Source organism: Symphalangus syndactylus, chromosome 1 (assembly GCF_028878055.3).
Source record: "Symphalangus syndactylus isolate Jambi chromosome 1, NHGRI_mSymSyn1-v2.1_pri, whole genome shotgun sequence".
Lineage (NCBI taxonomy): Eukaryota > Metazoa > Chordata > Mammalia > Primates > Hylobatidae > Symphalangus > Symphalangus syndactylus.
Window position 1 is genome coordinate 115,672,458 of NC_072423.2, and position 72,089 is coordinate 115,744,546.

General features: G+C 46.6%; 1 protein-coding gene and 1 pseudogene across 1 annotated transcript; both read left to right on the plus strand.

Annotated features, from left to right (window-relative positions):
* Positions 1-13,377: 13,377 nt before the first annotated feature.
* LOC129461843 (uncharacterized) lies at positions 13,378-13,581 on the plus strand (annotated as a pseudogene).
* A 27,513-nt stretch (positions 13,582-41,094) lies between these two features.
* TMEM158 (transmembrane protein 158) lies at positions 41,095-44,354 on the plus strand. Its single transcript, XM_055280246.2, has one exon. The coding sequence runs from the start codon at positions 42,794-42,796 to the stop codon at positions 43,694-43,696; it is 903 nt and encodes a 300-aa protein (XP_055136221.2). The 5' UTR covers positions 41,095-42,793; the 3' UTR covers positions 43,697-44,354.
* Positions 44,355-72,089: the final 27,735 nt, after the last annotated feature.

The window sequence follows — 72,089 nt, forward strand, 5'->3', positions numbered from 1 at the left end:
AAAAATATTCTAATGTGCTAAACACACAGGTGCATATACAGTTGGCTCTCCGTATTCCTGGGTTCCACATCCTTGGATTCAACCAACTGCAGATTGAAAATATTTGGGAAAAAATACCCCAATACAACAAGAATAATACAAATTCAAGAAGACAATACAGTATAACAACTATTTATATAGCATTCACGTTGTATTAGGTATTATAAATAATCTAGAGATGACAAAGTATATGAGACTCCTCTGTAAAGTAGGTATATATTTTTAAAAGTATATGGGAGGATGTGTGTAGGTTATATGCAAATACTACTCCATTTTATAGAAGGGACTTCAGCATCCTCGGATTTTGGTATCTGCGATGAGTCCTGGTCAATCCCCCATGGATACCAAGGAACAATTGTGTGCATTGGTTATACATATACCTATATGCATGTGTATATGTACATATATAACCAATCCCCTGAGGATATGGAGGAGATATATAGATACATAGATATAGATATAGGTATATGCAAAATCTTCATAGCAATGAAATGGTCTGCAACAAAGCAAAGTAAGAGAATCACCTGTGATTCAGAAAAGCAGGAGGAACCTGAGCCTTTGAAGGTAAATAAAGACCAAGCCAAAAAGCACTTCACAGCTTGAGATTATCTTTACGGAAAAGTAGCCTAGTATTTCTTCATAGGGAAGCAGATAGCAAGGGGAAGAGGTAGGAATGAACAGTAAACCAAGCCTTAGACCTGAGCAGTAATAGATCCAGAGCCACAAAATTTTGCGCAAACCCAGGCCTCAGAGGGGGTTACACTTTGAGGAAAAGGGTGAAGTTAAAGGTATCCTACCTAGCAGAGGCTGACTTCCAGAAACAGTGACTCAGAATCAGTTCTGGAAGACGAGGAAAAATGAAAACTTCTCCTGAGATTTGAAGGCAAGTGGCCAACCCTCCTCTAGGTGTGACGTCTGAATGTACACTGAAATATACCAAAATATCCCAAGATAAGAATTTAGAAGGACCTAGGTCCACAGTGCCCAAAGCTCCTGACGGAGGCAATCGTGTACCCACAACACAGCCCTCATAAAATTCCCACTGGAAAAGTCCCACCATAAATGAGCTCATAATGTAAAATCAGAAAAGGCCCAAGTAAGCAAGCCATCCTGAGTAAGAGCCAAAAGAAAAAAATTAGAATTATTAAATATAAACTATGATTTTAATACGATTAAGTAAATAACAGAGATAATTTGAAAGTAAGTAAGAAGCAGGAGCTTATAAAAATAAGCAGACATATTAAAAAGAACCAAACAAAGCTTCTGGAAACAGAGAATGTAGTAGAAATTAAAATATCTGTAGAAGAGTTGAAAAGAAAATAGACACAACTGCAGAGAGAATCTGTAATTTCAAACATAGATCCAAAGAAAATACACAGAATGCAGCTCAAAGACAAAAAGACACGGAAAAGTCTGGTTAAGAAAATTAAAGGATGGAGTGAAAAGGTCCAATATAGATCTAATCAGGGCTCCAAAAGAGAGTGCGATAAGAGGTAATTTTCAAAGATATAATAGCCGAGGGTTTTGGAGAATTGAGTAAAGACATAAATCCCCATATTTAGAAAGTTTTTGAAACTCCCAGACAGGATAAGTCATAAGGTGGGCATACTCAGACACATCGTAGTGAAACTACAGAATGTCAAAGACAAAGAGATGATCTTAAAAGAAACCTGAAGAAAAAAAAAGACAGATTACTCACAAAGGAGCCAAGATAGGTCAAATTTGACTTCTCAATATCAAACATGGAAGGCAGAAGGCAGTAGAATAATGTCTTCAAAGTGGTGATAGAAATAATTGTCAACTAGATTTATAAGCCTAGCAAAACCATGTTCCTAGAATGAGTAAAATAGAGACATCTTCAGTAATGTAAACAGTAAGAGAGTTTGCCACTGACAAATCCTCCCTAAAGAAACATCTAAGGGATGTACTCCAGGAAGAAGTAAAATATCCTAGAATAAAAATCTAGGATCCAAGAAGAATAAGCTACAGGTGAAAGTGATTTTTCCCACTCCACCACACCCTCCCTGAATCATTACTTCCTTCCTTCTGCTTTGGAGCAGCCTGCCCTTCACTTCCTTGCCCACCTGGAAAATCCCTACTCTTCTCCTAGGAATCACTTTTTCTGTGAATCCCTCTCTGGATCCTCACCTAGAACTGATGCCTCTTTCCCTTGAACCTCCACTGAATTTTTGGGATTTTTCGTTTGTTTTTTGAAACAGGGCCCCACTTTGTCGCGCAGGCTGGAGTGCAATGGCACGACCTCGCCTCACTGCAGCCTCCACCTCCTGGGCTCAGGTGATCCTCCCACCTCAGCCTCCTGAGTAGCTGGGACTATGGGCACACGCCACCATGCCTGATCATAATTTTTGTATTTTTTGTGGAGACAGGGTTTTGCTGTGTGTGTTGCCCAGGCTGGGTCTTGAACTCCTGAGTTTGAGCAATCTACCCACCTCACCCTCCCAATCCACTGAACTTTCTATGAACTTTTAGAATACTTTCCTTCACTTATTTATCAACTTTTTCCCTTCCTACACTGTGATCTCCTTGAGGGAAAACTTTAAGATGAATCTTTATATCCTTGGCTTAGATTATCACTATTAACAATGATTATTTCTTGGTAATGGGAATTTTACATCAACAAGCTCATTATTCTCTAGAGAAAGAAAAAAATCAAATAGGATTCTAAGGCTGATGAAGAATGGAAAAAAAAAAAAAAAACACAACAGATGACTGCAGCGGGTAACCAAAAGAGGAGTGGAAAATTGGGAACTCTTAGACGTGGTGATACCCGGGGAATGAAACAGGGCACAGGAGCGGAGTGGTGGCAGATGAGTTTTCATTTTAGGCCTTTCTAGTGGTTCAACTTTGTCTCGATCAAGTGTATATGTTTCTTTAATAATCACAACAATAAAAACTTAGCAAATTGTGTAAAATCAATTTGGAGGACATCCTCATGCAGTGGGACCTGTTAAGTAAATTGTAGTTTACCCACGCTGTGGATACTGTGCAGCATTGAGAAAGGGAAGGTAGTCTGTACAGAAATGGAAAGAGATCCATGATGTTATGTAAGTGAAGACATTTGAAAAACTAAGTTGATGACCAGTATGGATGTTATGATGCCAATTGTGGTTTTTAAAATCTCTATGAATATGTATATCATCCGACTCAGATCATTTTTTCTTACAAGTGGCAGAGACTCAGCTTTTAAACAAGAAAAGGAAATGAATTGGTTCCTACAATTATAAAGTCTGGGGGGAAGATCTGGAGCTTTAACTATAACTCGATCTAGGGGCTCAAAGAGCTCTAGGCTCAGGAAGACAGCACCTTGCCCCCAGAGTACCCCAACAGTTCTGGGATGGAGAGCCTGGCCCAGCTTGCATATGGGCTGGGGGAGGGGGATGCTCTTGGGACCAGGCCTGGGCCATATCCCAACCCTTGTCCCAGGAGGTGGGGTCGGTCTCCCTCAGTTGAGTCTCACAGACTAAGCAAAAATGTGAGCTGGATGGGTGATGGTCCCCAAAGAAATTGGGTTATTGTTTCCAGGGGAAGGTAGAATCGATTCTGGATGGATTAACTCAACTGATGTCTACCATATACACATATGTCACTTTATCCTGTATGACTGGGAAAAGCTTTGGAAGGAGACACTTAAGCTTGGGTTAGTGGAGAGGAGCAAGTCCCCTTTTTGAGAGGCGTACACAAACCCATGGAATGACATGTTACCGTACCCCTGACACTGTTCCTTTCCAGGGTCAGTTGTCACAAAACTATCTTGTTCAAAAATTTGGGGCTATAAGTGGCAAAAACCCACTCAGATGGGCTTAGGCAGAAGGTAGAGGAAAGTTGCTAAAAGAATCCAAGGGTCCCACAAAATGCTCAGATTGTAGAAGAAAACCAGACACCATTCTCCCCAGCTGCTGGCGGGAAAGACAGAGGCCGTGAAGGACTGCCACTCTTTCCTCCTTTTATTTTTTTAAGTTGACTTTATTGAGGTATAATTTACATACAATCAAATGCACTTTTTCTTTTCTTTTCTTTCTTTTTTTTTTTTTTTTTGAGATAGTCTTGCTGTGTCACCTAGGCTGGAGTGCAATGGCATGATCTCGGCTCACTGCAATCTCCACCTCCAGGGTTCAAGCAACTCTCCTGCCTCAGCCTCTTGAGTAGCTGGGATTACAGGCATGTGCCACCACGCCTGGCTAATTTTTGTATTTTTAGTAGAGACAGTATTTCACCATTCTGGTCAGGCTGGTCTCGAACTCCTGACCTCAAGCAATCCATCCGCCTTGGCCTCCCAAATTGCTGGAGCTACCGTGCCCGGCCCAAATGCACATATTTTAAGTGTATAGAAGGGTGAGTTTTGACAAATGCCTACACCCATGTAATCACTACACCCCCTCAGAGTTCACTCAGGCCCCTTGCTGTCCAACTCGCCTCACACCCTGCCCCAGGAAGCCATTGTTCTGATTTCTACCAACTTAGATTTGTTTTGTCTTTTCTAGATCATTGTAAAAATGAAACCATACAGCATGTCCTCTTTTGCGTCTCTCAGATGCTCTTTTTGGATATCACAGGGTCCCTGGGCTCTGCGTCTCTCTGCAGGTATTTGCTGTTCTCTCTGCCCACTTCCTATCTGTATATGCCCATGCATGGGGCCAAAGGGGGTCACCCCTAAATCCCTTTGTCCTTGTCATGTGACCAAGAGTGACCTACCTTGTTTCTCAATGACAATCTAGATTTCTGAAAGGTAAGATTTAAGGATCCAACTCAGGCCATGTCAGGCTGTGTGCCCACCAGCTCTGGCCAGAGGAGCGGGGTCAGAGCAGACACCTGAGACCATAGGGCCCATCCTATCGGTGCAGAGGTGGCTTCAGGTCTTGGAGAATGAAGAAGGGTGAGCAGATACCCCTGAAAGAGTCCACCACACTGAAAATTGCTTCACTGTAAGCGTCTGGTGGACAGGTGTCCTCTACTGCTAACTAGAAAGGTGGTTTAGAAGCTATAATCAGAAACCATGCTGATGGAAAAGTTGAGGCTTTGCTGAAAATAAAAAGCCTATGTGTCTTCTTAGGCAGCTCTAGGGCCCTTTCATTTGGGCAGGAGAACAAGAAAACCACTAGTTACTGGTAAGTACTTGGCATAGGCTGACTCATTACTCCTCATGTGAGTCATATGAAGTGGGCACTAGTACCCCATTTCATATATGGTAAAAGAGGGGCTCAGAGCAAGCCACTTCACTACTCACAGTGCTGTCTTTTCCAGGGAGCAGGCCACAGGAGTAGCCCAAGAGCAATCCTCAGACTTTCCTTAAAAAAAAAAAAAAAAAAAAAAGGAAAAGAAAAAAATGCAGGCCTCAATCAGCTTCAATAATTAAATGATACTTGTTAGCATCGCAGAGTTCTGCCCCTAAGACAGGGCAGAGGGGCCCCTGGAAGATGCTGAGGGTAGGACATTCCCATCACCCACCTCGACCGTGGAAGCCTCTGATTGTTGGGTTGACCTTGAGCCGTGCAGTGGCCTACCAGAATCACTGGAGTGAATCAGCCACTTCTAGAATGTATTTCAATGGCAAACCAGCTGACCTCTGGAATACAGTCCTTTCAAACCCTCCAGAGGCTGCGGAGGGCCTGCTGGAGGTGGCAAGGTAAGGTCTGGCCTCACTGCTATGGATGCTCTGGCTGGCAGCAATAGGCCAGCACAGCAGCCTTTCTCCTGAGGCCCCCTCTGGGGCTCCCTCCTCCCCTACCCTTGTATGTTAAGCTGTGCCTAGGACAACTTAGTAGAAGGGAATACACAGAACAGTTTAGTGGTGGTACTAGGGGAATGGGATTTTGAGTTATTTAAAAACTTTTCTGTAATAGGATTATTATTTTTATAGCTAATTTGAATTTCCCCAGCCCTTACTAAACTAGAGAAACAGGTTGAGGGTCAAACTAGCAGTAATAAGTTGCATTGGTTTGGACGCCTAACAGATCGATGGATTGATATGTGGTTGCCTAGACAGCTATATTGTAATGTATTTGAAGCCCCATTGAAGCTCAGAGGCACAGAACACTGAAATCAATTAATAATGTCTGCCAAGGCAGTTAATAGTATATGAATTTTGTATTTGTCATTCCAGACCTAGAGACTCCAGTTTGCCTAGGCCTATTATTATTATTATTATTATTATTTTTTTCAGACAAAATCTCACTCTGTCACCCAGGCTGGAGTGCAGTGGCGTGATCTCGGCTCACTGCAAGCTCCGCCTCCCAGGTTCATGCCATTCTCCTGCCTCAGCCTCCCAAGTAGCTGGGACTACAGGTGCCCGCCACCATGTCTGGCTAATTTTTTGTATTTTTAGTAGAGACAGTGTTTCACCGTATTATCCAGGATGGTCTCAATCTCCTAACCTAGTGATCTGCCCACCTCGGCCTCCCAATATGCCTATTATTTTTTAAAATTGAGGTATAATTAGCACACAGCAAAGTGCAATGATAGGTATTCAGCTTGATGGATTTTGACAAATGTCTACAACCCTGGAACTACCACCTGAAACAAGATATAGAACATTTTCATCAGCCAGAAAAGTTCCCTTATATCCGTCTTCGTTAATGGGCCCAGCCACATTCTAATTCCTGTCACTGTAAGTTTTGACTGTTCTTGGATTGCGTAGAAATGAATGTGGACTCTTGTATCTGGCTTCTTTCATTCAGCATAATGCCTGTGAGATTCATTCATCTGATTGCTTATATTGTTAGTTCTCCCTTGTAAGTTGCTGAATGCATTTCATTCTATGGAAAATGTATTTATCCTTTCTCCTGTTGATAAACATTTGGGTTATTTTCAGTTTGGGGCTATTATGACTAAAGTTGCCTTTGAACATTGAGATACAAATCATTTTGGGGGCATGTGTTTTCATTTCTCTTGAGTGAACATCTAAGAATGAAATTACTGGATTGTAAGGCAGATGTATATACGTTTAGTTTTGTAAGAAACCTTCGGGAAACAGTTTCCCAAAGTGAATTTACTGTTTGGCATTTCCACCAGCAGTTGCCCCACATGTTCGCCATGTGGGTGTCACTGCAATTGCAGCCATGCTGGTGGCATGAATGGTATTTCATGACAGCTTTAGTTTTCATTTCCCTGGTGACTAAAAATGTTGAGGCCTGTTTCATATGTTTAGTGGCTACTTGTATAGCTTCTTTTGTTAAGTGTTCCTATGTGTTATTGATTATTAAAATAGTTTTATCCTTAAAAGGAAGTGTACGGGAAGCTCCTCCGTGGAGTGGGATCTGGCTTCCATATCAAGTTTATTTCATTGTCGTTTTGTTGCTGCTGAACTCATAGACTCCCAGGCCTGACTGCCTGGATCTCTCGCCTCTGGTAACTGGGTGCCTTCTCTTCCTGTGCCTCTGGCCCTGTGAGCTCCCTGCTGCTGGAGCTCTCCCTCACTTTGCCTTGAGAGGCCACTGTCTTGAATTCTGCTTCCATCCTGCCACAAGCTCCTGGTGGCCCTGCCCTTCAGAGCGGCTGTGCCTGCCACTTGGTGACCACCTCACAGTCCCAGCTCTGGCTTGTCCAGCCCTGCCTCACCTCCTGACTCCCCTGCCAGAGCCAGACTTTTGGAAGTGGCCACTCTGGGAAGTCTGTGGGTTCAAAGGCATTGATTCGGCCCCCTTTAATAGCAGCTGCTAAAGCAACATGGTGATCAGTAGTCTGGTTGTTGGGCTTGGGTTTTTTCCCTAAGTACGTAGCTGGTACTTTTTCCCTAACGAAAAATAAAAACATAAACTATTTGTCACGATTTTCAGCGGGGGAAGAAAAATGTCTGCAATCTGAGCAGATGAAAGTGCCATCTTCTCTTCTCACAAAAGCCTATCGTCGCCAAGTTCACTGCCTCTTTCCCCAGCACTCTCCCCATGCATTATTTCTTAATTAAGATCACTATTTTAGCTGTAAAGGATCCTTAATGATGGGAACAGAGCTTGCATCTCTGGCTTGTCTCACTGAGATGCATTAATGGCACATTCTCCCACTATGTGCTTCACAGGGAAATGAATAGAATCAATTAATAACCAGGGCTTTTCCTGCCATGCATCCAGCAGCCTGGCATGTCCAGGCTGGAAAGACAGTGGACACAACTATCAGAGTACCAAGGACCAAAGCCATGAGGGGTAGGGGCAGGGGACAGTGCCGTAAATTTGCTTGGCGACCCATTTCCAGGGTGCACAAGGGTGTTGGGTGGTGGTGTGACCTGGGCTTAGGTTCAGCTGTGTCATAAACTGACCATGATCAGGCCAACTCTTACTCTCCTCCACCCTGTTTTCACCTCTGTAAAATGGGGATAATGATGCTCGCCTTGTCCATTCAGGCATTCAACAAATAAACATATTGAGCCCTGTGCCAGGTGGGGATGGCATTCAACCAGCACAGACACCATCTCTGGTTTCATGGAGTGGGCACTCTGGGTGGGGAGTCAGACATTAGAATCAGGAAGATAGTACCACGTGAGGAGTGTTATGATGGGGAATATGAGGAGCTATGGGAGCCTAGAGGAAGGGCACTGTGTCAGTCCATTTTGCATCACTGTAAGGGAATACCTGAGGCTGGGTAGTTTATAAAGAAAAGAGGCTTCATTGGCTCATGTTTCTGCAGGCTGTACGGGAAGCATGGCACTGGCATCTACTCGGCTTCTGATGAGGCCTCAGGGAGCTTCTGCTCATGGCAGAAGGTGAAGCGGGAGCAGCACATCATCACATGGTGAGAGAGGGAGCAAGAGAGAGTGGGAGGTGCCAGGCTCCTTTTTCAACAACTAGATCTCATACGAACTCATTACTGTGGGAAGAGCACTGAGCCATTTGTGAGGGATCCATCCTCACGACTCAAACACCTGCATGGCCTTTTGGTGCTGCCAGGCCCCACCTCCAACACTGGGAATTACATTTCAACATGAGATTTGGAAGGAACAGACATCAAACCATATCAGGCACAAAGCCAGGCATGGAGGGCCGGGGAGGACTTCCAGAGAAGGTGGCATCTGAGAATTAGTTAGGCAAAGAGATGTGAGAAGAGCATTCTAGACTGGAGAAAGCATGCATGGAGGGAGGGCTTCAGTAAGAGAAAATGCAGAGTGTGTTAAGGAAAAGCTAAAGGACTTACAGAAGACTGGGCCTGGGAGACATAGCGGGTAGAGAGAAAGGAGGACTGGAGAAAGCTAAGCAGAGGCCAGGTTTGAGGGCTGTTCTGAATACCTAGGGAGATAATGCGTATGAGAAATCCTTATAAACCGTGGAATGCTGTGCAAACATAAGGAGTTATGACAGCCAGCCTCCCACAAGGGGCTCCAGTGAGCCTCACCTCCCAGTATTCAACCTTGTGTAGTCCCCTTCAATTCTGAACCAGGGCTAGTCCCATGGAATTGCTAGAATTTGTGGTGGAAGCAGAAGGGTGTGATTTTTGAGGCTAGGTCATAGAACCTACCTTGGTCTCACAGACCCCTCACTCTGGGGAAAGCTGAACTCCATGTGATGGGGTCACCCAAGCAATCCTGCAGAGGCATATGTGAAAAGGAACTGAGACCTCCCACCAATACCCAGTACCAGTTGGCTCCTATGATCACAGCCTTCAGATGTCCTCAGCCCCAGCTGACTGCTTGACTGCAACCTCATTAGAGACATTGAGCCATAACCATCTGACCAAGCCGTTCTCCCAATTCCTGATTCACAAAAGCCATTAGAGATTGTCTTGGGGGAAAGGTGCTTACCCCCAGAGCTGTGTGCTGTGACAGGCCAGGCCCCCAGACATTCAACTTACTCGTCCTTGACTCAAAAACCAGAAGAAACTAACTAGTTTCTCAGACCCACACTGAAATTCCTCACTGAGAGAAAAGATGAATTCTGCAGCTCCTGGTGCAATCAGCTGTGGCTGTTGGAGATATACCTTACTCCCAACACAAACATGGCTGCCACCCCTGTGGACGTGAAAAGAAGGGAGTTCTCAGAAAAGCAGAGTTCCTAGGCTGTGCCAATAGCCCTGAAGTGTCTGTACAGAAGCCAAGAACATGGAAAAACTTGGAACTTCTCTCCAATTTTCCAGAGCCATGGGGCAACACATAGAAACCTCCTCTCTTAGTTAAAGCTCCTCTGACTTAAAGTTAAGAAGACAATTTGCCCAGAACATTCTAGCTGTTAAGACAGGATGCCTCACTCATTTTTGCTTTTTGACTCCTAAGTTAATGTCCCCAGTGAGCTAGCTCTGGAATGAAAAACTTCCGCAATCCTGTTTTGAGGGCTTTCTGGGTTCCTGAGGATGTTTTAACATTAATAACATCAGCTTGTAGAAATGAACTTTGGTTCTAAGTCTAATAGGGCTGCCCCTCACCGAGGGGCAACAAGGTCACTTGCAGCAAACAAGGTCACCGCTGGAGGAGAACCCAATCCCCACAGCCCTTCTTGCTTGAGATTCCTGATGCAATGCATCCCCTGCTTCTGCAGAGTTTCTTACACTTCCTCTCTGAAAAACTGCCCACCCCTTTCCCTCCTCTTCATTATCATCCCAAAGCATTTACCAAGTGCCTGCTCTGTGTATACCCTGGGTCAGAGAAAAAAAAAAAAACAAAAAAACTCACATTCTGCTTGCAGGAGCTAAAAGGAAAAAAAAAAACAAAACAAAACTCAGAGTTCTAAGGACAATAACAAAAAGAGCATGGACAGTGTACAGAAGTAGAAGAGATAGGGCACCAAAAGGCCATGGAGTACCAAAGCTGGGATGGAAGCTTTCTAAGCCTTTTGATTATCTCAGAGGCAACATAGGATTCTATTTAAGTATCATCCCTAATAGCTGGTCCCTCATTCATACCCTCCCATGGCACGTGTTAAGGCACATGGGTCCCTCCACTGCTGTGACAATTCATAGTCAATCTGCAGGGTATAAGGAGAACTTTGCCCCTCCAATCTAGCTCTGTCAGCATCTCACAAGGTGACTAGGGAGAGACAGTTGCTTCACTAGTATTTCCAAGAGCAGACATTGTAGGGGACAACCATGGAGGTATGTGGCAGACTATATTTTCCAAAAATGGCTGCAGCAATATTTTCAGGCCCATATGCTCTTCCAGAACCTTGCCACTCCCCCATCAAGTGTAGAGTCTCTTTCTTTCCTCTCACCTTAAACTTGGGATGGGCTTTCAGTTGGCCTTGATGAAGAGAAGGGGCTGAAAGTGACACTTTCTGACCACTGAGGCTGGGTTAGAAAAGGCCTCCACCTGGCCTTCTCTCATGGGATGCTTTGTCCCAGCCAAGATATTATGAAGAAGATCAGGCCACGTGTAGGTGTTCTGGCCAATAGCTCCAACTAAGGTCTCAGCCAATAGCATCAACCACCACACTCATGAGTTAACAGGCTTTCAGATGTCAGCTTTCAGGGTCAGGTCACTCCCAGCCTTTGAGTCTTCCAGCTGAGCCTCTAAGACAGTGTGGAGCTGAGGTTCCTTGTGCTCACTGTGTCCTGTTCAAATTCCCGACCTAACAAATCCATGAGCCTAATAAGGAATGCTTATTGTGTTCCATTATGTTTTGGGGTAATTTGTTACACAGCAATAGGAACAAGGTATATAAGTTATTTTATTGAAGTTCAGGTGGATTTAAATAGAGCAATGGAATGGCAATGTTTACAAAACTGTGCCATCCTTCCTCCCCTGTGTCCCTGGCATTCATAGTGGTATCCCAAAGGGATATCTTTTTTTTTTTTTTTTTTTTTTTGAGACGGAGTCTCACTCTGTTGCCCAGGCTGGAGTGCAGTAGCGTGATCTCGGCTCATTGCAACCTCCGCCTCCCTGGTTCAAGCGATTCTCCTGAGTAGCTAGGATTACAGGCGCGCATCACGACGCCCGGCTAATTTTTGTACTTTTACTAGAGATGGGGTTTCATCATGTTGGTCAGGCTGGTCTCGAACTCCTGACCTCATGATCCACCCGCCTCGGCCTCCCAAAGTGCTGGGATTACAGGCGTGAGCCACCGCGCCTGGCCTCACCAAAGGGATATCATTCTTAAAGAAGCGTAGTGCAGACAAGAATTTTAATCTTAATTCATGTTTCTTTCAAAAATTTAAGGGAGTCCAACTTAGGCCATAACAACTCATTAAAGTTTCCTGTTCTCTATTCTCAAGGACCCTAAAACTCCTAAATCTGTTTCACCCTTCTGCTCCAACACCACTCTCTCATCCATGCTGTCTTTCCCCACCATCTTGGTTCCTTGAACTTTTTTCTGCAAATCCATTTCTACATAACACACTCCTTTTAAGGTGCACAGTCCTAGTATGCTCAGCAGCTTTGGGCACTCCTGTTATGCCATGATGGCCTTACAATTGATAATCAGCCCATATATATTTTTTCTTTTGGTCTTTAAAGCTATAGAAGGAAAAACAAAAGTGACCTAAGAAAAAACTGAAATCTAAATAGCCTTGTATCTATAAAAGGATTTAATGTATGAATTTTTGAAAAGCTACCACAAAGAAAACTCCAGGCTCACTGGTGAATTCTACCAAAAATGTAAAGAGGGCCAGCATAGTGATTCATGCCTGTAATCCCAGCACTTTGGAAGGCTGAGGCAAGAGGATCACTTGAGGCCAGCATTGTGAAACCAGCCTGGGCTAAACATAACAAGACCTTGTCTTTACAAAAAATGTTTTTTTGTTGTTTTATTTTATTATTATTATTTTTTTAATTAGCGGGGTGTAGTGGTATGTGTCTGCAGTTCTAGGTACTTGAAAGGTTGAGGCTGGAGGACAGCTTAAGCCCAGGAGGCTGAGGCTGCAGTGAGCCACGAACATGTCACTGCACTCCAATCTGTGTGACAGAGCAAGACCCTGTCTCAAAAAAAAGAAAAAAAGTAGGGAAGCAATAATGTGAATCTTACATAAACTCTTTCAAAAAATAGAGGAGGAGGGATTTCATTTTATGAGGCTAGTATATCCCCAACATCAAAACCTGACACAGACATTAAAAAAAATGCAGACTCATAGCCCTCATGAACCTAGACACAAAATCCTTTTAAAAAAATTGGTATATCATTTGGGTGCAGTGGCTCACGCCTATAATCCCTGCACTTCAGGAGGCCAAGGTGGGTGGATCACCTGAGGTCAGAAGTTCAAGACCAGCCTGGCCAACATGGTGAAACCCCCTCTCTACTAGAAATACAAAAAATTAGCTGGGCGTGGTGGCAGATGCCTGTAATCCCAGCTACTCCAGAGGCTGAGGCAGGAGAATCACTTGAACCCAGGAGGCGGAGGTTGCAGTGAGCCAAGATAGCGCCACTTCTCTCCAGCCTGGGTAAAAAGAGCGAAACTCCGCCCCCCCCCCCAAATTGTATACTTTCGGGGATCATTCCATAGTTTGTTACTAGAGAAGTTTCTTTAGATGTGTAGAACACTGGAAACCACGAGGAGGAGGCGCAGCATTCTCTCTTGACCATGAAGCTAGCTCTTGGTGTTGTTTCACTGCGACTGTCATTTGCCATTGATGATTGTTCTGGGAGAGTGAGAGGGAGGGGACACAGTGTGAGCGGTTCCCATTTTATTTTTTTTTAAAGATTATTTTTAAAAATTGGTAAATCAAATCTAACAATGTGTAAAAGGACAACATATCATGGCCAAGTTCAAGATTTATTTCACATGAAAAAGGTAACCAATGTACTTGTTAGTTATCTATTGCCATATAAAGAAATCATCTTCGAAATTTGGCATCCTAAAGCAATACACATTTATTATCTCACTGTTTCTGTGGGCAAGAAATCCAAGTGATATTTAACTGGATTCTCCCGCACAGGGTCTGTCATGAGGCTGCCAAGTGTAAGCTGGGGTGGTGGTCTCGTCTGAAGACTTCACTGTGGGAGGGTCTGCTTCCAAGATCACTGCATCTTGCTGTTGGCAAGATCCGGTTCCTTGTGGCTATTGGACTGAAGCCCTCAGTTCTTCTCTGGCTACTGGCCAAAGGCCTCCCTCACTTCCATGCCATGTGGACCTCTCCACAGTGCAGCTCACGACATGGCAGCTGACTCTCCTCAGAGCAAATGAGTAAAGGAAATCACACAAAATGGAAGCCAGTCTTTTTATAATTTAAATCTCAAGAGTGACATGCCACCATCCCAGCCACATTGTATTTGTTATAAATGGGTCAGTAAGTTCAGGTCATTCTCAAGGAGAGGGAATTACACAGAGGCATGAATACCAGGAGGAGGGGATTACAGGAGACCATCTTGGGGGTGGCGAACTACATTGTAATGCATCCCATTCACAGAGGAAAGGAGGAAACACGATCATACCATGAATGAAGAAAAAGTATTTGACAAATTCGACACTCATTCATAATAAAAACTTCTGGCAAATTATGACTAGAAGGCAACTTTCTTAACCTTATAAAGAGTACTTATGTAACATCTAAAGCTAACATCATACGTAATGATGAAAGAATGAATACTTTCCCCTAAGAGCAGGAACAAGGCAGGGATGTCTGCTCTTACCACTTTTATTCACCATTTCCCTAGAGGTCATAGCAAGCTCAACAAAGTAAGAAAAATAAATAAAACCTAAAAAGACTGGACAGAAAGAAGTAAAACCATCTGTATTTGTAGACAATATAATTGTGTATACAGAAAATCTTAAGGATTTTTTAAAAATGACTAAAACTAGTAGCTGAATTTAGCAAAGTCACAGAATACAAAATCATATACAAAAATCACTTTTATTCAACTACACTGTTATAGACAATTAGAAAATATTTTTAATATATACTATTTATAAAAGCATCAAAAACATTATTTAGGAATAAATTTAATGAAAGATATGCAAGGACTCCCACTGAAAAACTATAAAAAATGCAGAACAAGGCCAGGCACATTGGCTCACGCCTGTAATTTCAACACGTTGGGAGGCCGAGGTGGGCGGATCACCTGAGGTCGGGAGTTCGAGACCAGCCTGACCGACATGGAGAAACTCCGTCTCTACTAAAAATACAAAATTAGCTGGGCGTTGTGGTGCATGCCTGTAATCCCAGCTACTTAGTAGGCTGAGGCAGGAGAATCTCTTGAACCCGGGAGGTGGAGGTTGCGGTGAGCTGAGATCACGCCATTGCACTCCAGCCTGGGCAACAAGAGCGAAACTCTGACTCAAAAAAAAAAAAAAAATTTCAGAACAAATTAAAGATTAATGAACTAAAGAAGAAAAGTAATCACATGATCATTTCAATAAAGGCAAAAAGTTATTTAACCAATGTCAACAATTTTTTATGATTAAAAACCTAGTTTAAAAAACTGGAATAAAAAGGAATCCCTTTAAATATAGCTGCCAAAAACGTACAGTAAATGTTCATTTGTTTATGTCTGGATGAGAAACCATTCCACAAAGTAGTGGCTTAAAACCACAACAATTTACATTCTTTATGATTCTGTGGGTCATGAATTTGGAGTGTTACAAGCCGGGCAGTTTTTGTGTTTCACATGGCGTTGGCTGGGGGTCACTCACTCACCTGCACTTAGACAGTGGCTGGCTGAGGGGAGGCCCCAGAGGCTTTGCTCATAAGTCTGGCCCCTCAGGCTCCTGCACATGGCCTCTCCCTTCTCCACTGGCCTCTCAGCATCCAATAGCGTAGCCCAAGCTTCTTTACAGCACGGTGCAACCTCCCCAAGGCTGGGCCTGGAACCGGTGTAGCATCCCATCCACCATATTCTAGGGGTCAAAGCAAGTCACCAGCCAGTGCAGAGTCAAGTAGAGGGGAAAATAATCCCCAGCTCTTGAGAGGAATGGCAGGCATGTACGGGAGGGCGAGAATTGACGCCCATCTTTGAAAGCTCTCTACCACAATTAATGGGTGAAGAGATAAATGAGTAAATAAGTCATCACCTTCCTTCCAATTCCCACACTGGCTGAAGAAATGAGGAAACAAAACCACACATTCCTGCTTCCTTTTAGCCTGCCTTTCCTTTAAGCAGAGCATAACTGGTAACAAACTTTATTTCCTGATCTTATAAGCTCGGTATGGTATTAGCGTAATATAAAGTGGCTGACAATCTTTAGCATCTTCCTTTAGTGCCCCTTTGGGTCCTCCTGCCTCCTCCTAACATCTTCTCCCATTCAATTGCTTATTATCTTCTTTTCTCAAATACAAGCCTACGACTAGAACCTCTCATTTGTGGGTAAAAGAAGCTATTTCCACTCTGCCTAGCATATAGACCCCAAAGAAATGAACCTCTAATAGTAAAAGGTCACAGGAGTGAGGGAATTGTTTTTGAGAACTGGGACCTTCCCACAGAGCCCTAAAGTTTAACCCCACTGACACCTTAAGTCCTCCATTTGGCAGGCAAGCCCTGGCCAAACCCAATTGTTATCTGGATTGCTGGTCCTTGGGCCTCCATAGGTATTTTTACTTTGACTTGACTCCCCTAGTCATTCTTTCACAGCTCGGCAGCTAAAGTAGAACAGAGATTTTATGCTATCCAGTAAGCCAAAAGCCCCTTTCTGACTGTAAGCCACGATCACACAGTCTAAACAGTCTAACAAGATGGGTGTCTGGGAGAGTAGAAAGGCCCTTTCTTTTATACTGAAAGAACACAGCCCACTCCAGGAAGCCAGGGGCACAAAACCATTGCAGAAACGTAATACGGGGGTTTCCGTCTCTGTGTAGGCCTTTCCTTGTTTAAAATGCAATGTATAAAAAGGAAAAAACTACCAATATTTCCTGGAATTCGGAGCTCGGACAATGCTTCCCTTTGTCTTTATTCTGGGCATTCTGGAGACAGAATTAGCTGGATCCTTAGTACTGGATAAAAGGAGAGAGCACCGAGCGCCTCCAGATTGCCGCAGCGCGTCAGCAGGTGCTAGAGAGTGGCAACATGTTCCACTCCTTACAGATTTTATTGAAGAGAGCTTGTGTGTCTACCTTCAGGCTCAGGGCTTTACCAGTGTCCTCATTCCTTCCTCTTTTAGAAGAGAGAAATAATACAGCATTTGAGAGCTGGAGGAGATGATACTCCCTCTTTGACAAATGAATAAATAGAGGCCCAGAAAATTAGAGTGACTACCTTGAGGTCACACAGCTAACTGGAAACAGGGAAACAACTACAGGGCAGGTCTCCAGTCTTTTAGCGGTAGATTTTGTGCACCATCTAAATAGAGGTGGTCACTTGCTAACACAGTACTCTGTCCTTGGGTACGGGGAATTTGATTAAAAATGAGCTTAAACTTCAAGGTTGTAGAAGTATGCTGTCCAATGCAGTAGTAGCCACTGGCCAAATGTGGCTTCTGAGAACTCAAAATGTGGCTAGTGTGACCGAGGAAATGACTATTTAATTTTAATCTTAATTAGCTTAAATATAAATGTAGAAAACTACTACTTGGCGGAGCACGGTGGCTCATGCCTGTAATCCCAGCACTTTGGGAGGCCGAGGCAGGCAGATCACGAGGTCAAGAGATCGAGACCATCCTGGCCAACATGATGAAACCCCGTCTCTACTAAAAAATACAAAAATTAGCTGGGCGCGGTGGTGCATGCCTATAGTCCCAGCTACTCAGGAGGCTGAGGCAGGAGAATTGCTTGAATCTGGGAGGCGGATTTCAAAGATTTAGTATGAAAAAATGTAAAATATCTCATTAATAACTTGAATATTGATCACATGTTCAAATAATCTTATGGATATGTTCAGTTAAATCAAATATATTAATTTCACCTGCTTCTTTTTACTTTTTAAACATGGTTGCTAAAAAATTAAAATTCCACATATGGCTTGCACTATATTTCTATGGGACAGTCTAGAGTCAGACTGTCTACATTTAAATCCTGCCTCCACTATTTTACCGATTCTGTGACCTTAGGTAAATTATTGGGTAGCTTTGAAGAAAGAGTATCTTCTCTGAAAAATAAAAGAGAAAAAAGAGGATTTTTCCTCCTTTCTTTTCTTGCTCTGGACCTCATGGTGTGATGACATGATGCTTGGGGCAATGGCAGCCACCTTTAGGTGATGAGTGGAAACGTGGCCAATATACAAAGCATGGCAAGGAATACACAAGGAAGGAAAAGGCCAGGGCGCTTGATACAGGATGGGGCAGGTGAACTAGCCCTGGAAGTGCTAACCTCTGGACTTCTTATTAAGTGAAGAGACAAATTCCCTAATTATTTAAGCCACTGTTCTATAGAGGAAAGCATCCTTATACGACAGCTGAGAAATATGCAATACTACATGCAGTACTACAATACTCATCCTGGGATGAGATAAATGCATGAGGACACTACAGTGACATACAAAGCAAAGATGGGCCAATTCTGCACGGGTTAGAAAAATTGGAAATTGGAATATATGATGCTTAGGCTGAGAAAAGGTATGAGACAGGCATTTCAGCAAAGATGGCAGAGGTAGTGAGATCACAGAGATTTGAAATCTGGGAGATAGCCAAGACCTCGGCTTCTGTCCAAATGTGGGACTCGTGCTCGGTTTCAGTGGGGACATGAAAGCTCTGCCTGTGCTATAAGCCAGGGATTATTATTGGCTTTGTTTTATTAACTGGCCAGAGCAAGAATGAGATGCAAACTTTCAGTTCAGTGATGGAATATCCTATGATTAATTTCAGGAAAGTAAAACTGTCACTCTGGGACAGAGGAACGCAGAGAGCTGAACAAGGTGTGGAGAAGTGACGGTTTCAATCTGTTCTCTACTGCTTACTGTCTGGGTGACATAAGCAATTCACTTAACCCCTGAATCCCAGAATACTCTAAAGCATGTAGGATGCTTTGGGCCACAAGTAACAGAAAACTCTAAGCAATCCAGAAAATTATTCCTTCACATACCCGGAGGTCCAGAGATTGGGTGGCATTCAGTATCCTCCATAGCTGAAATGGTCATCCAAGATCTAGGTTCTTTCCATTGTTCCACTCTGTTCTTCTCAACTGGTTTTATTACCAGGTTACTAGCAAGGTCATAGCAGTAGTTCCAGGAGTCACTTCCAGACACAGAAACTTCCAGGCCCACTCTTTCTTAGGCGCAAAGACAACTTTCTTGGAGACATCCAACAAACTTCCTCTCACTTCTCACTGGCCTAATTTGAGTCACATGTCCATGTCTAAACCAATCATTGGGAAGGGTTGGAGTTATCAAATCAGGATCTACCCTTCAAGCTAGAGATAAGGTCACCTTCTGAGTCACATGAGGCAGAAATAGACATGGAAGCAAAATTGAGGTTTTGTTCAAAAGGAAAAAAGAAAAACATGAATGTATGTTCTACAATACAGCTATTAAATAGGGACAGTACCACTCTGGATGCCACATACAGGGCACTTCTGAATATCAAATGAAAGGATTAGTTATTCTTTTAAAATCCTGCAAAATGTAAACACTATGAGATGAACAATCACAGTCTCAAAGGAAATGGTTTTGGGACATCATCCAGCTAATACCGGACATCAGCCCATTGGTCATGGTCATCAGCCGATGCCTGCCATTTGGTTGGATTTATATTCTCCTTTCACATTACAGCCTGGAGTGTCACTGGGTAACCTTGATTTCCCTATTAAACTATTTTTATCCTTGATCTACCTTACCCTGATTTCATCAAAATTCAAGAAAATGGAGTGCTTGGAGCCGTGATTATTTAAGTTTTCAGCTGTAGGGAAATTTTTCTTCTTCTTTTCTCAGTTTTACAAAATCCTGAGTTCTGGCTCAAATCCATTACATTTCGTGATATTGACAGAAGAGAATTATAATTTTTCTTGGGAACAATTCCTCTGCCTCTGATTTGCAAGCCTTGAACAGGCCAGCATGGGGTCATCCAACATTTCCTCTTTCCTTACCCTGTGTTTCCAAGCAGACCTAGACCTAGTTTGCAAGATGCTGATACCATTACAACCTGTTAGTCTTAGGAACTTGTTTTTATGATCATGGCCCCTGGAGTTGTTTTCAGAAAAGAGAGGCCCATCTGGCTCAAAACATATTGGGTGATGTCACTTGCCACTTCTCTGGCCAAGCTCAAATGGGCACATTTTAATCGAGGATTATAAAAGTCACAAATACTTCTGTAACAACCTCCAACAATGGTGATGATGATGATCATGAGATTTTGTTGAGCACTTACAATGTCCCCATTGCTGTGCTAAAGGGCTTACATTCTTTTCCTCATTTATACTCCTGGAAAACCTATGGATTTGGTATTATTATTGTCAGTTTTATAGATTAAAAAATTGAGGTCTTAAGTGTTTGGGGAATATTAAACAACTTTCCCAAGGCCACACAATTTCCTTCCATTTGATCCTTCTTCTCTTCCTCATCCCCACCCCCATCATCACCCTAACAATTTCAGGTCCAGTGGGGCCTGGGCTGTCATCAGAGGAGATTAGAGAAGTGACGTTTGCCCTGGATCTGGGCATGACTCAACATCTCGGTAGCAAGTGCATCATTTGGTTTCTCCTTCTTAACAGCACCAACGAGGCCTCTCTAATGCCAGAAACTTCTCTACCTGGTTATGTAACCCTGCAGGTAAACTTTAAGGCCAGGAAGGCCAAAATGATTTAAGTCAAACCAGCAGAACCTCGAAGGGTGGGAATCCCCCAGTCAGCCCCTCCAATCCGTATTCTTTAAGGCTCCCCAGGAGATGCCCATGTGCAGCCAACGCTGTGAGCCAGCCATCTAAAACAAAAGAATATGCAAAATGGTCCTGTCTAACGGAAACTCAGTGCCAGGGTTGGTGATTCCTCCCAGCTGCTCTGCCTTCAACGTGGGTAAATTTCCAGTAGCCCAAATGACTCCCTAGTCCTGAAAGATGTTTTAAGAGACCTTCATATGCACAAAGGTTGAGTCCAGGGACAGTTAATCCAATTACAAAAGACTTTACCAAAACATTCCATTAAATAATGAGTATCCCAGACAGTAAACTTCTGATTTGCATTACAAAGCCTGTTTCCAATTACCCTTTCAAAATGTGTCTGTGTATTAGTCCGTTTTCTGTTGCTGTAAAGGAATACCTGAGGCTGGGTAATTTATAAAGAAAAAGCATTTATTTTGTTCATGGTTCTGCAGGCTGTGCAAGAAGAAAGGTGCCAGCATCTGCTTCTGGGGAGGCCTCAGATACTTTTAGTTACAGCAGAAGGGAAATGGAGCTGGTGTGTCACAGGGTGAGAGAGAGCAATAGAGAGGTGGGCGGTCCCAGACTCTTTTTAACAATCAGATCTCACAGGAAGTCATAGAATGAGAACTCACTCATTTCCTCAGGGAGGGGACCAAGCTATCCATGAGGGGTCCACCCCCACGACCCAAACATGTCCCACTAGGCCTCACCTCCAACACTGGGCATCACATTTCAGCTGAGATTTGGAGGAGATAAACATCCAACCTCTATCAGTCTGTATGATTCCTTTTATAGAATGCACAAAAGCAGGCAAAGCTGACCTCTGCTGTTGCAAGTCAGGAGTGGGTAGCCCTGGTCGGGGAACAGCTGGAAGGAGACAGGAGGAGACTTACTGAGGGACTGGTCATGTTCTGTTTTCTTTATCTGGGTGCTGGCTGCTTGGGTGTGTTAAGTTCTGAGAATGTTAGCTTTAATCAAAAGCTTAAAATGTGTGTCAGTAGGCCGGCCGCGGTGGCTCACACCTGTAATCCCAACACTTTGGAAGGCTGAGGTGGGTGGATCACCTGAGGTCAGGAGTTGGAGATCAGCCTGGCCAACATAGTGAAACTCTATCTCTACCAAAAATACAAAAATTAGCCGGGCTTGGTGGTGCATGCCTGTAATTCCAGCTACTTGGGAGGCTGAGGTGGGAGAATTGCTTGAATCCGAGAGTCTGCACTCCAGCCTGGCAACAAGAACGACACTCTGTCTCAAAAAGTTAAAATAAAATAAAATAAAATAAAATTGTGTCAGTCATGTAAGTCAAAGTTCTCTGTAATGTGTTCTTCTCAAACATGGGGGATGCTTCCATCTCTCCCTCAGCTGGACATATGATAAGGCCTTTCCCTGCCAGCCATGGGAGGATATCTGGGGAAGGCCTCAGACTCCTTGTCAAGTATCCCTTAGGTCCAGGCCAACCATGGGATCTGAAATGTCTTTTGATGTGCCCTTCTTTTCCCTGATGTCAGCTCCTCCTGCAACATCCTGGACAGGCATTTCTCCAAGGAAGATGTAGCATCTCACACTCCTATGAACACTTCCTAGGGTGGAAAGACCTAGTGCCTGCATAATACATTTTATCCAGCTGAGAAGCAGGCAGGAATTTGAACATGAACACACACACACACACACACACACTCCTTCATCTGTGCCTTCACCCTTGGCCCACACAAACAGAACATCTACGCAGTCTGTCTTTGCTTGCTGCATTCTTCAGAGCCTCAGAATACAGAAAGCGATAAAAATAATTTCTTTTAACATGGTAATTTATTACCACAACCAGCTTCTCAGCATTGTTTGCCAAATTACCCTTTCAGAAACCACTAGCAACAGAACTGGCAGAACCCAGCCCTCTCTCTATGGAGTTGGGCCAGGGAGGAGACCAGGGCAAGCTGCACAACCCAGAGGCCTGGATCCGGGTCTGGATTTTTCTACCTTCTTGCCAAAGGACAAGAAGTGACCCCAAGAAACCTAAAAATTTTACCTAACCTTGCCCCACACATTTTCCAAGACAGTCTGGGCAATTGCTGGAATGGTGCCTCCAGATAGAAGGCCCAGGGCAATGGATTTCAAGCTAGGGTTGAGATTGGGACTCAGATGGACCCGGATTCAAATCCCAGTATCTTGGCCCTGGCTGGGTGACTCTCTGCACCTCTGCTTCCTCACCTGCAACCTAAGAAGGAAAATGGCTCCTGGATTGCTTGGAACAAAGCAATTATCACATGGATAAGGCTGGTGTGGTGTTAGCCCTTGACGATGATGCTCTTTTAATTAACTAGCAGCTGTGAGATGCATAGGCAATGTGGGAAATCTAAAGGCCCTGGGTTCCAAGGCTCACCACCTCTTTCTATCTGTGTGACTGGGGGCAAGTTCTTTAACCTCTCTGAATTTGATGCCCTTGTCTGCAAAGCACAGATGCACCTACTTTGCAGATCAGTGTTGAGGGCCCGGGATTCCACGTAGCCAGCAGACACTCTGGTGCCCTGCCCAGATGCCCTCAGATGACTTTTGCTGTTTCTGCATACCCCTCCCCGCCTTCAGTGGGCTTTTGCTTCCAATAGCCACACTTGCCAGTCTTTTTGGGAGATGGACATGGGAGGACCACTCTCAAGCCACATACTCTGAGACCTTGAAGTGCCTGCTAATTTCCTCCCCATCCTCACTCTGGGCAGCCCCAGGCTCATGACAGACAGGAGTGGGAGTAGGAAAGCCCAGTCCCCTGGCCTAGAGTGGGGACAAATTCCGAGGTGTAACTTCCATCCAGTGCTCCCTGTGGAATCAGGATGGAGCCATCCTCCACAGGGCTGCTGAGGTCTCACTCTGCTTGGCTTCCTCCCCTTCCTGCTCCTGCTTTCCCCACTCCCTTCTAGGTTTCTCCTGGGAGCACTTCCATCATAAAATACTTGCATTCAAATAAAATACTTGCTTTTGGAGAACATGACCCAAGGCAGTGTGAGGCATCGTATATCTTGGATATGGCTTCTTGGATACCCTCCAGCTCCTCACACGAAGTGTGTCCAAAATAAAATTGCTCTCTCACTTGCCTTCTTCCCATCGTCTGATGTCCACCTCCCAAGCCCCAAACCTGCTAATCATACAGGATTCCTCTTCACTATCACCCTCCGCAACTGACTGATCACAGGGTCCTACTCCTCTGAGATCCTAAATAACTTCCCGATGATTTCCACCTCCTTGTCACTCCCACTATTGCTTGGTCTAAGCCCTCCTGCCTGGCTTCTTTGCCCCATCTGGACCTGCTCCAGCCCATGGACCATGTTGCAGTCTGAGAGCTTCCAGAAACATCTCCTTATCTCATCATTCTCCTGCTTAAATGCTCACTTTTCAGGATGAAGCTCCACCTTCCCAGCTCCATGCTGATCCCCTGATGATCCAGCCCCTGTATCTCACCAACCCCCTCTCCCCTCATTCCCCTTACCTGGTGCATGCATCCCTCCCAGCACCATGCTGATCCACTTAATACGCCAGGCAGCCTAGAACACCTTTCCCCTTATTTATTTTTTTAATTTATTTTTATTTGTTATTTTTTCCTTTCACCTTATTTAATTTAATGTCTCCTATTTATCCTTCAAAACACAGCTCAGGCATCGTCACCCCCAGGAAGCTTTCTGGATGCCCCAGTGTGGTTTAGACAGATGGTCTGTGCATGCCCCACAGCATCCTGTACATGTCACCGTGTTTGTGTCCCGACTCATCTGAGAGTTCCGGTGGGGTGCACAGCTTTTCATTTATCTCACTATCCCTATTACCATTCTGGACACACAGCAGCCACTGAGTCAGTGCTAATTGAACACATGACATATGTAAAACTTCCTGGCCTGCAGTTGGGGTTTAAGAATTCACCATTCCCCTCTCTTGCCTCTGTGGCCCCCACACCTTAAATGCACTTTACCAATTATCTCTATTAGCCTGCTTCTAAGAGACACATCTGAGCAGAGCAATCCAGGGCAGTCACATGTGTTATTTGCATATGATTTGCCTGAAATATGCATATAATTGGCTTATGCCTGCAGAATCTTATCTCTGGCTATTTGATTTCAATGCTGAAGCCATAAAATTGAGACACACAGAGGGGTGAAATATCCCCCCCAATTTATTTCCCTGCTCTCTCTCTTTCAACCTGGAGGTCTTGGCACTGGCAGTGTTGCCCTGGTGGGTGGGGTCTCAGAGGTCTCTGAGAGGTGAGGAGATGCTGGATGAGGAGGGGAATTGGGCCAGGAGTGGGATGTATGCTGCTTTTTTTTTTTTGATGGAGTCTCGCTCTGTCGCCAGGCTGGAGTGCAGTGGTGTGATCTCGGCTCACTGCAACCTCTGCATCCCGGGTTCAAGCGATTCCCTTGCCTCAGCCCCCAGAGTGGCTGGGGACTACAGGGCGCACCACCATGCCTGGCTAATTTTCTTTCTTTTTTTTTTTTTTTTTGTATTTTATTAGAGACGGGGTTTCACCACGTTGGCCAGGATGGTCTCGATCTCCTGACCTCGTGATCTACCTGCCTCAGCCTCCCAAAGTGCTGGGATTACAGGCATGAGCCACTGCACCCAGCCATGCTTCACTTTTAAAGCACAAGGAGTAGCATGAGTGTGTAAAGGATCTGGCCCAGGGTGAGGCCAAAGACGTCCTTGTGAGGTCTCCAGGCTCTGAATTGGGTCTGGAAGTTTGCTCCACCCAAAGCCTTGGGCTGGTGGAACTTTAGGGGTAAGAAAAGACTGGGGCTGAGTCAGTTGGCAGGCTAGTCTGTGGGAAAATACAGTGGCACACGGTGGAGACTGGGGACCCAGCAGCAGCAGGAGCCATGGCCAGAGGCAGTCAGGAGAGATGTGAGTGCCCAGAATACCCAGAGATACATGAGAGATATTTGTGTGTCTATCAGCCAAGGGACAGATTTTTGAGGTGATTTTAATAAAATCTAAAAGGACAAGTTGAGACCAGTACATTGAAAGACTTAGGTGGGGCCCCCAGGTTGATCCATGAGACAGTCCCAAGAATAGATTCCCATCTAGCTGGTGACACTTCCTACCTAGCACTGCCTCCTGCCCATCACCCTTGCCCCAGCTAGGCCCACCCAACACCTACCTTTCCCATCATGGATATAGGGAAAGGCATCCTCCAGCAGCATGGCCCACCCTCCAGGGGTCAGGCAGACAATCTAGGGTGGGGTGTGCAGTTTGGACCAGCCCACCTGGGCCCACACAGTATGCTTGGTCTCATGCACAAATGGACACAGTGACATTTTAGCAGGTCATACCCAGATAGCAGGACATCCTAGGTGGAGTTTGCTACTTCCATATATGAAACACCACTAACTGCTGGCTGTTTCACACCTTGTTTCCAGCCTACACAGTGCCAGACAGATGATCGCACGACATGAAAGATGGTCACCACGAGTCCAAACACTCCTGTACTTGGCTTACATTTCCTGTCTGGCATCTAGGGAAGGTACCTTGCAAATTAGCCCTCTTGGAGGTAACACAGCTGAAGGCCCAGAAGTGACATTTTAAAGCAGTTGTGCTCTGAAGTAGCTTTGAATATGAAAAAAAAAAAAAAAACCTCACAAAAAGTATTTTCAGCTTCCTATAGTTCCCAAACACCCTCGTTCTAAAATGGCACAAAAATCACCCTGCAATTTTTTTTTTTTTTTTTGAGATGGAGTTTCACTTTTGTTGCCCAAGCTGGAGTGCAATGGTGTGATCTCAGCTCACTGCAACCTCCACCTCCTGGGTTCAAGCAATTCTCCTGCCTCAGCCTCCCGAGTAGCTAGGATTCCAGGTTCGTGCAACCACACGGGGATAATTTTTTGTATTTTTAGTAGAAACGGGGTTTCACCATGTTAGTCAGGCTGGTCTCGAATTCCTGACCTCAGATGATCTGCCCACCTCGGCCTCCCAAATGCTGAGCTTACAGGTGTGAGCCACCGTGCCCGGTCTGCTAGTTATTTTTAAATGTGGATGCCAGGTCTCTGTCCCCAGAGATTCTGATTCCATATGTCTTGAGTGAGTCCTGACATCTGTGTTACTAAGAAGCTTCCCACGTGATTCTGACATGCAGCTACAAATGAAACCCACTGACTTAGCCACTGGCAGAAAGATAAAGATCTGCACTTAAGTCTGTTGCTACCCAGATATCACTTGCAAGTGGACAAGGATCTCTGAAAACAAGGTTTCCAGGTAGGGAAGGCTTGTATATCCATTTAAACAACACTCAGGTTTGTCATGATGCAACTACTAACGTTAAAGTTTCACTAAAGTGGTTTCTTCTACGGGTTGCAATTTAACAGTCTGCCTATTGGAAACAACCCTTTGTTATCTTCCTTCGTGTAGGATTTTTGGTAGAAGTTTATCTGCCCACCCAACCCCAGCCATTCAGGCATTTGATTTGCAGTTATATCACCTCATTAACCTTAATTAGTAAAATTAATTATGAAGCCTGTGGTGCAGAATGATTTGTTTATGTTTATTCTTGCAAAAACAAGTACTAGGCATTTGAAGACCTAGAATTGCGGTCAAATTCCTCATTAAAGGGTGAGAGGAGCAATAAAGTCCGTACATTTCGTGTTTCATCTAAAACTGTCAGACCTCCTCACCACTGCATGGGTTGTTACAATGCTCGGATTAGAAGGTTACCTATCCCGCTGATGCTCAGCCCAGCTTAATTAACACCTACTCTTCGAATCCCCAACATCACTTTAAACTGGCTACTCTTTGCCCAGATAGACTCTTACACCTGTCTCAGCAATTCTGGGAGAGATGCTTTGAAGTGCCTTTTCAAATCCCCTGTTAATGATCTGGTAATTATTGTGGTGACTTTTCAATGAGGTGTGAAGTGCTCAGGTAGTTGTCAGCCAAGAGAATCCCAAGGTACTGAGGAAGGGGGACACAGCAAAGGAAAAAGGGAAAAAACCCCGAGCGTGGGTCTGCCTCTCAAGTCACAATGGCAGCTACATCTGACCAGAGAGGGGGCCTTGCCCAAGGCTGGCATGGCCACCAAGAGCTCCTGTTGGCAGATGAGACCTCTCTGATGTCCCGGGACCAGTCTGACTACAGAATCTGGGGAAACTGCAGAAATGATCCCCAAATTCCCACCAATACTACAGCAGGCAATGGCAAGTCCCACAGCTGGCTCCAAGGAGGAGCCACACTCCTGTGCACAGACTGCAGTATTGTCCCCAGTCCACTCCCAGTTGAGTCCCTCCCTTCACGATCCACAGCCATTTTAAATGGTCTGGTCTGCCATCCATAGAGTGGCCTGAGCGAGAGCCACTGATGCTTTTCTCCCAGCACTCCCGTTTTCAGATGTACCACACAGCCAGCTGGGGTCAACCCAATATCTGGTGCTCAGCTGTGCTGGGCACCCTCAACATCTGGAAGTCAGGCATGCCATCTCCACACCTGCGCTCCCCAAACACCTGTGTCCTCCTGTCAAAATAAAAGCACCACAGGGATCAGGCACAGGGTGGAGGGTCTCTAGCAGTCTGAGCCTCATGACAAAGGAGGCTGCAAAACACACCAAGGTGTTATAACTGGCCCAAGTTCTCAAAACATTTGAGCAGGTCCATCCAGCCCTGCTCCCCCAAAAGAAAATCCTAATAGAGAAGTGAAATGCCAGCCCTGAGGATCCATTTGGCTGTGGAGTCTTATGAAGCAGAGGTCATCATCTGATGCGAGCCCCTTGTTTTGTCAATGACACATCTGGTAAGGTAATGTGACATGCTCCAGATCAAAGCTTCACTAACTAATGTCCCTGATGGGACTAGAAGCATATCCCCTGGGACTTTTCCACCACCCATGGCTTTTCCACCATGAGTTCAAGGTGTCTTCATATTTGCACATGCTGGCTTGGCCAGTGTCCTCAACAGAGAGCAAGGCCTTGGGGGCAGGGACAGCTAGGCCAGCTGTGCCCTTGGCCATCTCCATCATGCCCTAGCACAGTGGTAACTGAATATAGCTGCCATTGTGCTGACTGGTCTACCTTTCTCACCTGGCTCCTGGGGCCCCAGACTCCAGCCCCCCTACAGGCCCAAATCTGCTCCCAACACTGGCACCTTCTCTGGCTTGGTGATCACGGGTATGGCTCTAGTGAAGTGCTAGAAATTCACTTTCCAAGCTATGGGTCCTGATCTGCATCTCTTTGGATAAACAAACCCAGCAGATGGCTGGTCTGTGATCTCTTTCTCTATTTGTCTGGAAAGGCTGAGAAGCAGACACGCCAGGCATGAGCATTTTTAGGTCACTTTTTTACCCTCCAACAATGATAGTACTATGTGACAAGATGGAAAAAAACACTCTTCACCAAAATTCCTCTTAGGGAGAGTCTTGTTTGTGTGGAGAAGAAATACTCCAAGCCAGTGGTCCTCAAAGTGTGATTCCCAGACCGGCAGAATCAGCATCAGCTGGGAATCACCTGGAACCTTGTTGGAGATGCAAATTCTCAGGTCCCACCCAGACGTGCTGAATCAGAAATGCCGGGGCAGCACCCAGCACTGTGCTGTCTGGAACCCTCCAGGGATTCTGGCGCAGTTAGGTCTGAGAAGCCCTCCTGGCCATTTGCAATGGAGGTAGGGACCTCAGAGGACGGGCTCCAGTGGCAAAAATCAGGGCTCGACTGCCTCGTGAGGAGAAAGAATCTAGCTACCTGGGTGGCTCTGGTGGGGACGGTGGGTGGGGAGGGAGTGTCCCAGGATGAATTGGGAGGGAGGAGCTGGGAGAGATTTAGATTGCTCTTTGTGACTGAAAGGAAAGGCTTTTGAGTTTCCTTAAGCAAATCAAGACAGGAGGAGAGTGAATCGCATGCCCCAGTGCAATGTGACCTCTCCCTCAACTACAGAAAGTGTTAGTAAAGATTATACAATCACATGCACTCAGTGGTTCAATGCTCCTCGTGAACACCACGAGAGAGGCTAAATTCTACATAGTGCTTTCAATGCCACGCTAAGCAGGAAACTCTGTAAATATCATTGTAATGGCTGCATATTATTTCATAATGTGAACATGGCTACGTTGACTTAACTATCCCCTTATTTATAGACATTAAGTTTCTTTCAGTTTTTTGCTATCATAAACAATGTATAATACACATCTTGGAGCTAAAAATTTTCTTTATTCATGATTATGACCTTGAAACAGATTCACAGAAGTTGAGGGATTTGGTTCAAATGCTAAGCCCTACAGAGCAGCGGTCCCCAACCGCTGGGGAACCAGGAACTTTGGCACCAGGAACTGGTTTCATGGAAGACAATTTTTCCACACATGGGGTGGGGGATGGTTTCAGGATGATTCAAGTGCATTACACTTATTGTGCAGTTTGTTTCTGTTATTATTACATTGTAATGTGTAATGAAATAATTTTGTAACTCACCATAATGTAGAATCCGTGGGAGCCCTGAGCTTGTTTTCCTACAACTAGCTCATCTAGTTGTAGGAAGGTGATGTCCCATCTGGGGGTGATGGAAGACAGTGACAGATCATCAGGCATTCGATTCTCATTAGGAGCACACAACCTAGATCCCTCCCATGTGCAGTTCACAATAGGGTTCGTGCTCCTGTGAGAATCTAATGCCCCGCTGACAGGAGGTGGAGCTCAGGTGGTAACGCGAGCAGTAGGGCGCAGCTATAAATACAGATGAAGCTTTGCTTCCTGGGCTTTCCTGCCACTCACCTCCTGCTATGTAGCCAGGTCCATGGCCCGGAGGTTGGGGACCCCTGCTATAGAGAACAGAAATTTCACCTGAGATTGAGCAGGGGGAAGAAGAGTTACCCATAGCACTTATGAATATAATTAAGAGGAGAAAAAAGTACTTTTATTGCTTTTAGAGAGTTACAGGGGTTCTAAACTAGAGCCAGGCAACCTCTGGGGGTGTGAAGAGAGGAAGTGAAGGGGCTTCCCAGTTAAATTTAAAACCCTGTTAGGACTGAAGTTGTCTTGAGTGACAACAAGAGGGTTGACAGATATTTCCTGCATGTATTTGGTTGCAGTGTAGGAGACCCAATTTAAGCTAGCTTAAGTTTTTAAGCCCACAATCTGATCACAATAGGGATAGCAGGCTTCAAGTCCAGCTGGATCTAGGGTCTCAAATGACAATGTCAGGCCTTTCTGCATCTGCCACCTCCTGCCATTAGCCTTATTTCTTCTTACTGCAAACAGAACTATCTGAGACCGGGCGCGGTGGCTCACGTCTGTAATCCCAGCACTTTGGGAGGCCGAGGCAGGCAGATCACGAGATCAGGAGATCGAGACCATCCTGGCTAACATGGTGAAACCCCATCTCTACTAAACATACAAAAAATTAGCCAGGCGTGGTGGCACATGCCTATAGTCCCAGCTACTCAGGAGGCTGAGATAGGAGAATTGCTTGAACCCGGGAGGCAGAGGTTGCAGTGAGCCGAGATCGTGCCACTGCATGCCAGCCTTGGCCACAGAGCGAGACTCCATCTCAAAAAAAAAGAACTATCTGAGCCTGGGTAATGTTTAAAGAAAAGAGGTTTAATTGGCTCATGGTTCTGTGGGCTGTACAGGCTTCTACTTCTGGAGAGGTCTCAGAAAACTTACATTCCTGGTGGAAGGTGAGGGGAAGCAGGTACGTCTTCACATGGCCGTGGGAATGGGGAGTGCTACACGCTTTTAAACAAAGAGATCTTGGGAGAACTCTGTCACAAGAAAAGCAAGGGGAAGTCCATCCCCATGATTCAATCACCTCCCACCAGGCCCTCCTTCCAACATTGGGAATTACAATTCGACATGAGATTTGAGTGGGGACACAGAGCAGAACCTTATTATAGGCTTTCTGTGTGCCGGAAGAGGGGAAAGGGGCATGGAGTGGAGGGAGAGGTGGGCAGAGCTGCACACTGTTCCAGTCTCACTTCCTCCAGCCAGTAATTCCAGAGGAAAGAGCAGCCTTCCTTTCTGGCTTTGTGTCAAGGAAGATCTCTCATTGGCTGGCTTGGGTCACATGCTTGTTCCCTGGACAAATTACTGTGGCTATGTGGTTGGGGCATCATGATTGGCTAGGCCTGGGTCACGTGTCCATCACTGAACCAGCCAGCAAGGTACTCTAATTGGTACCCTCACTGGAACTGCATAGAGTTAATGAGCAGCAGGTACCCAAGAGAGAGGGTTGCTCTTTCCAGAAGAAAGTGGAGAAGGGATGTAGGGCAGATAAACCACAGATATTCACTACAGTCTGCGTTTCTCAGAACCCTAGCCAATAACTGCTAAGTACTGAGTACATCACATTTTCTCCCTGAGCCCTGTTATGGCCCTGGCATACTTTTTGTTTTTTACAGGTTTATTGAGGAATAATTGGTATACAAATAACTGCATATATTTAATATGTACAATTTGATGCGTTTGGCCATATGAATATTTTTTTTTTGAGACGGAGTTTCACTCTTGTTGCCCAGGCTGGAGTGCAATGGCGCAATCTTGGCTCACTGCAACCTCTGCCTCCCGGGTTCAAGCGATTCTCCTGCCTCAGCCTCCCGAGTAGCTGGGGTTACAGGCATTCACCACCATGCCTGGCTAATTTTGTATTTTTAGTAGACACAGGGTTTCTCCATGTTGGTCAGGTTGGTCTCAAACTCCTGACCTCAGATGATCCGCCTACCTTGGCCTCCCAAAGTGCTGGGATTACAGGCGTGAGCCATTACACCCGGCCTATGAATACATTTGTGAAACCATCACAATCAAGTTAATAAACACATCTAGCACCTCCAAAAGTTTGTGTCCCTTTTGGGGGTGTGTGTGTGGTAAAAACACAACATAAGATTTATCTCTTAACAAAGTTTTAAGCACACCATACCATATTGTTAACCATAGGCACTATGTTGTATGGCAGACCTCTAGAACTTATTCATCTCGTGTATTTGTCCGTTCTCTCACTGCTATAAAGAAATACCAGAGACTGGGTAATTTATAAAGAAAAGAGGTTTAATTGACTCACAGTTCTGCAGGCTATACAGGAAGCATGGCAGCATCTGCTTCTGGGGAGGCCTCAGGGAGTTTTTACTCATGCTGGAAGGCAAAGCAGGAACAGGCATCTTATATGGCAGGGACAGGACCAAGAGAGAGACGGGGGAGGTGCCACACACTTTTAAACAACCAGATCTCACAAGAACTCACTATCACCACAGTAGCACCAAGGGTGATGGTGTTAAACCATGAGAAGCCATCCCCATGATCTAATCACCTCCAACCACCAGGCCCCACCTCCAACTTTGGGGATTATAATTCGACATGAGATTTGAGTGCGGACACAGATCCAAACCATATCATCTCATGTAACTGAAACTTTATACCCATTGAACAACAACTCCCCATTTCCCCTTTCCCCTATCCCCTGCCAACCATTATTCTATTTTCTGCTTCTAAAAGTTTGAGTATTTTAGATCCATCGTATTAGTGGAATCATGCAGTATTTGTCCTGTGACTGCCTTATTTCACTTACTGTAATGCTTTCCAGGTCCATCCATGTTGTTGCAAATAGTAAGATCTTCTTCTTTTTTAAGGCTGTATAATATTTCATTGTATGCACATACCACATTTGCTTTGTTCATTCATCTGTCTTTGGAACATTTCGGTTGCTTCCATCTCTTGGCTATCGTGAATAAAGCTGCAATGAACGTGAGAGTGCAGATATCTCTTAAAATTCCTGATTTCAATTCTTTGGATGTATATCCAGGAGTAAGATTGCTGGATCATATGGTAATTCTATTTTTAATTTTTCAAGAAACTTCCATACTGTGCAGCTGCACCATTTTACATTCCCACTAACAGTGCAGTATTTCCATTTCTCAGGGTCCTTCTTAACATAGCACTCCAACAACCACTCCTAGACAATCCAAGTTAGGCTTCAAAATAAAAGTGATTTGCCATTTTGGAGCTTAAAACAAGACACCAGATTATCAATGAGCAAGGAACTAAAATAGACAAGATTTAAGAAAAGTTTAGGCCACAGGGGCGTAGTTCAGAACCTTCATGGGTCCTCCCTGGGAGATGCCCCTTCTTGAGACAGAGGTCACTGAGGATATGGCTTTTGGTGGACAGAGAGATGGCTGGGCCTTTGGTGGATTATGGGACGTTGTGAGCCTCTTTGGTTTGCCTCTAGAAGAGTAAATAATGTGTTTTCTTGCCATACTGTCACTCACAAGTGAGTGACAAGTGGGCAGCTCAGATCTCTAGGTTTCATTGGTCTAGATTTCCACAGGAGTCTGGTTACAGAAGAGGTCTGATTCCTCTCTCCTGTGCACTCCATCTCTTGATCAGCAGCCAGCCAAAAGGCATGAGCCATGCCAAGTGAGGTGGGTAAAGCAGGCCAGGACCACAGGCCCAGCTGCAGGGCAGCACTGAACTCTTCTGGAGAAGCTCATGGCACACATCTCCAAAGTCCAGACGGCAGAACAAACCCAGATACAATCAAGATGGAGGCTGCCCTCGAGGTGCCACCTGGGCAACAGGGAAAGGGCACAGGAGGCCCTGAGTGACCATGGCATACGGCTTCAAGCAGGCAGTCCCATGGGGATTCTGTTACTGTGTGAAGGACTGCAGGAGTCTGCTCAGCAGCCCAGGTACCGGGAAGCATGACCCAGGACTGGATCCAAGTGATGGCAGGAACAGGCAGAAGGAAGAGAGAAAGAGACATTAGCCCCACCCTCCCCAACCAGGGTGTGGCGTGGAGACAGGTTCAATCCCACCAGAGGGGGAGTATGAGCAAGTGGCAGGCTCTAAGTCCAGGTGGCCAGAGGCAAAGTCATCAGCTTAAAGTTTCCACAGTCTCCAGGCATATAGTTCATGTCTTTATTTACTCATTTATTTAATAGTTTTTGAACACTTACTACATATCAGGTACAGTCCCAAGTAATTTTAAAATGTTAGTTCTTTTAGTCCTCACTACAACCCTATGAAGCCAGTGCTCCATTATTATTCTCATTTTACAGTTGAGAAAACTAAGGCTCACAGTGGTAAGTATTATGCCCAGGACCATACAGTTCATAGATGATTCAAACCCCAAGACAACCTGGTATCCTTCCAGACCTGGTCCTCACTGGTCCAGGGTCTAGTTAGAGAAGGTCAAGAAGGCTCCACCTACAAATTACCCAGAATCTTCTGGAGTCTGTAGCTGGAATGCTCTTTCAGTTAGAGTCTCCTCTGCTCAGCCTAGTGATGACCCAACAGCCCCACTTAGAACATGGGCTCCAAGTTTTTGCCTATTTCCACAGATTTATTCAAACTTAAGGCCAGGGCCGGTACAGCCTGGGCTTCCATCTCACACCTGAGTCTTGTGGAGTCTCACCCAGGTCCTCAGCAGAGCTGGAAGGAACAAGCCTTAATTGCATCAGAACGGAAGCTTGCTGAATACACCGGCACTCTTGGTGCATGCAATCCATCCTCCACCCTGTAAATCTAGTTAGAACTGTGATTCCAGCAATTATAAAGCCCATCATTTTCCTCTTCTTTCCTAAGTAAATTAGAAAGGCTCATTGCTCTCACTTTGCAACTGGACCTCATTTTTAAAGTGCAGCTATGAAAGCACTGCAAAGGAGTGTACTTAGAGAGGAGCTGTGCCTGATGCTCAGTTGGCCAAGGGGCTTGGCTTCTAGCCCTGGTTTTGTTACCAACCAGATTGTGATCTTTGGCACAGCCAGGAGCCCTCTCTGTGCCTTGGTTTCCACGTGTATAAAATGAGGAGTTTGGATTAGGTGGCCTGTAGGATCTCTTCTAACTGTCATGGCCACTGCATTTGCTTGATTGCCAAGGATGGCCCCATGTAGATAGAAATTTATCTTCTTTTAAGCTGGGAGCTTGCCCTCCCTATTTTCCACATACAGTGATGAATCCCTGCAGGTGGAAAATACCAGTTTCCACAGTAGGCTAAGGACAGAGAAGAAGCCACATGCCAGTGTTCCAAAAAGCAGTACTTTCTGGAACTAAAAGTGCTAGCTAGCCATACTCACTGAATATTTACCCTGTGCAGGCACTGAACTGGTTGTTTTATAACAATAAACTCATTTAACCCTCACAATAGAGCAGCTATTAGGCCCATTTCATAGACATGAAAACTGAGACACAACAAGACAAAGTGGTGTATCCAAGCTAGGTTTGCTAGGCTCCCAAGGCCGTGGTCATAGTCACAACTCTCTCAAATCCCCAAATCTGAGGACTTTAGTAGAAAAAGAGAGAACAGACCGACCCAGAGGCAATCTCAACGTGAAGAGACTGCCAGACAGAACACCTGCCCGAATGAGCACATCCAAGCAAACTGCAGCTGTCCCACAAGCATGTAGGAGCCCGTAGATCCAGCAAGAAGGACTGCGGTTAGGAGGCATGAAAGGCCATGATAAATGTGTTCCAATGTTCCTGACTCTCTCAAAATGGGCTTTTGCTTCCCTCATCATTTCTGCATCTCTGTAAATAGCATGCCAATTATTTCATTTGAAGGGAATGTTAGTGCTGTTTTGAAGCAGCATGAAGTAAATTTTTATGACACTTGTTAGTGGCTGATGGGGAACATTCAGTTGCCTTGACTTTGATGACCCAGCTTTGTCTCTCAGGTTTGCAACATTGAAATCCTTAGAATTTACAATTATAAATGCTAAATGTCATCTTAATTTGTTATAAGATGGATACACAAACCACAAAATTCACTTGCTTTAAGGGCTGTCTCTCCCAAAAAAAATTACTTTAAGTGGCACACAAATTTATAGAAATGCATGTTGCCATATCACAAAACTTTTTTTTTTCAAGCAATAGATTCTGTTAGGTTCATCTGACGGACATTAACCCCAGAAATAAGTGTTTCACAGCAGTCGTTTCACAGAAACCACTTTTCTGTCCCTATCAATGTGTGTTAGTTTCCCTGGTCTTTTTCCCCTCTCTCTTCCATACCTCTCCAAGTAATTTGTTTAAAAATCCATCAATGTCATAGATGAAGGCTCCTAAGTAAATTGGGAGCCGCAGGCTGGGTGTCTGTCAAGCTGTATCCCAGGTTCCCGACCAGCACTAACTGAGCACCTACTCTGTACCAGGTGCCATGCTGAGCATTAGAGAAGACACCAGTGGAGGCGACACACTTGTTAGCAGGAAAACCACAAGCCAGAGCTTCATCAGTAAGGATGCATCAGACTGGGAAAACATCCTTAAGTATTTCAGTATTGGCAGAATTTATGAATTGAGACCGAATGCAGGGTATATTCCTGGAAGGCTGAGGAGCCGATGAGTCGGTCCTTGTCCAAGGCCCAGCCTTCCTGCACCTGTTTTCTTCATCAGTAAAATGGGAAGATAACCTCCAACTCACAAAGTTGTTAGTGATGATGGAGGCCATTCAGCAGGGCTGCAATGAAAGACAAGGTTGTCAGACAAGGCTTGAATCTCGGTTCCACCGTTGTATGACTGTAAAAGTCACTTTATCCTTCTGAGCCTCAGTTTACTTCATCTGTAAAATGGCATAGTAATCTCTTCCTCATGGAACAGTGGTAAGGATGCATTTCAAGCTCTTAGCACAGCTCCTGTCACAAGTAACTGCCAGTTAAGGGACAGCTATCATCTGGTAAAGGTGCCAATGTCAGGCTAAGCCCAGGAGACGTGATCACTCAGCAGGCATTTCTCTCGCCTTCATAGACAAGAAAACTGAAGGGCACCACATGTACCACATGAACACCACTTTCCTCCCAGTTCTCTTTTAGACACTCTCCATCTCTCCAGAAGAGCAGAAGCTTCTTACTTCCTCAAAATGTCTTTGCTGAAATCTTACCAAATGCACAGCATAACCACAGAAAAGAAATACAGGCAGCAGTCCCTGCCTACCATGCACACAAGGTATCCACATGCAAACATTTAATGCGCCAGACAGAATTAAGTCTAAGTAACAATGTAGGCTGGCAACAGTCGGCTTGTCCCAAGGCGGCCCATGATTAATTACCAAATGAACTGTGCAGGCTGTAACCGCAGCCAGAATTCTGCAGAGGCAACCCTCCCTTCTGACCATGGTGGTCAAGAAGGATAAATGTCCACACCCTGGAGATTGGGTAGAGACATGTGGGGGGGAATTGCAATGCTTCACGCAAGCAGAGGGCAAGAGACTGTCAGGGTCTAAATCAGCTGAACATTGGGGGCTTTCAGACTTCCACTCCAGTGGCCCCTGGCAGATGCCCAGATCTTCAGCTGCTCCTGCAAATCAGTCCTCGAGCCTCCCATATGAGAAATGGGATGTTATCAGGGAGATAGCCATGAAAAGCATTATTTTCTTCACTTCCCAGTCCTCCCCGAAACACACACCCAACACAAATACCACAACCTCCCATAACTTTGATACAGCTGAGCCACTGGCTTCTAGCTGCTTCTTTTTTCTGTCCTGTTTTTATGATTCTTTTGTGGTTCTTGCTTCTCAGTCTACAACATATGGTAATAATATCTTAATTCCACCCACATAATAAAAGAGAACTGATGAATTGCTATACCTGCCGCACTCTTGAGGTCATTGGATGAAAGGAATTCAAATAACTCAGAGAGATCTTTTTTTAAAGTTATCACTTCAATAGGCAGTATAAGGAAAAATTAGCTAATACTGGGGAGGAACATAGGAAATGAACAGAATGAAATTACCATGCATCATTCCTAATAATTTTCTTTGAAGTCCTCAATTATTGTGTTCTAACAATACAGTCCATGGAGAAAAATGTGCTGTCTTTGTTTTATGGACAAACAGAAATTTATCAAAGCCTTCCATTCATTTCACAAATATTACAGGATTTGGGGAAATGGAAGGGATCTCCTCTGCCTTTCTTCCTTAAACCTGATATAAGGACTGTCTAGGTGGTTCTGTCCATCTCCACTCCCTAATATGCCGCTCATGTCTTGCTGGGTTGACTCAGTCTATTGAATTCACTCATTAATTCCTCAACTATTTATTGAATCCCTACTGTGTGCCATGTACTGCTCCATTGAACAAAACAGGTAGTTTTGCTTTGAGGGAGCAGACATGCAAATAAAGGAAGATACATTAAACAAAGAAAAAACACAACAGTGTGTCAGCTGATGAGAAGTACTGGAAAGAAGTGGGACAATGCATAAGAGGCTGGAGAGGGATGGAGAGGCCAAGCGCAGTGGCTCACGCCTGTAATCCCAGCACTTTGGGAGGCCGAGGCGGGTGGATTACTTGAGGTCAGGAGTTTGAGACCAGTCTGGCCAACACGGAGAAACCCCATCTCTACTAAAACTACAAAAATTACCCTGGTGCCGTGGGGGGCACCTGTAATCCCAGCTACTGGGAGGCTGAGGCAGGAGAATCACTTGAACCCAGGAGGCGGAGGTTGCAGTGAGCCAAGATTGTGCCATTACACTCCAGGCTGGGTGACAGAGTGAGACTCTGTCTCAAAAAAAAAAAAAAAGGAGTGATGGGGATGGTGGGAATGGGCGTTGTTTATAGAGATTGGTCAGAACAGGCATCTCTGAGGAGCCGACATCCGAGCAGAGATCTACAGGAAGAGAGGGAGCAAGCAAGACAGATATCAGAAAGAACACTGTCTCAGGCAGAGGAAAAAGCATGGGCAAAGGCCTTGAGTCGAGTTTTCTTGGTGTGTTCATGAAACAGCAGGGAAGCCAGGATGTCTGGAACAGAGCAGGAGAAGAGAAGGGAAAGTAGGAGAAGATGGATCAGAGAGGTGGTCGGAACCACAGCTTATGAACAGGTGTCAGCCAATAGTTCAGGCAGAGTTCTTCACCAGTAAGCAGACTCAGTCAGCCAACACGAGCATGGACTACCCTTTGCCCTGGCTGGCCCTCCAGGTCCCTGCTGAGCTGGAGGGAAGACCACAAAGAGATCATGGTTGAGAAAGGTGGTGAGACTTCAAATTTCCCTCTTTTTTTTTTTTTTTTTTTTTGGTAGAAGTAACATTTGCACATTTTAGATAATATGAAAAAATGCAGAAAAGAATAATGATGCAGAGGCAGAAAAGTAAAGACATAAGGTAGCTGGGATTAGAAATGTTTCCTCCCTGCTTTCCAACCTTTGTATAAGGCTGTTATATTTATAAAAAATACATCTTTAAAAAGGAACTCAACTGAAGGTTTATTTTATCAAAATAAAATAGAATTGTACCACCTACTTGTTTAACTTATGCACAGACTTTGATGCCTACTGCCATGAGATGAGATGCCTCTAGTTCTTTATTTAAAAAAAAAAAATGAACTTTTCAGATGAGGGAGACTGTACTCATATCCTGGCTTTGCCATTAACTGCTGTGGGACCTCAGGTAGGTGATTTACCTTCTCTGAGCCTCAGTTTTCTCATGGTAAAATAGGCATCACATCCATGGGACTGTTGTGAAATTAGAGATGATGTGTGTGTATGTGTCAAACACCTCGCACATGGAAAGTACTAAACAAGCGGAAGCTAGTCAGAGGTAGGCAAATTTGTTCAATCAACAAGTATTGGCCGGCCACGGTGGCTCACATGGCTCACACCTGTAATCCCAGCACTTTGGGAGGCCAAGGCAGGTGGATCACTTGAAGTCAGGAGTTCGAGACCAGCCTGGCCAACATGGTGAAACCCCATCTCTACTAAAAATACAAAAATTAGCCAGACGTGGTGGCGCATGCTTGTAGTCCCAGCTACTCAGGACGCTGAGGCAGGAGAACGGCTTGATCCCGGAAGGCGGAGGTTGTAGTGAGCTGAGATCGCACCACTGCAGTCCAGCTTGGGTGACACAGCAAGACTCCACCTCAAAAAAACAAACAAAAATGTATTTACTGAGCCTCTACCCTGAGCTAGGTGCTTTTTCTCTTGCTGGGAACAGTAGTAAACAAGGTAGAAAATAACTTCCTTGCTATCTTCTGTTGTCAAATTCCAAAAAGATAGCAAATCAATCTAGAAGTAGGATCTGTGTTACTATTTGAAGGGTAATTACATTCCGAATGAGGGTGAGGTGACGGAGTCCTCAAGACGGCACCTGCTGGAGAAGTGGGCAGAACGCAGGTTGCTAGGATGCAGAGCTTCAGTGGCGCAACTTTGCAGGGAACTGCTTGGCTCCCCAAATAGATCTCTTGTCTTTTCCCTTTGCTGCTGCCTTCCCCGCTGCACAGACAAAGCCAGGAGTGTCTCAGGAAAGCTCAGGAAGCCCCTGCCTCTGACTGAAACCCCAGAGAATGTCATCTGCAGTCACAGGCAGCAGCCTGGCTCAAAACGCACCCCTTGAAGACTAGGCCTCCCTCAGCTCAGGATCACTTGATATTCCTGTTCTTCAGCGTTCACCAGCCACATGGCTTAAATTAAAACTGTTCTGCCACATCACCGAGCAGCTTCTGTTCCTGATATGCAAAGGCTGAAAGGAGAAGTCATTTTTATTAAAAGCAGGAAAATTCACATTGTTCTCCCTGGTAGCACCACTTCCAAGCACAAAAGTGATGGAGGCTTAAACCAAAAGGGAGTCCCATCCCCTTGGGGAAATGAACCATTTCTGTAGAAACCAAGGACCACTCTAGGCAGCCAACTTGGGCAGCACTGATAGTAACTACATCACAGCAACCACCACGTGGGAACATCTGGGGACAGACAGACAGACACTGGGTTGGGAGTATTATCACAGCAGCCCTGTAAGGAGGTACCACCCACCCCCCAACTCAGATGGGGAAACCAAGGCTAAGTCAGAATAATGGCTTGCTTAGTTGGCAAGAGGGGGAATAAGTTGGGGAGCTTTATTTTGAGGCGTTTTTGCAACTTTCTCAGCCCCATTTTACTTATTGTTAGAAAACAATGGACAAAAGCTTGCTTCCAGAAAAGTAATCAGCCAGGATGCCTAGCAATGTAGCTGGACTCTTGGCAGACCCCTCAGAAGGATTAGCTGGTTTAGAGGGAGGGCCGTTTTGTTGAGGCCTGTCTCTGCTCCCTCCACCCCTCCCCTCTCCGAATCAGGAATGCTTGGTGCTCATGGAGTACAAAGGCTTCCAACTAAAATAAAATAGATAATAATTCAACATAAGTGTCCCCTAAAGAATGATGGGAATGATGAAGGGTCGATGAAGTTTGTTTCCAAGTGTGAGGGGCCGAACTACTAAGAAAGTGCTTTTCAATATAAATGTGATAAATCTGATCTCTTGACACGTTATTCTTGGTAGCCCTCCTCCCGTATAATATCCCAAAGGGGATGAACTGCCCTTTGACGTGGGTTCTAACCTACAGCTGTTTCATGAACACGCGCTCACTCGACCTGTCAGGACCTGTGTCCTCAGGACCCCCAGGCGGCAGAGCTTCAGGGCTCACATTCCCCCCAGCCAGTCACTCTCCACTCGAAACTTCACAGAGTTCTTGGAATTTTCCTCGCTTGCTGCGAGGAGAATCCCAAGTGAGTCTGCTGTGTTGGAGCCATTAAAAAGCAGCCAAACTACAGATTTGAGGTAAGAGACACCGTAAAAAGGCAGAAAGAGCTAGTGGCGCGGAGTTGTTTCTGGCTCCTGAGTTGGCCTAGCGAGGCCCTTTCCCCTCTCTCGACCTCAGTTTCCCCTTCTGTAAAACAAAGGAGGTTCGGTACCGCGCTAACGCGAGACAGCGAAGCTCCCCTCAGGCCTGACAAAAGGATGGTCTCCGGGCCCTGGAGCCTCCCTCTGAGAACGCGATTCACCCGGAGGGCGGGGGCGCCGGGGCGCGTCCGCAGGCTTCCCCGCCCGCCCGCACGCACGAACCCCGGGCTATCTGCTCTCCGCCGCGCCCCCGCACTCAGCCCCGCCCCGGCGATTCCTCTCCCAGCCCCGGCGCGTGGAACCCCGCCCTCCCCCGAGTCCCCGAGCCCGGAGAGCGGAGGGCGGGGCGGGGCGGGGCGCGCGGGAGGCGGAGCCGAGCCGGGGAATCCTGCTCTGGGCTAGCACCCGGCCCCGCAGAGCAGCCCGGCCGTCCAAGGGCCCCGGCGCCGGGGGCGGCGGGGAACCCCAGACGCAACCGGGTCTGGAGGGATCCCCGCGCCGAGCCAGCCGCCGCCACCGCCTCCGCGCCGCCCCCGCGGGCTTGGCAGGCGCCCGGCGCGCCCGCACTGCGCCCGGACGCCGGCTCCCGCCGTCCCACCGTGAGCTCGCCGGCCCGTCGCCCGCTAGCCATGCAGCCGCCGCCAGCCTCGCGCGCGTAGGCGCCCGCCGCAGGCCATGCTGCCCCTGCTCGCCGCGCTGCTGGCCGCCGCCTGCCCGCTGCGGCCCGTCCGCGGCGGGGCCGCGGACGCGCCAGGCCTCCTCGGGGTGCCCTCCAATGCTTCAGTCAACGCGTCCTCCGCGGACGAGCCCATCGCCCCGCGGCTGCTGGCCTCGGCGGCCCCCGGGCCCCCCGAACGCCCGGGCCCGGAGGAGGCGGCGGCGGCGGCGGCGGCGCCGTGCAACATCAGCGTGCAGCGGCAGATGCTGAGCTCGCTGCTCGTGCGCTGGGGCCGCCCGCGGGGCTTCCAGTGCGACCTACTGCTCTTCTCCACCAACGCTCACGGCCGCGCTTTCTTCGCCGCCGCCTTCCACCGCGTCGGGCCGCCGCTGCTCATCGAGCACCTGGGGCTGGCGGCGGGCGGCGCACAGCAGGACCTGCGCCTCTGCGTGGGCTGCGGCTGGGTGCGCGGTCGCCGCCCCGGCCGCCTCCGGCCCGCCGCCGCCCCCAGCGCCGCCGCCACCGCCGGGGCGCCCACCGCGCTGCCAGCCTACCCCGCGGCCGAGCCGCCCGGGCCGCTGTGGCTGCAGGGCGAGCCGCTGCATTTCTGCTGCCTAGACTTCAGCCTGGAGGAGCTGCAGGGCGAGCCGGGCTGGCGGCTGAACCGTAAGCCCATTGAGTCCACGCTGGTGGCCTGCTTCATGACCCTGGTTATCGTGGTGTGGAGCGTGGCCGCCCTCATCTGGCCGGTGCCCATCATCGCCGGCTTCCTGCCCAACGGCATGGAGCAGCGCCGGACCACCGCCAGCGCCACGGCAGCCACCCCCGCCGCAGTGCCCGCGGGGACCACCGCAGCCGCCGCCGCCGCCGCCGCTGCCGCCGCCGCCGCGGCCGTCACTTCGGGGGTGGCGACCAAGTGACCCGCTCCGCTCCTCCCTGTGTCCGTCCTGTGTCCGCGCGCGCGGGTGCCTTTCCCGCCGAAGACTCGGCCGATGTGCTTCGTGCTGTAGTTATCGTTAGTTCCTCTTCCCGAGATGGGGCCGCCGAGAGGCCCCAGCGCCTTTGAAAAGCAAGGTTTGTGCTGCACTTCCAGTTCCGAAAAGCAGATGTTTAAGCCCTTGGACTGAGGGTGGGATCGCAGCTCCGAAGACGGAGAGGAGGGAAATGGGGCCCTTTCCCCTCTATTGCATCCCCCTGCCCGACTCCCTCCCCGCACCCACGTGCCCTATATTCATGGCAGAAAATGACCAAATCCTGTGTTTTTGTTTTATATATTTAATAACTGTTTTAAATGAAAGTTTTAGTAAAAAAATACAAAACAAAAAGATTAAATTGCTATTGCTGTAGTAAGAGAAGCTCTTTGTATCTGAACATAGTTGTATTTGAAATTTGTTGTTTTTTAATTTATTTAAAATTGGGGGGAGGGCATGGGAAGGATTTAACACCGGTATATTGTTACCGCCGAAAATGAACTTTATGAACCTTTTCCAAGTTGATCTATCCAGTGACGTGGCCTGCTGGGCGTTTCTTCTTGTACTTATGTGGTTTTTTGGCTTTTAATACAGACATTTTCCTCCAGAGATGTGTATGTAGCTTTTTCTTTATTTGATAAAGAGAATCTGAGAATTGCAAGACGTTACCCTAAAACCTGAGCGAGGGAATCTCGGAGAAGTTAGAGAAGGGCTACTTCTGTCTCCTTTACCTGGCTGTGAGAGATAGATGGAAACCGTATTATTTGCCCTGATGGCGATTGTCTTGCATCTCACCACACTGACCCCCAGTTCCCATCCACCCCCCACCTGTCACGGTGGCAAACACAGTTTTATATGATTTAACTTTTTGCTCACTGTTCCAAGCACTGGAAAACACCCAGGCAAGCATCAAAATGGTAAAATCAGTAGTTCCTCTGAGCTGGATGGCTTTCACGAAAATGACTCACTTTAAAAGGCATGTAGATTTCTGTTCATATGCATGAACTTTAGCAGATGAGCACATTCCAAAAGCTGGTATTAAAACCTGAGATATTATTTTGGCATTTAGATTTTTTAAAAAGATAAACTCTTGGGGGATAAATCATTAATGATCACAAGATTTTCTTCATTCTTGGTTTCCATGTTAGTGTCTGCTGTGTAGTAGTTTCAAATTCTTCCAGGATTTCAGAAGAATAAGTAAAAAGTCCTTAAAGAGACTTAATATTAAAAATTATTTTAAAAGCGTTTTTAAGAGACTTTGAAGGCTGCTTTCCCTTGCTCCATCTCGTCCTCATTTTGCAAGCATATTTGAGATTGGTCTAGAGCTATAGTTCTCAAAGCCTGGTCCCTGGACCAGCAACATCAGCATCACCTGGGAACTTGGAGATGCAAAACTTGGGCTCCACCCAGGACCTATAGAATCCGAAACTCTGGGATAAAGCCTAGCAATCTGTGTTCTCACATGCCCTCCAAGGCATTCCTATGCATTTCCAGTGTGAGAACTACTGTGTTCTAGTGGAATGGAACCCTCAAATATAGGTTGCCTCCTTTTATTTTGAGATGTCTGTTATATCAAATAAATGGGATGCTTATTTTCCCAGCAATCTGGCTGAAGGAGAGGCTGGGTCATTGCCCTGCAGCTTCAGCTGCCCCTTTGGCTCTTTGAGGTCCTGAGACATCTGTAGCAGGTACCAGCCCCTGAGAGGGGAGAGGGTGGAGTATTGATCTTTGTAAGGTTGTAAGCGTCACTATTTTTTAATCCTGTGGTAACTGGCAGGAGAAAAGTCAATAATTTTGCTAACCTTGATCAATTTTAATGTAATCATAGCATTTATAACTCTGGAGGCACATTATGTATTCTTTGTACCACACACATGTAATCACTCTCCCTGCTTTTTTCCAAGATGGATACCATGGCTCAGAGAGGTTGAGCATCTTGTCTACGATCACACAGCTAAACGAGGCAGAGCTGAGACTAAATACAGGATTTCTGCCTGGCTGAATGGTATTGTTCATCACTAGAAACTTCTTTTCCTAGGAGAATTAGGAGCTTACTGCTCAAGGTCTACCCTTTTGTTAACCTACCCTAGCCAATGTCAGATTTTGTGTAGCTACAAACCCCAAAGAACCTGATAGCATTAATTTTAAATGAGACACTCAGGCACTTAATGGAACTTTCTATATATGGGCCCTAGTGGCTACCTTTTAGGGGTGATAGAAATATCAACATCTATTGACTTTCAGAATTGCCAGTGGAACCTGCATGTGTGCATGTGTGCTCTGGGCTATGTGTATGTGTGTGTGTGTGTGTATCACTGATGGACTGGTTAGTCCCAGAAAGTGAGGACAGAGCCTGTAGGTCCTTTTGATCTTGTTCAGCTGGAGTCACCCACTGGGTAAAGGAAGTCAGGTCTTGACAAGCTCAGCTGTGGAGTCTGTATTTTCTAGTCAGTTTGATTTGCATCATCTCAGTAGTGAAACACTTCCAAGTATGTAATTTACTAAGGATAACTCAGGAGTTCTTCTATGACAGGAAAAGAAGTGTGCCATTTTAGCCTGCGTACATGTGCACATGGCACCCCCAGATTCCAGCCCGTTCATAAAGCTTCATGGGGACAGCTTGCGTTGCCAATGATATAGCGGAGTCACCAGGATAAATCATCAGTTATTTTTGCTTCTCCTGAGAGAAAGTTTACTCCTGGGGAGGATGGATGCCCCTTGTTTAATATCCAGCTGCTGCCAAAGGCTGCCTTACTGAGTTTTCTGCTTTCATCAAGAGAGCTGCCTCCAGCCGCAGATCTGAACACTTTAATCTTCTTTGGGGCTTGCCTCAGCGGAAGAGACCACTCTGTCCAAAGCCGCACCTCCTACCTGGGCACCACATCTGATGACTGATCAACACAGGGGCAGAAAGACCCAGCCCTCTGGCCACAACTTGGGACAGCTCTGAAGGGTCCTCCACTACCCTCCAGCGCCCACCCCTCTTCCATTCAGGACTGACTCCCCTCAGGGCTGGCTGAGGCGTCCATGGAGAATTCATGGAGTTGCACTACTCCCTCTGTCCACGTCTGCCTCCTCCCATTCCTTCCCTTCCACAGGCCTTAATCCACACTCCCTAATAAGCCTCTTGCACAGTGATCTCTATCTCACAGCCTGCTTCTTGAGGAACCCCACCTGTGACAGGCAATTTACCCAACGACGTGCAGAATTGTTCTAGCCATGTGGTCATTAGGCACATATGAGGAGCACATCACATAAATGCTTCTCATTTGCATTTTTTTTTTTTTTTTTCCGAGATGGAGTCTTGCTCTGTCACCCAGGGTGGAGTGCAGTGGCGCGATCTCGACTCAGTGCAAGCTCCGCCTCCCGGGTTCACGCCATTCTCCAGCTCCAGCCTCCCAAGTAGCTGGGACTACAGGCGCCCGCCACCACGCCCGGCTAATTTTTTGTATTTTTAATAGAGACGGGGTTTCACTGTGTTAGCCAGGATGGTCTCCATCTCCTGACCTCATGATCTGCCTGCCTCAGCCTCCCAAAGTGCTGGGATTACAGGCATGAGCCACCGCGCCCAGCCTCATTTGCATTTCTTTTACACAGATCACACATTTCTACTTTTTCTCTTCCATCTGGATAGTTCTCTAATAATCAGAATCAAAGGAGGATGCCTTGTTTCTTTCCCCCTCACATCACCTTATCAGTCAGGATACACCAGGTTATGCTCCAGTAATAAGCAATCCCAGCTTCTGGTGGCTTGTGCAAGAAAGGTTTATTCCAGGCCGGGCATGGTGGCTCAGCCCTGTAATCCCAGCACTTTGGGAGGCTGAGGTAGGCAGATCACTTGAGGTCAGGAGTTCAAGACCAGCCTGGCCAACACAGTGAAACTCCGTTTCTACTAAACATACAAAAATTAGCTGGGCATGCACTACAGGCACGCACCTATAGTCCCATCTACTTGGAAGGCTGAGACAGGAGAATCGCTTGAACCCGGGAGGCAGAGGTTGCAGTGAGCTGAGATCATACCACTGCATTCCAGCCTGGGCAACAGAGCAAGACTCCATCTAAAAAAAAAAAAAGGTTTTTTCCTTGCTCATGCTGTCCAAAGGTGGCAGGAGTTCTGCCCTTTGAAATCACGTAGGGACCCAGATTATGGGGACTCTGGCGCAACAAGGTGGCCACCATCATCTAGGTAGGAGGAAGCAAATTCTGGAGGGTCTCACACTGGCAATTCAGTATGCTCCAGGTAGGAAGTCACATCCTTTCTGCTCACTGATGAGAACTGTCATGTGGCCCCACCCATCATGAGGGAGCCAAGGAGTTCACATTCCCTGGTGGCCAAAGGGAGAGGAAAAGCTGGCATCAGTGAGCAACATTACTGATAACCACGACTTTCAGCACTGCCATACCTGTGTGATCTGTGGCCACCCAGAAGAATTACAGGACTTGGTTTGGTGAGTAGACAAAGGATCATTCTAGAAGTGCTGGCTCTAGACTCTCCTCCTCTGACACCCATGCCACCTGGCCATGCTGGAAGCTACCTTCTGCTCCTGGGGCATTTTACAGACAATGGCGGTATCAGCTTGGTAGCTTTCCAAAAACAGAGGAGGGGATAACCCTAAAGAACTTAATCTGGAAGATTTGCACTCTGGATCCCCATGGTCTAGGAATCTTGAGGGATAGGAGAATAGTTAGAAACAAAATTGGGAGCAAGGAGAGTGTGTCAGAACAAGCATCTCAGCTCTCCTGGCCTAGCCCCTCCTCCAGATTCATTAACATCAGGGGCATGAAGAGGTGAGTCTTCACTCTCCTATTCGCTCCTTTCTCTGGGGCCCAATATCCTCCATTTCCCAGCTAGACTAAGAGGTTTCGAGCTAAAAGGATTGGGAGAATTAAGAGCAATGTAAATGGCATTCAGTTCACAGCTAAGCCTTTTCCTCTGGCCAGAGAAGCCACTAGGAAAAGGAGGGGATGACAGAGGCTAACTGCCCAAATTCACCCAGGTCATCGGGGCTGGCAGCCCTTGTGTGCACCTTGTCGTGGGTGCTCAGTGGGGCCTACTCCTGACTTCCCTCTGGTCTCCTGCTGGTAGACCTTCTGTTCAGCCCCCGCCCCCTCAACTCCCCACCCGAAGGCAGCCCAGCTCTTTAGGCAGTGCCTTCACCCTTCCCGGCTCTGCTGCGCCTCTTCTGGGACACCTCTTCCAGTGCAATACAGGGCTCATTCTGGGCTGGGAGTGCCGAACAACTTCACCATGTGTGGGACTGCTGGGGAACAAACCTTAAACTGGAACACGGGCTGCTTACTGCGTTCACTGTGGGCAGGCACTTACCAGACATCACCTTCCCTTCTTGGATCTTCCTTGCTGGGTCTTTGGTTTTAGGGCAAAACTGCTTTGTGCAGCCTCCACACATGAGGACACGCCTAAGATCCCCTGGATTCTCCTCACCAAGGCTCCATTCTGCGGGGCTTCTTGTTCTTGGTCTTTTCTCTGGTTCTTACCCCAAGTACAAGTTTCCTACTTGCCTCCAGCTCTCAGACATTTTCAAGATGCTCACCCCTCTGATCCTACCATCTCCCATCAACTCTAAGTAACTTAAATTTTTTTTTTTTTTTTTTTTTTTTTTGAGACAGCATCTCACTCTGTTGCCCAGGCTGGAGTGCAGTGGCGCCATCTTAGCTCACTGCAACCTCTGCCTCCTGGGTTCAAGCGATTCTCCTGCCTCAGCCTCCCAAATAGCTGGAACTACAGGCGCCCACCACCACACTCGACTAATTTTATATTTTTAGTAGAGACAGTTTTCCCTATGTTGGGCAGGCTGGTCTCAAACTCTGACCTCAAGGGATCTGCCCACCTTGGCCTCCCAAAGTGCTCAGATTACAGGCATGAGTCACCGTGTCTGGTGAGTAACTTAACTTTACAAAATTTTTCTTCATTCCTCACGCAGCAACACTGTCCTCGGTCAGCTCCTGCTGTTTTCTTTACAGCCAAGGTCTCTGCAGGCAGCAGGCCCCCATGCTTTCGCCGCAATCTTCTGTTTCTGGTCTTTCTAAGAGGCTGCCTTCTTCTCTGCCCCTCACTTCCAGCTATCAAGATCACATAACCCTCAGCCCAATCCATCCAGCCAGTGCACCATCCCCTCCCAGCCTAGGCATCCTCCAAGCCTGTGCTGACGCTAGATGCTTTCTGCCACACCCCAGGATGGGACAAGGCCCAAGGTTATTTTGAGGAGGGTGGGGATTTCCTGTGGTCGTCTGAGGACAGGTGGCATGGCCGCTCACTCAGGACAATTAAAGGCCTTTCTCCTCGTCTCATCCTTAGTATTTTCCTGGCATTCTTATTGCCTGAGCATTCCCAGGACTGTCTCTCAAAGCACTAGAGTGAGCTTCTGTGCTGCCAAAAATGCATTCTTTTGTGTGCTTTCACAGGATCAGTGATAAAAATCAAAATAATTGGCATCTTGATAATATGCCAAGGCCTCATTTTGACTATGGAGACAACATGCCTCCCAGCAAGCTTTTTTGGCACACTAGAAAATAACCTACCTTCCAGGTGCCCCACCAGGACCCCTTTTGTTCTGTGATTAGAGTCCTTGCCGGGCTACTGGCAGTCCTATCAGACTTCCTGAGGGTCAGTGGGCATGGGACAGAAGGCTGCTGGCCCTATCTCTCCAACTCCCCAAACACCCCAACCCCAATCTAGAGGTCAAGTGGCTGCAGGTTTGAGAAATTTGTTTAGAACCTGACAGAGCCCCGAGAGTCCCCTTGCGATGGCACTCCAGGCCCCTCTGAGCCACCACTGTTACCAATGCACTTTTTTATCCCATGGGGTAATATTTGTGATTTCCAGCCTACCTGTAGGGCTGCCATCTATGGTAGCCACTCTGGACCTAAATCATGATCTACACTGTGTAAGGATCTAGAACTGTGGTCTTGCTATTGTAGTACCTTGGAATCTTATTTCAGAATATTTATGACCATCAGGAATTCCCTGGCTCAAGTTAATTCCATGTATTATTTGTTCTTGCAAGATAGATGCTGATTTTCTTACTATAGAATTTAACATTGCGCCCTATCTTCCCTCCTGTGTTTCTAGATAACTCTGCAGCTGCTGAGGGAGGCCTACACTAGAAAATAGTGATAATAATAATTACAATTACTATATAGTAATTATGATTACTATATAGTAATAAATATGATTACTAATAACGATTCCTTTGGACTGGAGAGGGAAGAAGCAGAAGAAATAGAAGGAAAGGCAATAACTAAGAGGAGAGAAGGAAAAGAGAATTGAAACATCAGCTCTAAGAACAGAAAGATGATCCCCTTCCTCAACCGCCCTGCACACACACAAAATGAGAGACCCAAATGCTGCCACTGAAAGGCACAGGGGAGAATGGAGTGGATGCCGTGGAGCTGGAGGCTGAGGCACGGGGAGAATGGAGAGCAGAACATGCACATAGAGGACCCTCCATGGGAAGGCTCCAGGCAGGAGGGGCACATGGGCAGGAGCCTGCCTGGTGGCTGGGAGCAGGTTCTGCTGGCTTCTATCCTACAGAGCTATCTCAAGGGGACTACCTCCATCCTCTCTCCTTGGATCACTGAGTTCCAGTGTCTCACTCAGCCTGACAGGCACATCCCGCCATGCCAGCGCAAGGCCATCACCATGTCCCTGAGAGGGGACCTGTGTTGGTTAACACTGTGCAGGTCCATCAGAGACTGCGAATGGATATTTCACTATACAGCATTGCCTGAAGTCATAGAATACCTTGCTAAGTAAAAAAGAAAGAAAAGACCACACGTCTTCCTACTACCCAAAACTAAGCCCTGCAAACATTTTGGTGCATGTAGTTGCAGTTTTGTTTTGCACATGTGTGTGTGACCATAAGTAATTATTCATATTAAAAAATGGAAATGGCCAGACATGGTGGCTCACACCTGTAATCCCAGCACTTTGGGAGGCCGAAGCAGGTGGATCACCTGAGGTTAGGAGTTCGAGACCATCCTGGCCAACATGGTGAAACCCCATCTCTCCTAAAAATGCAAAAATTAGCCAGGTATGGTGGCAGGCACCTGTAATTCCAGCTACTCGGGAGGCTGAGGCAGGAGAATTGCTTGAACCCGGGAGGCAGAGGTTGCAGTGAGCTGAGATCACGCTATTGCACTCCAGCCTGGACGACAAGAGCCAAACTCCATCTCAAAAGAAAAGGAACTGTGTTGTGCATAACTGCTTTTAAAACTTGTATTTCTTTACTAGACCAGTGTTATATCATAGAAAAATTAGAAAATACCATTCATAAAACAAATGAATCAATATCTCCAATAACCCCCAGCACCCACAAGTGAGCATGACTGATATTTATTGATGGGTATTCAAATGGATATATTATACATATTTTAACCCCAAACCGGGTACCTGCTTCTTAGCATCCTGCATTCCTGCACTCAGCAGCTCTTTGGCAGTTCCCTCCCTCTGCAGAAGGTCATAGAGGGCTTCTCACGGCAGGTGTGTGAAGGCTGTATTCCTGATGTGTGGGTCAGACATCAGCTGCACAGGATATTGAAATCTATCAAGGCCAAAGACCTAATGGAGATGGGGGAGGAAGGATTGGATCTGCTATATTTCCCTTCCCAAGTTTATCATCTCCAGACACATATCAAAGCCAGACTGAACTTTCCGCCCCTCCTGGCAGAAACATCTCTGCTTTTGTGTCTGAGGTTTCAGATGAGGCTGATAAGGAACGGAACACAACTTTAGAGGACGAACAGCTCGATTCGTCTCAAGTCATAACTGCGAACGGCTTCGTATTTCCTGGGTTTATTTGATGTCTTTGGTCTGAAAATGAACTCTGAGACCCAATAAGCAGGAAGGATATTGCTCCTGTGTAATGCTGCTCCGAGAGCTGTCACAACATATGGCCGAGTTAAAGCTGCAGCCAGAACCCCTCTGAAGTCAGAACATCCAGAGGCTCGCCAGAGAGGAAAAGATCTCGCCAGAGGTTGGGGAATCACCAGGGACAGGAACCACCAATGGGTCAAAATGTATTCGGCAGCACTCACAGTCAGTGGAAAGTGTCAAGGTCTTCCAGAATGGATTGTGACTTAGACTGGGTTCCCTAGAAGCAGAGCCTGAGATGGAGAGTCTCATCCAAGTGATGAATTGGGGGATGCTTTCAGGAGAAGGGGAGTGAGGGAAGCAGGATGGGGCAGGGGAAGTAGCAAAGCAAGTACGTGGTCTCAGCTGACGTGGGCTTCAGCCTGACCCCAGGGGAACCTCTGGAGCAGGCCATGCAGCACAGTTGCTGTACCTTGAGACAAAGGGCTGGTCTCTTGTATTTCCACTTTAACCAATCACGGGTCAAATTCTGGGTAGACGGGTCAGCACAGCCTCCCTGGCAGCTTCCATTTAGCTGGGCCCAGCTCTCTAGAAGGGGAGGCAGCTGGGAGAAGTCTGCAGCCTACACTCACAGCAGCTGTAACAGGAATGTGGACGGGGTGCCTGCAGCGTTCACTGCAGACCTCGCAGTGTTCTTCAGTGCCATTCCCATCAGTGGTGGAGTGGCGGTTGCCCAGAGGACATGAAGCTTAAGTGTGCCCACCAAAGTTTCAACTCCCTCTCCAGCCAACAATGCTGACCTCCAGGACTTGCCAGTCTCGAGGAGATCTGGCAGGGTGGTCTTGTCTCTGGTGTCCTGCACTGGGGCCCACTGAGGTGCAGCTGGCTTTGTCATGCTGGCCCTCCCTAATGAGGTCAGAAGGTCCTGCCATCTGTCACTGCATGCAAACTCCTGGTTCCCCAGTATGTGCATTATAAGGGAAGCCCCTCAGTATTAGGGAATTTGCTGAGGCCACCAGCAGACTGGTAATAGCATGGGACAGGACCCCAGGACACCTGCTTGCAGTACCTGCCCTGCCATGCATGAGCCATTTGGCTGTGGCTCGAGCTTCCATCTCCTCCTCTACAGAACAAGGGGGTTGGGGCAGGTAAGGCCCCAGTCCCTCACAGGCCTGCAGTTTTGTGTTCAGGCTTTCCCTCCCCGTCATCCAGGCCAAGTCAGACCACATCCACCACAAAGACACTTCCCTCGAGGATTTTTCCAGCAGGTAGACTGAAACAGAGGCCAAGGCCTCTCATTTTTCTGAGTGATTTGAAGGGGAAACATGTACAAGTAAGAAAAGAGGATGCTTAAGATATCAGAATGTATTTTGCCCTGGATTGTCTAAATTGGCTGTTTGCGTGGCTCTAATAATCTATAAAATCATTATGATTTTTGCATTTTTCTATTCAAATGACCACGGCCATGGAGTAAAGATTTTTTTTCAAGTCAGTGAGGTAAACAAGGAAGAAGAAATGTTTCACATTTTAAAAATGATTTCTTTGTCAGTTAGCAAGGAATATCATGCTCTAAAGGAAGGAAGAGAAGAAATTAGCATGGGTTGTAGATGCCAGGAACTTGACTTCCAAATCCTCACAGCAATCTAATGAGGGCTGTGCCTCCAAAGTGCACAGTGGGGCAGCTAGGATGTCCTCCCTGGGTGTGGGGAGAATCCTGGAATGTTACCATCTTGGTGTCTCAGAGATGTGCCCACAAACAGGCCCTCAAGAACTCTCTGTTGAATTGCACTATGAGCAAAAATTGTGTGTTCCTGTGGTTTCCTTGTAGGCCTCTTCCAGCCCAGGCTCAGAAAACACTGGGCAGATTTCCTGTGTGGCCTTACTAAACGCGGTTTTAAGCGCCACCAACACCTCTGTGGGAAATGCCATTCCTATCGCCAAGTGACACCCCCTCCAGATAGGCATCTGCAAGGAATGAGCAGCTGCTCTGGTGGCTTTGTGAACCCTCACCTCGGTTTAGAGCACCTGAGGGCAGATTCAGGTGTGCGTCCCCCCCTGGCTGCCAGAGGGCCGGCCCAGAGAAACAGGAGATTCAGGTAGCCATCAGCAATGCCAGAGAAGCCCTCGCTCCACTGCCTTTCACCCAGGATGTCACAGATCCATCTCCCGGCCCACACGCATGCACGCCACCAGCATCAACATGCAGGCAGACACAGCCACTCCCAGATGCACCTCCCCTGGTGCCTCCCCTTTCAGATACAAGGAGGGAAAGGAACAGGGGTTTGGGCATTGCAGACCTGAGTTTGTTTGCATCTTAGCTCTGCCGTTTTACCTTGCTGGGCATTCTTTTCCTCATCTGTAAAACAGAGAAAATAATACCTACCCAGCATCCAGAGAGTTGGGAAGGGTAATTATGAAGAACCCCTAGGGTGCTCCTTGGCACATAGAAAGTGCTTCATGAGTGAGGTTTACTAATACTGATTGTTGAAAATCTTGAGGGCTGTTGTTCTTGATCTTTTGCAAGCATCCCCTCTCCCACTACCTAGAGTCTGGTTCACTCTGGGGCCCTGGGGATGTGGAGGGAAAGGTTTCTCAGGGCCTTCTGCCTCCCCTCTGACCACCCCACTGAAATGGAGAGTCCCAGCACTGCGTAGGGCTGAGGCCACAGGTTCTGCCACTGTGCTGGGGCAAGGACCCTCCATGGTTTCTGATCCTTCAGTGTGCGGAGGGGACTCTCCAGGTTCGCATCCCCTCAAAGAGTCTCTCTCCTGTGCTGAAGCAGCAAACAGATGTGGGGTCCTCCAGGAAGGCCTCACCACTCCAGGAATGGCCCCGCCCCACTCATACAGCTCCCCAAGTCCCTTTTCAATGTAGATCCATGACTGGCCCGATTCTAGGCTCAAATAAGCCCGTGTTCATTACAATTCACATCCACCTCATTCCAGAGCCCCCACGTCACACTTAATTTGCCAGATAAGATGGCCAAAACCCTGCAGATTCAGCTCAGCCTACCAATTCCCTTCAGAGGGAAGTCAAAGGCCCAACATCGTTAGACATTTTAGCTCATGGAATGATTCCAGCAGAATGGAGTGAGGAGTGGGACCAGCCAGGTGGGGTGGAGGTGGTGCCCAGTGAGGCCAAACTAGTCTATTTCAAATACTAGCCCTGGCACTGGCCGGCTGCTTTCTAGGCCTCAGTTTCCTTTTCTGTAAAATGGGAATAATAACAGTACCTCTCCCATAGGTATTGTTGTCGTGATTTTAAAGGAAAATATACCTAAGGGTTTACTTCCTCTCCACACGCCTTTAGAATCACATGTCCCAACTGGAGCCCTGGCTCACGCAGGACTATCTTGTAGCCTAGTTGGTTCTGTTTGGGATGATGAAAAAGATTTGAAATCAGAGAGTGGTGGTGGTTTCACAACATTGTGAATGTAATTAATACCACCAAATCATATCTTTTAAAAGGGCTAAATATTAATTTAATAGCCAGGCAGGCTAGAATTGCATGCCTGTAATCCCAGCTACTTGGGAGGCTGAGGCAGGAGAATCGCTTGAAACCGGAAGGTGGAGGTTGCAGTGACCCAAGATCGTGCCATTGCACTCCAGCCTGGGCAACAAGAGCGAAACTCCATCTCAAAATAAATAAATAAATAAATAAATAAATAAATAAATAAAAGAATTGCATGTTATGTATGTCATACCACAATTTTAGAAAACATTTTTAAAATAATAAGAATAAGGGAAAGGCTTACCTGACTCCAACTGAGAACTGAACATGGGTCATAAAAGATGGGTTTTGTCCCCTTCCCAGTGGAATGATCCAGAAACAGCCTGCGCCCCCTGATGCATGGGCCCCTTGTGGTGGCCCCGCCTACGCCACCCCACTCCTGGGTTTTTCTCCTGCTTGAGTTGCAGAATGGCTTAGTGCAGTATAAAGGAGACAGTTGAGGCTTCTCTCTCTTTTGTCACCAACACAGACAGATGTGGCAATGGTGTTCAGGAAAGAGAGCTGAGAGCAGACTCGATGCCCCGCCATGAGGCAGGCGATGGAACCCCAGGTTTCTGCTCCCAGTGGACCCAAAGCAGCCCCCCTGGTCCAGCAAACTCCCAAATTCCATACAGGCATGACTGCAGGGAACAAGTGAGAGAGCGTCCCTGCCGCCTTCTATTTCTGCCAATTCCCTCTTCTTTTCTCTCAGGTCTGAGTCGTGCAGGAAAAGAGTGATAAAACCATTCCCTCACTCTCTCCTGCCACTGAGAATTATTCGTTTTGTTCCAAAGAGTCTCGTGGGCTGGAGGCAGCCACAGGGCTTGGATGGAGTTCATTATCGGGCACAGACCCAGGGCAGAACATAAAAGATTCAGCCTTGACATTTTACAGATGGAAACAAATTTCTGCGCTGTCATGGTGGGGCTCAGAGAGAGCACATTTTAACACAGACACAGGATGAAAACTCTTCACAATCCAAGACTGACGGGAGCAGCAGCACAGCCCGCAGGAGACCAACATTGGCACGATCGGCCCCATGACCTTCAACAAGGCTCTCATGCTCCATGAGCCTCAGTTTCCCTATATATACATGAGGGGACACTAAACACCTGCTGTAGGGCTGTTGGTGCCCAGCGCTCCCATGGCACACAGCCTATCTGGACCTACATCTAGGTTATCAGCTGTGTCACACTTTGCTGGGGACCACTGATGTGTACTATTATAAATAGCTATTGTTTATTGAAATGTTACTATGTTCTGAGAATTTTTAATGATGCATATAGAAGACTTCGGTGGTGCCCCAGCCATCCCCCCTCCCCACTAACCATTTCCATACATGTTGGCCCAACTTCCGAATGCCATCATTTCCGAATCTATCTGAGGACCCTCTCTGGTTGCTGGTGCTCACCGTGCCCACGTGTCAAATAAGTGAGAGAGCTGAGGCATTAAAGCACCCCAGGAGTGGTCTTCCCACAGTGACTGATGGGAATCTGTGGATAAATACTCCAGCTCCCTCACCCCTCAGGCAAGGTCCTACTGAGAGGGATGGCATGCAGGTGGCCTCAGTGGCAAAACACTTGCTGGATAAGTCACTCTTGCCATCTTCTTCCTCACTCCTGGCTCACATCCCTCTCCCCAAGTGGTTTTTCCTGGAGTCACTTCTCAAATAAACTACTTACATCTTACATCTGAATCTCTCAGGATCTGTTTCTCGGGAATCCAAAGCATAATCTCATTTATTTTTAACAAATAACCCAAAGAGCTAGGTACTTCGATCTTCCTTTTACTGATAAGAAACAGGCTTAGAGACGTTTAATGTCTAAGGTTGCACAAGCCCTAAGCGCAGAGCTTAAATTCTGACATATGGCCACAGGGCCCCAGCCAAGCCAGCAAATGTCATGTCCAAGGCAGTGGCTTGCCAGGGAAGCCTGCGGCTGCAGAGGGTAAATCCCCTCCCCACCCACTTTACCCTACACCTAAACACACACGCGCGCACGCGCACACACACACACACATCCCAACAGAGAGAGAGAGAGAGAGAGCCCATCCCATAGAGTGCCCGCCACCAGGTGGTGCCCTTGCTGGGAGGTGCAGGCTGGCCCTGCAGAGAATCTACACACAGGCCAGTGGTGTCATCAGGTCTGGCTGAGCTACTTCGAAGAACCGAGCAGTCTGCCTTCAGAAGTGTCTTTCTGAGGGAGGCTGGAGCCCAGTGGGCAGAACTTGGATTGGGAAGTTTTTTAAAGCTCCCAGGACTTCTGAGCTGTTGGAGCAGCACACACACACACACACACACACACACACACTTCCCCAGCTGTTAGCAGTGGGAGGACAAGCGCACTTTCTAAACCTGCCTGGAAAGTTGAGGTTCTAGAAACCCTCTCTATGGTCACTCAGGGTAGCAAATTCCATCTTCCTGGTCCAGCTCCCGCACTGTGGGACATAAGGACCCCCACCCATCACCCCCCCACAACCTCTGCCTCCTCCCCACTTTGCCTTGGTGTGAGGATTGGGCTTGGGACGGAAGGATCAGGGGCAACAGGACAGCTTCTTTGGTGGAGCTGTCCCAAGGTTCTGGCCCTAGGCTGACCTGTGTTATTTGGAAGTGCAGCAAGATTGGCCTTGTGTCACAATCACATGCTGCCTGCAAGGTTGGAGGCTTTACCTTGCTGTCTCAGCCTCATCTGGCTCTCACTGTGACTCCTGATCCCCAAGGTCTGCATGGGAAAGCTATGTGATTGCTGGTTTGAGAAGTCCATTCTGCAGCTCTTCGTTATAAAGTCACTTTGCCTTCCTTATGGTGATGTTCTGGTGAAATCACTAGCTAGTACCTCAGATACTTTTTGGCCCCCAACCCCTGTGGCACATAGGAATTCCTGGGATCCCTCCACAACTCATGCAAGTTCAAATGTTATTTTACTTTTTTTTTTTTTTTTTTTTTTTGACAGCTTCTCCCTCTGTCGCCCAGGCTGGAGTGCAGTGGTTCGATCTCGGCTCACTGCAACTTCTGCCTCCTGGATTCAAGGGATCCTCCTGCCTGAGCTTCCCAAGTAGCTGGGACTACAGGTGTGCTTTTTGTATTTTGAATAGAGACAGGGCTTCACCATGTTGGCCAGGCCGGTCTCGAACTCCTGACCTAAAGTGATCCAGCCGCCTTGGCCTCCCAAAGTGCTGGGATTACAGGCGTGAGCCACCGTGCCCGGGCAAGCCCATATGTTCTATGTCAGGTGAGTTGTCTCAGGCCCAGGCCACTGAAGTGCCTCTCTCAGCCATTTCTGCTCTGTGACTTGGGCACCATGTTGGATGGAGTGTTAGCCTGACCCAAAGGTTCCCTTGAGAGATCTGAAGACTCCTCAGGCTATACCCAGGGAAGTGGGAGCACCAGCCCTTAGGTTCGTGGAGTCTTTAAAACTATCTGAGTGTTTCTATCGTCTCTTACACCTGGAACTTTGATCCTGATGGGTGGGGCGGGAAAAACCAGCATACTCACAACCTTGGCCTGCCTTTTCTTGTCCCATTTCTTAACTCCTTCTCCAAGTCTCAAAGTAGCTGTCCTTCTTCCTGTAGGGTAGAAACTTCCCTTTTGTCATATCTGCATTTTTCTTTCTTCCATGATTCACTCAATGATCACTCAATTTCTCTGAGCTTTGATTTTTTTGATATGTAAAACCCCAGCCTTGGGGGTTTTAAAAAAACTCTTTCTCTCTCTGCAAAGTCTGGCGTCTCAGACTATTGTCTTGCTATCAGATTTTAAGTCTACTTTGAAACTTAAAGCAGAAAAATGAAGGCTTTCATTAATGCTGTCACCACCCTCCTCTTCCTTAGAGAGATTTACCCCTGCTTCCTGGCCCAGGCTTAATGGCACAAAGGCTATAAGAATGAGTGATGAGGCCAGGCACGGTGGCTCACACCTGTAATCCCAGCACTTTGGGAGGGCCAAGGCAGTGGATCACCTGAAATCAGGAATTCGAGACCAGCCTGACCAACATGGTGAAACCCCATCTCTATTAAATACAAAAAATTAGCTAGGCATGGTGGCACATGCCTGTAATCCCAGCTACTTGGGAGGCTGAGGCAGAAGAATTGCTTGAACCCAGGATGCAGAGGTTGCAGTGAGCCAAAATTGCACCATTGCACTCCAGCCTGGGCAACAAGAGCAAAAATTCCATCTCAAAACAAACAAACAAACAAAAGAATGAGTGATGAGCTGGACATGGCAGCTCACACCTGTAATCCCAGCACTTTGGGAGGCCAAGGCAGGTGGATCACTTGAGGTCAGGAGTTCGGACCAGCCTGGCCAACATGGCGAAATGCTATCTCTACTAAAAATACAGAAATTAGCTGGGTGTGGTGGTTCACTCCTGTAATACCAGCTACCTGGGAGGCTGAGGCAAGAGAATCACTTGAACTGGGAGGTGGAGGTTGCTGTGAGCTGAGACCACACCACTGCATTTCAGCCTAGGTGAAAGAGGGAGACTCCATCTCAAAAAACGGGGAAAAAGAAAAGAGAGAGAGAGAGAGAATGACTTATGGAGAAAGAAATATATATTTGGTGATGTTCAAAATGTTATCCCACTGCTTTACTAAAAATAGATATAAATGCAAACAAAAGCCAACAATAAATATCATTTTATATCTATCAAAGTTACAAAAATGTTTTAAAATTTTAATATTTTAAAATAGCGCAGGCACTGCTGAGAGTACAGATTCATGAAGGCAATTTTTTTTTTTTTTTGAGACAGAGTCTTGCTCTGTTGCCCAGGCTGGAGTGCAGCAGCATGATCTCTTCTCACTGCAAACTCCACCTCCCAAATTCAAGTGATTCTCCTGCCACAGCTACCTGAGTAGCTGGGATTACAGGTGTGTGCCACCACACCTAGCTAATTTTTGTATTTTTAGTACAGATGGAGTTTCACCATGTTGGCCAGACTGGCTTCGAGCTCCTGACCTCAAGTGATCCGTCTGCCTTGGCCTCCCAAAGTGCTGGTATTACAGCCGTGAGCCATGAGGCCTGGCCTCGTGAAGGCAATTTGGAATGTAATTTGGCAAGAGATATCCTACCAAGCCCCTCCAGGTGGGGCAAAAACCCTTTGCAGTGATGAGTGCCCCTGGGAAATAAGACTTTACCCTATCCATCTTCAGGATGAACTCTTAGGAATGTGCTAGGGTTATTCTGTACCACACCTTGCACCTGGTGAGTGGACAGGTATGTAGCCAGTCTCCAAAACACTTGGGGTTGCAGGGCTAGAAGTAGGAGCAATAAACCACCTCACCCCTCCTATTGGCAGATGGCACCTTGTGCCTGGCAGAGCCCTTGCTCTGTGAGGTTGGCATCACTTGTGGAGCGCTGTCCTCATGGGCATTTGGGGACCTGAGGACCTTTACCTGTGTCTGTAAGTAAGCTGGTGTTGAGGCTACAACAGCTCCAACCTGGAAGTTAATCCAACAGGTTAGCTTCTGATTAACCACTGTTCTGGGAAGGCCTCTAAGATTTCCAGTTTATTGTTCCTTGTTTAGAGCAGGTACTTAACCACAAACCCTGCCCTTAGATCAAGCAACCTTGATGCTATCTACTTCAATTGACCTACATGTCCCTTCTAACCCACCCCTCCTTTGTGGTATATAATCCCTGGGTCTTGGAGGGTGATGGTGCAGGGATCCACCATCTTGTCTCACTGCCACTGGAGACATAGATATGGCTTCTGTTCGTAAGACCCTATTAAATGTTTCTTTCTAAGAAACCAGATTTGGCTGGGCACAGGGGCTCATGCCTATAATTCCAGCACTTTGGGAGGCCGAGGCAGGTGGATCATTTGAGGTCAGCAGTTTGAGACCAGCCTGACCAACATGGTGAAACTCCATCTCCACTAAAAATACAAAAAGTAGCCATGCGTGGTGGTGGTGCATGCCTGTAGTTCCAGCTACTAGGGAGGCTGAGACAGGAGAATCTCTTGAACTCGGGAGGCGGAGGTTGCAGTAAGTGAGAATGCCACTGCACTCCAGCCTGGGTGACACAGCAAGACTCTGTTTAAAATATATACACATGGCCAGGCGCGGTGGCTCACACCTGTAATCCCAGCACTTTGGGAGGCCGCGGCGGGCAGATCACGAGGTCAGGAGATCGAGACCATCCTGGCTAACACGGTGAAACCCCGTCTCTACTAAAAATACAAAAAATTAGCCGGGTGTGGTGGTGGGCGCCTATAGTCCCAGCTACTCGGGAGGCTGAGGCAGGAGAATGGTGTGAACCCCGGCGGTGGAGCTTGCAGTGAGCCAAGATCGCGCCACTGCACTCTAGCCTGGGCGACAGAGCGAGACTCCGTCTCAAAAAAAAAAAAAAAAAAAAAAAAAAAAAAAAAATAAATAAATAAATAATAAAATATGTGTGTATGTGTATATATGTGTGTATATATATATATGTGTGTGTATATATATATATGAAACCAGATTTGTCAGCCTCTTTCTTTGGCTTCTCAGCTTCCTCAAACTTTGTGGCAGGTTTGCATAGACCTGCCCACTGTGAAACAGCTAGACTGGCTCCTGCTTTCTGTAACCATTTCCACACATTTCCACAGCCTTCATCATTAAAGTGACTCTACTTCCTCTGCTGATGTCTGCTGCATCTTTCCACGGGCATGTCATGTCACATCCTGCAGTGATATCCATATTACAATGACTTCTTGCCTGTAACAAGCTCTCTCAGCTGCTCCTGGAAAGGTTGTGTTTCTATAAACACTCAAATAGGTCATCAAGCTCTGGAACTGTAACCATGAGGAAAATATTGAAAACTATCTCTGCAATCAAATAGCTTACTCCACTTACCTGACAAATGACTGAATATTTGTTAGCTCTGTAAGGGTTCCCAGAAATACTATATCATCCCCATAAAATATAAGCCAGCACCTAAAGTGATATGTCCTGGCTCTGATGTGTATTTCCTGCTACTGTATGACTGTGCCATATCTAGTTCACCTATTCATTGAGTTAACACCTATGCATGGACCATCGGCTAAGTGTTCAGTCCTAATCTTTGTGGAATAGGTGCCCAAGTTGAGATTGAGCCTTCTTTTTGACAACCTTGATGATCAGAAGGGGAGTGGGTGAAGAGGTGGGTACTGTTCTTTTAAAACTTAAACACAAGCTGGGCACAGTGGCTCATGCCTGTAATCCCAGCAGTTTGGAACGCCAAGGCAGGAGGATCACTTGAACCCAGGAGTTGACGACCAGCCTGGGTAACATGATGAGATCCCATCTCTACAAGAAATAAACAAATTATCCGGGCACAGTAGTGCGTACCTGTAGTCCCAGCTACTTGGGAGGCTGAAGTGGGAGGATTGCTTAAGCCTGGGAGGTGAAGGTTGCAGTGAGCTATGATTGCACCACTGCACTCCAGCTGGGGCAACAGAGGACGACCCTGTCTCAAATAAATAAATAAATACATACATACATAAATGTAAACACATTTTTCTGCCTTCTTAGAGCCAGGAGTTTGAATGTACCTTTGAAGGAAGTCAGTTTCTTTTGGGAAAAACCTCTAATAGGACTATTAGTCAGGACTCTGTTGATTGTTGAGGGCATAAACTCATTTCAAACCAGCATGGGCCAAAAGGGGAATTTCCTGGATTAAGTAACCAAATCCCAGGAAGCAGGGGACTGCAGCTGGGCTCAGAGAGAGACAAGAGCCAAGACTTACTCTGGACTTTCTCACTCTCCCTCTGTTTCTTGTCTCTGCTGCTCTCAGCTCCTTGGCTTCTTCTATAAGTCTCAGGAAGATGCCTTCAGGAGAAGAAAGGGCCCTGTTAGGGAGTGTGCAATCCAAATCAGCCAAAGGGCAAAGTTATGTAAAGGTTTTTTGTAAAGTTTTTATTTAAGGATTAGAAAAGTGCACAAATCAAAAACTCCCAATTTGATGAATTTTCATAATAGATTAAAGACACTTGTCTAGCCAGCACCAAGATCAAGAATCAGAACTTACCAGCACCCACAGCCCCACTAATTTCCCTTGCAGTCACTACCCCAGGTCGGTTGTAGACTTTTCTATAGGTATGATGTACGTCAATGAAAGTGTCAAGCAGCATAGAGTAGTTTTGCATTTTGCCTGTTTTTGAACTTTATGCAATGAATCCGGGCAGTTTGTACTCTTTTCCGGCTGGCTCCTGTGGCTCACTACCATGTTTGTGAGATGCGTCCATGCTGTTGTGTGCCATCACGGTTCGTGCATTCCCATCGCCGCATGGCATCTCATGGAGTAGAGGTGCCATTCTACTGATGACAGACATGTAGGCAATTTCCAGGTTTTGGTAATTACAAATAGGGTTACTATGCACATTCTTGTATATTATTATTATTATTATTATTGAGACAGGGTCTCACTCTATCACCGAGGCCGGAGTGCAGAGGCACCATCATGGCTTACTGCTGCCTTGACCTCCCAGGATCGAGTGATCCTCATACCTCAGCTTCCCAAGTAGCTGGGACTACAGGCACGTGCCACCATGCCTGGCTAAATTTTGTGTTTTTTTATAGAGATGGGTTCTCTCTATGTTGCCTAGGCTGGTCTCGAACTCCTAGGATCAAGCAATCCTCCAACTTCTGCCCCCTGAGTAGCTGGGACTACAGATATGTGCCACCACACCTAGCTAACTTAAAAAAATTTTTGTAGAGATGGGGTCTCCCTGTGTTGCCCAGGTTGGTCTTGAACTTCTGGCCTCAAATGATCCTCCTGCCTCAGCCTCCCAAACTATTGGGACTACAGGCGGGAGCCATAGTGCCCAGGCTTCTTGCACATTGTCTTTGGTAATCACACACATTCATTTGGGTTTACTACATACCCAGGAGTGTGTGTCTATGTCATAGGGTCTTTATGTGTTCTGATTGAGTAGATAGGGAGTTAACTGTTGTTCCATGTCCTCTCCAACACTTAGGATGGCCAGCCTTTTAATTTTAGCATTCCAGTAAGTGTGTAGTGGTAATCCATTGTGGTTTTAGATTGAACTGCGTTTCATATCCCTATTAGCCACTTAAATACAGTCATGCACCACATAATGATGTTTTGGTCAATGACAAACTGCACATACAACAATTATATTATATTATACTTTTATAATACCATATTTTTACTATACCTTTTCTATGTTTAGGTGTGTTTTGATACACTAATACTTATTGTGTTATAGCTGTCTACAGTATTCAGTACAGTAACATGCTGAGCAGGTTTGTAGCTTCGGAGCAATAAGGCTACACCATATAGCCTAGGTGTATAGTAGGCTATACCATCTAGGTTTGTATAAGTATGCTGTATGATATTTATACAATGACAGAGTCATCCAACCCATTTCTCAGATCGTACCCCTGTCATTAAGTGGTGCGTGACTGCATTCTCTGTTGTGAACTGCCAGTTCAGGTCATTTGCCCATTTCCCTACTGAGCTGTTGACATTGCCTGTTGGCATGGAGGGGTCCTTTATGTCCTGTGAATCCTCTGTGAGATGTATTTATCAACAAATGCCCTCTCAAGTCTGTGACATCCTTTTCATAGTCTTACCTTCTGATTGTTGGAAGTTCTTAAATTTAATGTAGCCCAATTTATCAAAATTTCCCCTGATGTTTAATGCCTTTGGTGTTATATTTAAGAAATATTTGCCTATTGCAGAGACTGAATTTTAAAGATGATTTTAGATAGAAAGAAATGAAGTTTTAAAGTAAGAATCACTTAGAGAAAAAATTGTAAGCAAAATGTTTATGTACATCCAAGTTGTACTGTGAACATTTCAGCTCTAAAACATATATTTTAGACTTAGTTGGACTCTGAAAATAAAGTTTACTGCCTCGGTTGTCTTTTTTTTTTAAATTCATCATGGAATATCAGAGTTGCAAAGTCTGAAAAGTCTTTCCTTTCATTGGTCTGACTCAGGTCAACAAATACTCATTGAGCACCTCTCTGTGCCACGCTCTCCTGGGAATTAGGAACGAGAAATGATGGTGTTGCTCGGGGCCTGGTAGGGAGGATAGTGCGCTCAAGTCATCTTGATCCCAAGTCATCTTGATGCTGCTGCAATGGAAGCATGTCCCGGCCCAGGCATCTGCAGCCTCAAAGGATAAGAGTGCATCTGCTTGAGAGAGAAGGCCTGCAGAAGAAGAGAGATACTTAGGAATTGGGTCTTAAGCAGCTGTATGAGAGCTCTCAGGTGGATAGGGATGGAGGGTATGGGTTTTGTTTGTTTGTTTGTTTGTTTGAGACGGAGTTTCGCTCTTTTCACCCAGGCTAGAGTGCAATGGCGTGATCTCGGCTCACTGCAACCTCTGCCTCCCGGATTCAAGTGATTCTCCTGCCTCAGCCTTCTGAGCAGCTGGGATTACAGGAGCCTGCCACCACGCCCAGCTAATTTTTGGATTATTAGTAGAGACAAGGTTTCACCATGTTGGCCAGGCTAGTCTTGAACTCCCGACATCAGGTGATCCACCCGCCTCCGCCTCCCAAAAGTGCTGGGATTACAGGCGTGAGCCACTGCGCCTGGCCTAGGGGTTTTATTCCAGGGAGAAGGAATAGGTGATCTGTGGTTTGTGCTTATAAGGGACTGGGCTTGAATGGGGACATTTACAGCCTGCCTTCAAGGCTTCTATGTGCCTCATGGACTCAAACTCCAAAACAAAACTTCCAAACATTCCCTTTCTAGACCTGTGGTGGCAACAGGTGACCCATTGGGAAATCTAGGATCCTGGACCCAAGGACCAGAACCAGGATGCGAGGTGGGCTGTACTGCCCTACTCGGTAGCATCTCATTGCCTACATCTGATCTTTGCAGGAGCTGGTGGCTTTTAACTTGCCAGAAAAAGGACCTCTTACAGAAAAATTGCTTTGGAAGGCCTATACATGAAGAGGAAGCTGTGGAAAAGGGGTGTTCCTTTGCTGAACCTCCTAGAGTAATAATTACTGTGTAATATGACCAACTCTTTATTATAACCATGTTTTATTTTAAATGCCTGGCTTCTAGTGACAATGTACACCTGGAAAAATAAACAAGTTTGAGGCTGGTTACAAAAGGAAAAAAAGGTGCTCACTAATGGTGCTGAATAATTAAGAGAGAACAGAAAAAGAACACACTTGATTAAGCACCAATGGGATCTGAGGCTATTCTAAACATTTTACCCACTGTATCCCATTTTGTTATTGTGGCACAAAGGTAGGGTGTAATAATCCCCATTTTACAGTTTCCATGAGCAAACAGAGCTCCAGCAAGGTTAAGTCACCAGGCTGGACAGTAATAGAGCCAGAATTCTCACTTGGGTCTGAGTCTGACCTCCTCTAGCTAGAATTATTGCAAACAAACCAATGTGCCTGACAAATGTGGGTCCCAGTTATATCACTGCCACATAATTAAAAAGGATAATTGCTCCAGGGAGAAGAGCAGCACATGGTGACGGAGTCCCCTGAAGGATGGCAAATATCTTGTGAGTTCAGGGGAACTAGACGATGACACCAGCAGGTCCCAGCTGACAAGTGCCTCCTTGTTCCCTATGAGTTTGCTCTTCCCAACAGTCACACAGGAGCGTCCCTGTCTTTCTACTGTCCTGCCTCCAAGTGTTCCCATCTTAGCCTGTCCTTTTAGATCATTCTCCAGACTTCTAAATAGATTCTCTCTTCTGTTGATTAAATAATAATAATAATATTAATAAGGCTTTGATTCTAAGCCTGTTACATACAGTGATTCTTAACTGGATGGTGATTGGTGATGACTCACTTACCAGCGATGTGGGAGGGTCCTTACATTCCTGCGGGCTTGGAAAGTATTCCCCGAGAGCCTTTCCTTGTCTTGAAGTCCATTCATCTTCCTGGCGTTCCCCAACCTTGCACATCATCTGTCCTCCTGTCTGCTTACCCGCAGTGTAATCAAGGATCTCACAGGCGTGTTTGATGCTCAGAGAACTCAGGGATGTTTCAATCAGCGACTGTCCCAGAGCTGCCCTGCGTCTTAGTCATCGTGTTCTGATGGGTTACTGCACTCCCTTCATTCATAAGAACTGTTAGTTCAGTGCCTTTTTAGGAAAGGATCACCCAGCAGGAGAGCTGGAGAGGTTTTGGTCTGCATAATAAGTGGGAATCACGAGGAGATGACAAATACAGTTGAGGGGCTGGGTTGGGGGAAGAGTGGAGATTAAAACAGGTAGAAAAGGGGGCTGAATGCTGGGCAGGAAAAAACACAGTCACAGAGGAAGGCTATCTCGAAAGGAGCTAGCCTTGGAGGAAGGCTTGTGAGGATGATTTCACTCTGCATGGAAAAGATGGTTGCAGTTGTATTTTTTAAAGATGGATGCAATATCTCCCACCTCTCCCCAACCCCACGCTTTTCTATTACCTTATCATTTCTCCATCAAGAGGTGGAGCTCAATTCCCCTCCCCTTGATGTGGGGTGGGCTTTCGTGACTGGTTTGTTTGTGTGTTTGTTTTTTAAGACAGGGTCTCACTCTGTCACTCAGGCTGGAGTGCAGTGGCACGATCACGGCTTCACTGCAGCCTTGACCTCCCTAAACTCAAGCAATCCTCCCACCTCAGCCTCCCACATAGCTAGGACTACAGGCACGCACCACCATGCACAGCTAATTTTTGTATATTTTGTAGAGACAGAGTTTTGCCATGTTGCCCAGGCCAGTCTTGAACTCCTGAGCTCAAGCAATCTGCCCACCTCAGCCTCCCAAACTGCTACAACTACAGGCATGAGCCACCACACCCAGCCTCTTTGTGATTGTTTCAATTAACAGCATGCCATTGAAGTGATGCTGTGTGACTTCAGAGGCTCAGCTATAAAAGGGACCCATATTCCACCTTAGTCCCTGTGATCCTCCCTCCTGAAGTCTTGAGCCCTGTGTAAGCATTTTGACTGTCCTGAGGCCATCAGTCTGTGAGGAAGCCTAAACCAGTCCACATGGAGAGGCCACAGAGGCCCTGAAACCATATAAAGAAGCAGAGGTGCCCAGCCAGCCACCTGCTGCTTTAACCCTGGCTCTCCAAGCTCCAGCCACTGTCCAAGAGTAACCACACGAATGACTGGAACCAGAACCACCCCAATGAGCCTTTCCCAAACTCCTTATCTACAGAAATCCTGAGAGATTACAAAACTGTAAGGCACTAAATTGTGAGGTGATTTGTTCTGCGGCACCAGCTAGCTAAACAGAAGTTATGGCCAAGTCTATATTAGGCAAGATAACAAAGTGGAGTCATTGTAAATCATTTGAAGAAACACATTTGCTTGTCTTTTCTGGATTTTCTATGCCAAAGCATTTTGGATTAAATCAATAGCACCTTCACCAGCCTATGGCCTCAAAATGATGCCCTCCTTCCTTATAACCACATGGTAAAGACCCAAGCCCCATCATCTTGACCACTGGCTATCAGCAACCCTGTGGTTCAACCTGCTACTTCTAGGAGTCACATGGGGTGTCCTCTCAGGCCCGCTGACACACTGCAGTTTCTGCCCCGCCTCTGCGCCACTTCCTGCCCCAGCTGCCCCTCCTCCTGGCCAGGACATTGCCCACAAGGTCATTTGGTGGAGCTTTCCCACTACCATGCCATCAGTGGTTCTGGCGCTGAGGCAAGGTGACCAGTCCTGCCCACAACCAGTGCCCCGTGGTGCTCCCTGGACCCTAAAGCAGATGTACTTGGGCCCAGGGTCTCCAAAAATCTCATCTGAGCAGCTTCAGTCTCTAACCCCTTTCCTTTCTCTATTATGGTTCAAAGAAGAGATGCCATAACATCCCTCTGGTGGTCCTTCTGTCTCCTCCAGCTCATCCTCCAATTAAAACTGATCCCTCTTCCCCTCACTGTAGATCAAAAGATCCCATGCAGGCCGGGAGCGGTGGCTCACGCCTGTAATCCCAGCACTTTGGGAGGTCGAGGAGGGAGAATCACTTGAGGTCGGGAGTTCAAGATCAGCCTGGCCAACATGGTGAAACCCTGTCTCTACTAAAAATACAAAAATTAGCTGGGTGTGGTGGCACACACCTATAATCCCAGCTACTCAGGAGGCTGAGGCAGGAGAATTGCTTGAACCCAGGAGGCGGAGGTTGCAGTGAGCTGAGATCAGGCCGCTGCACTCCAGCCTGGGCAAAAAGAGTGGAACTCCATCTCAAAAAATATTTTTAAAAAGATCCCATGCATACAAAGAGAAGCTGGGTTGGGACGGGGTGATTTTTACACATCAGGGCCCTTGTGCAACCCACTAAAAATGCTTCCTAACTGGAATCATCTCAACCAACAGCCTCATCTCCACAGAGTACATTTGACTTCTTAGGAGTCAAAAATTTTCAAAAGGACTATTTAAATTGTATTTCAGAGAAATGGGGGTGAGAGAATTAAGATATAAAACCTGCTGGCAATAAAACTCTTCCATTTATGGGAATGTTTTCTGGTGGATTTTGTGGGAGCATTATTGCACATTTCATTACAGACTTGAGCAGACACTGGTGCCATTATGGAAACATATCACAACACCGGGTTCTCTGCAAACCAGTTTGCTTTAAAAACGCATTTAAATTATGCTCTGCAGGCTTTATGCCATAGACCTGAAATCAGCTAAGAGCTGGTTATCCCAGAGTCCTGGTCTACATGATTAGTGGGATCTATTAATAGATGGGTATATCTATCAGGTCACTGGGAATCTGAAAGGACAGCTACGGTGGTATGGAACATTTTTGTAGCCATGCAGAACAGAATCTGAGCTGAAATCTGCAGCTGTGTACCTACTTGGAGTCTCTAGACAGGACACTAAAGATGAGGAAATTATTTGTTAAGACCTCATGAAAATTAAAGACATGGGAAAGAAACGAAAAGAAAAGCTATGACTTTAAAGAATCTGCAACAAGGAAAGAAACGTTCAGTGTTAGTGAAAGTCAGTACAGAAGAAGATGGAATGGAAATTTTGAAGCAGAAGCCACTATTATCACAGATTGCAAATGACGTCTCACCAGAGAATCGCCCAAGGTGAGAAGCACCATATTCAAAAGAGCTTCTACTCACCATGGCCACTGTGAAAATACTTTCTCCAACTCCTACCCACCCTGAGGCTTTTCAGAAAATCACCAAAATGTCCTTGACTAACAGCAGTACTTCACTCTTGCCATAGAGATGTCCGACCCACCATCTCTTTCCTCTCCTGCCAGGCAACGGGTGCCCTCCTTCAGCCCATTCCTCCTTTCTTCTGTCCCCACTACTCATGGATCAATTAGCTCCCAGACATATGGCTGCTACCTAACCACTTGTCCAACATGATCCCAGCTTTGTTCTGTATATACCTTCCTCCATGGCAGTTATATGATTTGTAGGGGATGAGCCCAACCTCATCTCCCAAAGAGTAGGTGCTAATTAGTGTAAGCCAATGTTGGTGGCACCATTACCCTCACCTGTGATTGGATTAGGCAGGAACATATCATACAATTTTGGCCAATGAAATATGAGTGAATGTTTATGGGGAGCTTTTGGGAACCATTTTTGTTTTGGTTTGGCTTTTTAATAGAGATGGGGTCTCATCATGTTGCTCAGCTTGGCCTCAAACTCTTAGGCTCAAACAATACATCTTGGCCTCCCAAAGTGCTGGGATTACAGGCATGAGCCACTGGGCCAAGCCTGGGAACCATATTTTACTGGTAAAAGAGACATACCTCTCCCTTTTATCACTAGACATGGTTGGGTCTGCTGATGATGCTAGAACTGTGGTGGCCATTTTGGGACATTTCTTTCCCTCCCTCCCTCCCTCCCTTTTTTGAGATGGAGTATCACTCTTGTCACCCAGGCTGGAGTGCAATGGTGCAATCTCGGCTCATTGCAACCTCCGCCCCCGAGGTTCAAGCGATTCTCCTGCCTCAGCCTCCTGAGTAGCAGGGACTGTAGGCACGCACCACCACACCCAGCTAATGTTTGTATTTTTTGGAAGATGGGGTTTCACCATGTTGGCCAGGCTGGTCTCAAACTCCTGATCTCAAATGATCCACCTGCCTCGGCCTCCCAAAGTGCTGGGATTGCAGGTGT

Bases quoted from the DNA above. Each gene is read 5' to 3' on its own strand.
- TMEM158 (XM_055280246.2), top strand. From the start codon at position 42,794: ATGCTGCCCCTGCTCGCCGCGCTGCTGGCCGCCGCCTGCCCGCTGCGG.